The 72,089-nt window shown below is 45.9% G+C and overlaps 1 protein-coding gene across 1 annotated transcript; it reads left to right on the plus strand.

Moving 5' to 3' along the window:
• The first annotated feature begins 29,507 nt into the window (after window positions 1-29,507).
• LOC125539109 (regulator of nonsense transcripts UPF2) lies at window positions 29,508-42,626 on the plus strand. The gene is made up of 17 exons (XM_048702472.2): window positions 29,508-29,797; window positions 30,086-30,194; window positions 30,921-31,002; window positions 31,760-31,962; window positions 32,570-32,914; window positions 33,332-33,436; window positions 33,542-33,669; window positions 35,667-35,837; window positions 35,942-36,023; window positions 36,666-36,932; window positions 37,031-37,228; window positions 37,440-37,541; window positions 38,582-38,833; window positions 38,935-39,153; window positions 39,668-39,838; window positions 40,292-40,477; window positions 41,381-42,626. The coding sequence occupies exons 2-17, from the start codon at window positions 30,126-30,128 to the stop codon at window positions 42,317-42,319; spliced, it is 3,519 nt and encodes a 1,172-aa protein (XP_048558429.1). The 5' UTR covers window positions 29,508-29,797; window positions 30,086-30,125; the 3' UTR covers window positions 42,320-42,626.
• Window positions 42,627-72,089: the final 29,463 nt, after the last annotated feature.

Here is a 72,089-nt window from a genome sequence, read left to right on the forward strand (position 1 = left end):
CAATACTGCACGCCAGACTCATCGTCATTAAAGCCTGGTTCGGGGGCTACTGAGGGAGTCCTGGATTAGGGGGTATCCGGACAGTCGAATTATATCCTTTGGCCGGACTGTTGGACTATGAAGATACAGGATTGAAGACTTCGTCTCGTGTCCGGATGGGACTCTACTTGGCGTGGAAGGCAAGCTAGGCAATACGGATGTGTATATCTCTTCCTTTGTAACCGACCTTGTGTAACCCTAGCCCCCTTTGGTGTCTATATAAACCGGAGGGTTTTAGTCCGTAGGACAACATACAATCGTACCATAGGCTAGCTTCTAGGGTTTAGCCTCTCCCATCTCATGGTAGATCAACTCTTGTAATACTCATATCATCAAGAATAAATCGAGCAGGACATAGGGTTTTACCTCCATCAAGAGGGCCTGAACCTGGGTAAAACATCGTGTCCCCTGCCTCCTGTTACCATCCGCCTTAGACGCACAGTTCGGGACCCCCTACCCGAGATCCGCCGGTTTTGACACCGACACTTGTAGATCATGAAAAGAATGATTTAGGTGCTGGTTATATTGTTGAATTCATTCATGATTCTACTCAAAATTATTATGAGGGAGGAATATATGGTTGTAGAAATTGCAATAATATCAAGTTTCCTCTCTATGTGCTTAAAGTTTTGAAGCTATGCTTGTTTTACCTTCCTATGCTAGTTGATTATTGTTCCCATAAGTTGTTTGCTCACAAAATCCCTATGCATAGGAAGTGGGTTAGACTTAAATGTGCTAGTCATATTATTCATGATGCTCTCTTTATGTTACAATTCTTATCTTTTATGTGAGCATCATTGAAATCATCATGCCTAGCTAGGGGCGTTAAACGATAGCGCTTGTTGGGAGGCAACCCAATTTTATTTTCGTTCCTTGATTTTTGCTCCTTTTTAGTAATAAATAATCCATCTAGCCTCTGTTATGATTGAGTTTTTATGTTTTAATTAGTGTTTTTGCCAAGTAGAACCGTTGGGAAGACTTGGGAAAAGTCTTTTTGATCTTGCTGTAAAAAACAGAAACTTTAGCGCTCACGAGAATTGCTGCCATTTTTATTTGGAGAGTGCTATTTAGTTAATTCTTTTTGAAGATGATTAATAGACAAATTAATCAGGTCCACCAATTTATTTGAGAATTTTATGAGTTCCTGAAGTATACGTTTGATCCAGCTTACTACAGACTGTTCTGTTTTTGACAGATTCTGTTTTCTATGTGTTGTTTGCTTATTTTGATGAATCTATGAGTAGTATCGGAGGGTATGAACCATAGAGAAGTTGGAATACATTAGATATTACACTAATATAAATAGAGAATGAGTTCATTACAGTACCTTATGATGGTGATTTTCTTTCTTATACTAACGGAGCTTACGAGTTTTCTGTTAAGTTTTGTGTTGTGAAGTTTTCAAGTTTTGGGTAAAGATTCGACGAACTATGGAATAAGGAGTGGCAAGAGCCTAAGCTTTGGGATGCCCAAGGCACCCCAAGGTAATATTCAAGGAAAACCAAGATCCTAAGCTTGGGGATGCCCCGGAAGGCATCCCCTCTTTCGTCTTCGTTCATCGGTAACTTTACTTGGAGCTATATTTTTATTCGCCACATGATATGTGTTTTGCTTGGAGCGTCATTTTATTTTCTTTTTTTTTGCTTGCTGTTTGAATAAAATACCAAGATCTGAAATTCTTAAATGTTAGAGAGTCTTCACATAGTTGCATAATTATTCGACTACTCATTGATCTTCACTTATATCTTTCGGAGTAGTTTGTCATTTGCTCTAGTACTTCACTTATATCTTTTTAGAGCACGGTGGTGGTTTTGTTTTGAAGAAATAGATGAACTCTCGTGTTTCACTTATATTATTTTGAGAGTCTTTAGAACAACATGGTAGTTTGCTTTGGTTATGAAACTAGTCCTAATATGATGGGCATCCAAGAGGGATATAATAAAAACTTTCATATAAGTGCATTGAATACTAAGAGAAGTTTGATACTTGATGATTGTTTTGAGATATGGAGATAGTGATATTAAAGTTGTGCTAGTTGAGTAGTTGTGAATTTGAGAAATACTTGTGTTGAAGTTTGCAAGTCCCGTAGCATGCACGTATGGTAAACGTTATGTAACAAATTTGAAACATGAGGTGCTCTTTGATTGTCCGCCTTATGAGTGGCGGTTGGGGATGAGCGATGGTCTTTTTCCTACCAATCTATCCCCCTAGGAGCATGCGCGTAGTGCTTGGTTTTTGATGACTTGTAGATTTTTTCAATAAGTATGTGAGTTCTTTATGACTAATGTTGAGTCCATGGATTATACGCACTCTCACCCTTCCATCATTGCTAGCCTCTTCGGTACCGTGCATTGCCCTTTCTCACATTGAGAGTTGGTGCAAACTTCGCCGGTGCATCCAAACCCCGTGATATGATACGCTCTTTCACACATAAACCTCCTTATATCTTCCTCAAAACAGCCACCATACCTACCTATTATGGCATTTCCATAGCCATTCCGAGATATATTGCCATGCAACTTTCCACCATTCCGTTTATTATGACATGCTTCATCATTGTCATATTGTTTTGCATGATCATGTAGTTGACATTGTATTTGTGGCAAAGCCACCATTCATAATTCTTTCAAACATGTCACTCATGCATCATTGCTATCCCGGTACACCGCCGGAGGCATTCATATAGAGTCATATCTTGTTCTAAGTATCGAGTTGTAATTCTTGAGTTATAAATAAATAGAAGTGTGATGATCATCATTAATAGAGCATTGTCCTAAAAAAGAGAAAGAAAGAAAGGCCAAATAAAAAAGAAAGGCCAAATTAAAAATAAAAAATAAAAAGGGACAATGCTACTATCCTTTTTCCACACTTGTGCTTCAAAGTAGCACCATGATCTTTATGATAGAGAGTCTCTTGTTTTGTCACTTTCATATACTAGTGGGAATTTTTCATTATAGAACTTGGCTTGTATATTCCAACAATGGGCCTCCTCAAGTGCCCTAGGTCTTCGTGAGCAAGCAAGTTGGATGCACACCCACTTAGTTTCTTTTGTTGAGCTTTCATACATTTATAGCTCTAGTGCATCTGTTGCATGGCAATCCCTACTCCTTGCATTGACATCAATTGATGGGCATCTCCCTAGACCATTGATTAGTCGCGTTGATGTGAGACTTTCTCCTTTTTGTCTTCTCCACATAACCCCCTCATTATTCTATTCCACCCATAGTGTTATATCCATGGCTCACGCTCATGTATTGCATGAAAGTTGAAAAAAGTTTGAGATTACTAAAGTATGAAACAATTGCTTGGCTTGTCATCGGGGTTGTGCATGATGAGAGCATTCTTGTGTGGCGAAAATGGAGCATGACCAAACTATATGATTTTGTAGGGATGAACTTTCTTTGGCCATGTTATTTTGAGAATACATGATTGCTTAGTTAGTATGCTTGAAGTATTATTATTTTATGTCAATATTAAACTTTTTCTTGAATCTTATGGATCTGAACATTCATGCCACAATAAAGAGAAATACTTAGAGAAATATGTTAGGTAGCATCCCACATCAAAATTCTATTTTTATCATTTACCTACTTGAGGACGAGCAGGAATTAAGCTTGGGGATGCTGATATGTCTCCAACGTATCTATAATTTTTTATTGCTCCATGCTATATTATCTTCTGTTTTGGAACTTATTGGGCTTTATTTTGTATTATTTTTTGGGACTAACCTATTGACCCAGAGCCTAGTGCCAGTTCCTGTTTTTCCCCTTGTTTTAGGGTTTCGAAGAAAAGGAATATCAAACAGAGTCCAAACGGAATGAAACCTTCAGAAAAGTTATTTCTAGAAAGAAAGCAATACAGGAGACTTGGAGTGCATGTCAGGGGATCAACAAGGAAGCCACGAGGCAGGGGGTACACCCACCCCCCTGGGCGCGCCCTCCACCCTCGTGGGCCCCTCATGGCTCCCCTGACGTACCTCTTCCGCCTATATATATATATATATATACCCTAAAACAATCGGGGAGCACAATAGACCAGGAGTTCCGCCGCCAGAAGCCTCCGTAGCCACCAAAAGCCAATCTAGACCCATTCCGGCACCCTGCCGGAGGGGGAATCCTTCTCCGGTGGCCATCTTAATCATCCTGGTGCTCTCCATGACGAGGAGGGAGTTGTTCTCCCTCGGGGCTGAGGGTATGTACCAGTAGCTATGTGTTTGATCTCTCTCTCGTGTTCTTGAGGTGGTACGATCTTGATGTATCGCGAACTTTGCTATTATAGTTGGATCTTATGATGTTTTCTCCCCCCCCCTACTCTCTTGTAATGGATTGAGTTTTCCCTTTGAAGTTATCTTATCGAATTGAGTCTTTAAAGATTTGAGAACACTTGATGTATGTCTTACCGTGTGTATCTGTGGTGACAATGGGATATCACGTGATTCACTTGATGTATGTTTTGGTGATCAACTTGCGGGTTCCGCCCATGAACCTATGCATAGGGGTTGGCACACGTTTTCGTCGTGATTCTCCGGTAGAAACTTTGGGGCACTCTTTGAGGTTCTATGTGTTGGTTGAATAGATGAATCTGAGATTGTGTGATGCATATCGTATAATCATACCCACGGATACTTGAGGTGACATTGGAGTATCTAGGTGACATTAGGGTTTTGGTTGATTTGTGTCTTAAGGTGTTATTCTAGTACGAACTCTAGGGTTGTTTGTGACACTTATAGGAATAGCCCAACGGATTGATTGGAAAGAATAACTTTGAGGTGGTTTCGTACCCTACCATAATCTCTTCGTTTGTTCTCCGCTATTAGTGACTTTGGAGTGACTCTTTGTTGCATGTTGAGGGATAGTTATGTGATCCAATTATGTTATTATTGTTGAGAGAACTTGCACTAGTGAAAGTATGAACCCTAGGCCTTGTTTCCTAGCATTGCAATACCGTTTGTGCTCACTTTTATCATTAGTTACCTTGTTGTTTTTATATTTTCAGATTACAAAAACCTTTATCTACCATCCATATACCACTTGTATCACCATCTCTTTGCCGAACTAGTGCACCTATACAATTTACCATTGTATTGGGTGTTTTGGGGACACAAGAGACTCTTTGTTATTTGGTTGTAGGGTTTCTTGAGAGAGACCATCTTCATCCTACGCCTCCCATGGATTGATAAACCTTAGGTCATCCACTTTAGGGAAATTTGCTACTGTCCTACAAACCTCTGCACTTGGAGGCCCAACAGCGTCTACAAGAAGAAGGTTGTGTAGTAGACATCACCCAGACACCACGTGATGATCGGGTGTGATAAGCTCTATGTCCATCTACAATAGGTGCAAGCCAGTTTTGCACACGCAGAATACCCATGTTAAACTTGACGAGCCTAGCATATGCAGATATGGCCTCGGAACACTGAGACCGAAAGGTCGAGCGTGAATCATATAGTAGATATGATCAACATAGTGATGTTCACCATTGAAAGCTACTCCATTTCACGTGATGATCGGTTATGGTTTAGTTGATATGGATCACGTGATCACTTAGAGGATTAGAGAGATGTCTATCTAAGTGGGAGTTCTTAAGTAATATGATCAATTGAACTTAAATTTATCATGAACTTAGTACCTGATAGTATCTTGCTTATCTATGTTGATTGTAGATAGATGGCCTGTGTTGTTGTTCCGTTGAATATTAACGCGTTCCTTGAGAAAGCAAAGTTGAAAGATGATGGTAGCAATTACACGGACTGGGTCCGTAACTTGAGGATTATCCTCATTGCTGCACAGAAGAGTTATGTCATGGAAGCACCGCTAGGTGCACCACCTGCGCCAGCAACTGCAGACATTGTGAATGCCCGGCAGTCACGTGTTGATGACTACTCAATAGTTCAGTGTGCCATGCTTTACGGCTTAGAACCGGGACTTCAACGACGTTTTGACCGTCATGGAGCATATGAGATGTTCCAGGAGTTGAAGTTAATATTTCAAAAGAATGCCCAGATTGAGAGATATGAAGTCTCCAATAAGCTCTACAACTGCAAGATGGAGGAGAATAGTTCTGTCAGTGAGCATATACTCAAGATGTCTGGGTACTGATTCAACTGGGAGTTAATCTTCCGGATGATAACGTCATTGACAGAATTCTTCAATCACTGCCACCAAGCTACAAAAGCCTCTTGATGAACTATAATATGCAAGGGATGGATAAGATGATTCCCGAGCTCTTCGCAATGCTAAAGGCTGCGGAGGTAGAAATCAAGAAGGAACATCAAGTGTTGATGGTCAATAAGACCACCAGTTTCAAGAAAAAAGGGCAAAGGGAAGAAGAAGGGGAACTTCAAGAAGAACAACAAACAAGTTGCTGCTCAAGAGAAGAAACCCAAGTCTGGACCTAAGCCTGAGACTGAGTGCTTATACTGCAAGCAGACTGGTCACTAGAAGCGGAACTGCCCCAAGTATTTTGCGGATAAGAAGGATGGCAAGGTGAACAAAGGTATATATGATATACATGTTATTGATGTGTACCTTACCAGAGCTCGCAGTAGCACCTGGGTATTTGATACTAGTTCTGTTGCTAATATTTGCAACTCAAAACAGGAACTACGGATTAAGCGAACACTGGCCAAGGACGAGGTGACGATGCGCGTGGGAAACGGTTCCAAAGTCGATGTGATCGGCGTCGGCACACTACCTCTACATCTACCTTCGAGATTAGTATTAGACCTAAATAATTGTTATTTGGTGCCAGCGTTGAGCATGAACATTATATCTGGATCTTGTTTGATGCGAGGCAGTTATTCATTTAAATCAGAGAATAATGGTTGTTCTATTTATATGAGTAATATCTTTTATGGTCATGCACCCTTGTAGAGTGGTCTATTCTTATTGAATCTCGAGAGTAGTGATACACATATTCATAATGTTGAAGCCAAAAGATGCAGAGTTGATAATGATAGTGCAACTTATTGGTGGCACTGCCGTTTAGGTCATATCGGTGTAAAGCGCATGAAGAAACTCCATACTGATGGGCTTTTGGAACCACTTGATTATGAATCGCTTGGTACTTGCAAACCGTGCCTCATGGGCAAGATGACTAAAACACCGTTCTCCGGTACTATGGAGAGAGCAACAGATTTGTTGGAAATCATACATACAGATGTATGTGGTCCGATGAATATTGAAGCTCGTGGCGGATATCGTTATTTTCTCACCTTCACAGATGATTTAAGCAGATACGGGTATATCTACTTAATGAAACATAAGTCTGAAACATTTGAAAAGTTCAAAGAATTTCAGAGTGAAGTGGAAAATCATCGTAACAAGAAAATAAAGTTTCTACGATCTGATCGTGGAGGAGAATATTTGAGTTACGAGTTTGGTGTACATTTGAAACAATGCGGGATAGTTTCGCAGCTCACGCCACCCGGAACACCACAGCGTAATGGTGTGTCCGAACGTCGTAATCGTACTTTACTAGATATGGTGCGATCTATGATGTCTCTTATTGATTTACCGCTATCGTTTTGGGGATACGCTCTAGAGACGACCGCATTCACGTTAAATAGGGCACCATCAAAATCCGTTGAGATGACGCCTTATGAACTGTGGTTTGGCAAGAAACCAAAGTTGTCGTTTCTGAAAGTTTGGGGCTGCGATGCTTATGTGAAAAAGCTTCAACCTGATAAGCTCGAACCCAAATCGGAGAAATGTGTCTTCATAGGATATCCAAAGGAAACTATTGGATACACCTTCTATCACAGATCCGAAGGCAAGACTTTTGTTGCTAAATTCGGAAACTTTCTTGAGAAGGAGTTTCTCTCGAAAGAAGTGAGTGGGAGGAAAGTAGAACTTGACGAGGTAACTATACCTGCTCCCTTATTGGAAAGTAGTACATCACAGAAAACGGTTTCAGTGACACCTACACCAATTAGTGAGGAAGCTAATGATGATGATCATGAAACTTTAGATCAAGATACTACTGAACCTCGTAGATCAACCAGAGTGAGATCCGCACCAGAGTGGTACGGTAATCCTATTCTGGAAGTCATGCTACTAGATCATGATGAACCTACGAACTATGAAGAAGCGATGGTGAGCCCAGATTCCGCAAAATGGCTTGAAGCCATGAAATCTGAGATGGGATCCATGTATGAGAACAAAGTATGGACTTTGGTTGACTTGCCCGATGATCGGCAAGCAATTGAGAATAAATGGATCTTCAAGAAGAAGACTGACGCTGACAGTAATATCACTATCTACAAAGCTCGACTTGTCGCAAAAGGTTTTCGACAAGTTCAAGGGATTGACTACGATGAGACCTTCTCACCCGTAGCGATGCTTAAGTCTGTCCGAATCATGTTAGCAATTGCCGCATTTTATGATTATGAAATTTGGTAGATGCATGTCAAAACTGCATTCCTGAATGGATTTCTGGAAGAAGAGTTGTATATGATGCAACCAGAAGGTTTTGTCGATCCAAAGGGAGCTAACAAAGTGTGCAAGCTCCAGCGATCCATTTATGGACTGGTGCAAGCCTCTCGGAGTTGGAATAAATGTTTTGATAGTGTGATCAAAGCATTTGGTTTTATACAGACTTTTGGAGAAGCCTGTATTTACAAGAAAGTGAGTGGGAGCTCTGTAGCATTTCTGATATTATATGTAGATGACATATTACTGATTGGAAATGATATAGAATTTCTGGATAGCATAAAGGGATACTTGAATAAGAGTTTTTCAATGAAAGACCTCGGTGAAGCTGCTTACATATTAGGCATTAAGATCTATAGAGATAGATCAAGACGCCTAATTGGACTTTCACAAAGCACATACCTTGACAAAGTTTTGAAAAAGTTCAAAATGGATCAAGCAAAGAAAGGGTTCTTGCCTGTATTGCAAGGTGTGAAGTTGAGTAAGACTTAATGCCCGACCACTGCAGAAGATAGAGAGAAAATGAAAGATGTTCCCTATGCTTCAGCCATAGGCTCTATCATGTATGCAATGCTGTGTACCAGACCTGATGTGTGCCTTGCTATAAGTTTAGCAGGGAGGTACCAAAGTAATCCAGGAATGGATCACTGGACAGCGGTCAAGAACATCCTGAAGTACCTGAAAAGGACTAAGGATATGTTTCTCATATATGGAGGTGACAAAGAGCTCATCATAACAGGTTACGTTGATGCAAGCTTTGACACTGATCCGGATGATTCTAAATCGCAAACCAGATACGTGTTTACATTAAATGGTGGAGCTGTCAGTTGGTGCAGTTCTAAACAAAGCGTCGTAGCGGGATCTACATGTGAAGCGGAGTATAGCTGCTTCGGAAGCAGCAAATGAAGGAGTCTGGATGAAGGAGTTCATATCCGATCTAGGTGTCATACCTAGTGCATCGGGTCCAATGAAAATCTTTTGTGACAATACTGGTGCAATTGCCTTGGCAAAGGAATCCAGATTTCACAAGAGAACCAAGCACATCAAGAGACGCTTCAATTCCATCCGGGATCTAGTCCAGGTGGGAGACATAGAGATTTGCAAGATACATACGGATCTGAATGTTGCAGACCCGTTGACTAAGCCTCTTCCACGAGCAAAACATGATCAGCACCAAGGCTCCATGGGTGTTAGAATCATTACTGTGTAATCTAGATTATTGACTCTAGTGCAAGTGGGAGACTGAAGGAAATATGACCTAGAGGCAATAATAAAGTTATTATTTATTTCCTTATTTCATGATAAATGTTTATTATTCATGCTAGAATTGTATTAACCGGAAACATAATACATGTGTGAATACATAGACAAACAGAGTGTCACTAGTATGCCTCTACTTGACTAGCTCGTTAATCAAAGATGGTTATGTTTCCTAACCATGAACAAATAGTTGTTATTTGATTAAGGGGATCACATCATTAGTTGAATGATCTGATTGACATGACCCATTCCATTAGCTTAGCACCCAATCGGTTAGTATGTTGCTATTGCTTTCTTCATGACTTATACATGTTCCTATGACTATGAGATTATGCAACTCCCGTTTGCCAGAGGAACACTTTGGGTGCTACCAAACGTCACAACGTAACTGGGTGATTATAAAGGAGCATTACCGGTGTCTCCAAAGGTACATGTTGGGTTGGCGTATTTCGAGATTAGGATTTGTCACTCCGATTGTCGGAGAGGTATCTCTGGGCCCTCTCGGTAATGCACATCACATAAGCCTTGCAAGCATTACAACTAATATGTTGGTTGTGAGATGATGTATTACGGAACGAGTAAAGAGACTTGCCGGTAACGAGATTAAACTAGGTATTGGATACCGACGATCGAATCTCGGGCAAGTAACATACCGATGACAAAGGGAACAACGTATGTTGTTATGCGGTCTGACCGATAAAGATCTTCGAAGAACATGTAGGAGCCAATATGGGCATCCAGGTCCCGCTATTGGTTATTGACCGGAGATTTGTCTCAGTCATGTCTACATTGTTCTCGAACCGTAGGGTCCGCACGCTTAACGTTACGATGACAGTTATTATGAGTTTATGCATTTTGATGTACCGAAGTTAGTTCGGAGTCCCGGATGTGATCACGTACATGACGAGGAGTCTCGAAATGGTCGAGACATAAAGATTGATATATTGAATGACTATATTCGGACACCGGAAGGGTTCCGGAGAAGTATCGGATAAAACCGGAGCACCGGGGGGTTACCGGAACCCCCCAGGGGGTTAATGGGCCTCATGGGCCTAAAGTGGAGAAGAGGAAGGGGCTGCCAGGGCAGGCCGTGCGCTCCCTCTCCCCCTAGTCCGAATTGGACAAGGAGGGAGGGGCGGCGCCCCCCCTTTCCCTCTCTCCCCCCTCTCTCCTAATTGGACAAGGAAACGGGAGGGGAGTCCTACTCCCGGTAGGAGTAGGACTCCTCCTGGGCCCTCCTCTAGGCCGGTCGCACCCCCCCTTGGATCCTTTATATACGGAGGCAGGGGGGCACCCTAGAACACACAAGTTGATCCACGTGATCGTTCCTTAGCCGTGTGCGGTGCCCCTGCCACCATATTCCACCTCGGTCATATCGTTGCAGTGCTTAGGCGAAGCCCTGCGTCGGTAGAACATCTTCATCGTCACCACGCCGTCGTGCTGACGGAACTCATCCCTGAAGCTTTGCTGGATCAGAGCCCGGGGAGCGTCATCGAGCTGTACGTGTGCTAAGAACTCGGAGGTGCCGGAGTAACGGTGCTTGGATCGGTCGGATCGGGAAGAAGACGTACGACTACTTCCTCTACGTTGTGTCAACGCTTCCGTTGCGATCTACAAGGGTACGTAGATCATACTCTCCCCTCTCGTTGCTATGCATCACCATGATCTTGCGTGTGCGTAGGAAAATTTTGAAATTACTACGTTACCCAACACTCTTCGTGATTATCCACTTGAACTTGCACACGGCAATCTTGATGACGACCACCACTTGATGTCATCCTTCCCATGGGGTGTATGATATCATCCTCTTGACGCAAGCCCATGGACACGTACCTAACCCCACATAGACTCTCACATAGACCATGGGTTAGTACACAACGTGCAATGGACAATGCTTACCATACCATGGGATCACTTGATCCCTCTCGGTACATCTTCTACTCTTTGTGAGTTGATCAACTTGATTCACTCTTGACTTAGTCTTGATCAACCTTGAATCTTTCCAACTCTCTTTGTTTGGATGATGTCTTGAAGGTAAACATGAATGATCACACAATCTTCTTCTTCAAGACATGCTTGCAATAAGCTCAACACTCACATGACCAATCTTTGGATAATTCCTTAATAGCACCTTGGTCAACCCATAAACTCCTTGAAACCAACACATGGACTTCAAGAAATGCTTATGGAAAAATCCTTCAAATATAACTCAATGCAACCATTAGTCCATAGAGAATGTCATCAATTACCAAAACCACACATGGGGGCACCGCATGTCCTTTCAATCTCCCCCATTTGGGTAATTGATGACAATCACTTTCAAGAGAGTTTATATAAGGAATTATGCATCACCATGCAATGCAACAACCAATAATGCATGCGTAGGAGATGCGTATGCTTAGGAACAAACCAAAGCCAGAAGAGACAACTCTCTAAACTTCTCCACAAAACTCTCTGAAACTTCTCCCCCATTGGCATCGATTGCCAAAATGGGCTAAAAGCTTAGAAGGCCTGTGTTCCTCCATAAATCGTGTATTTCTCAACAAGAGAGCGGAATGCAATACACACATCCAACGGTAAAAACTTGGAGGAAGACAAACTATATTTTTGATGGATCTCGATAGTAGTGATACACATATTCATAATGTTGAAGCCAAAAGATGCAGAGTTGATAATAATAGTGCAACTTATTTGTGGCACTGCTGTTTAGGTCATATCGGTGTAAAGCGCATGAAGAAACTCCATACTGATGGACTTTTGGAATCACTTGATTATGAATCACTTGGTACTTGTGAACCGTGCCTTATGGGCAAGATGACTAAAACGCAGTTATCTGGAACTATGGAGCGAGCAAATGATTTATTGGAGATCATACATACTGATGTATGTGGACCGATGAATATTGAGGCTCGTGGCGGGTATCGTTATTTTCTCACCTTCACAGATGATTTAAGCAGATATGGGTATATCTACTTAATGAAACATAAGTCTGAAACATTTGAAAAGTTCAAAGAATTTCAGAGTGAAGTTGAAAATCATCGTAACAAGAAAATAAAGTTTCTACGATCTGATCGTGGAGGAGAATATTTGAGTTACGAGTTTGGTCTACATTTGAAACAATGCAGAATAGTTTCGCAACTCATGCCACTCGGAACACCACAGCGTAATGGTGTGCCTGAACATCGTAATCGTACTTTACTAGATATGGTGCGATTTATGATGTCTCTTACTGATTTACCGCTATCATTTTGGGGCTATGCTTTAGAGACGGCCGCATTCACGTTAAATAGGGCACCATCGAAATCCATTGAGATGACGCCTTATGAACTGTGGTTTGGCAAGAAACCAAAGTTGTCGTTTCTTAAAATTTGGGGCTGCGATGCTTATGTGAAAAGCTTCAACCTGATAAGCTCAAACCCAAATCGGAGAAATGTGTCTTCATAGGATACCCAAAGGAGACTGTTGGGTACACCTTCTATCACAGATCCGAAGGCAAGACTTTCATTGCTAAGAATGGATCCTTTCTAGAGAAGGAGTTTCTCTCGAAAGAAGTGAGTGGGAGGAAAGTAGAACTTGATGAGGTAACCATACCTGGTCCCTTATTGGAAAGTAGTTCATCACAAAAACCGGTTCGTGTGACGTCTATACCAATTAGTGAGGAAGTTAATGATGATGATCATGGAACTTCAGATCAAGTTGTTACTGAACCTCGTAGGTCAACCAGAGTAAGATCCGCACCAGAGTGGTATGGTAATCCTGTTCTGGAGGTTATGTTACTAGACCATGACGAACCTACGAACTATGAAGAAGCGATGGTGAGCCCAATTTCCGAAAAATGGCTTGAGGCCATGAAATCTGAGATGGAATCCATGTATGAGAACAAAGTGTGGACTTTGGTTGACTTGCCCGATGATCGACAAGCCATTGAGAATAAATGGATCTTCAAGAAGAAGACTGACGCTAACGGTAATATTACTGTCTATAAAGCTCGACTTGTTGCGAAAGGTTTTCGACAAGTTCAAGGGATTGACTAAGACCTTCTCACCTGTAGCGATGCTTAAGTCTGTCCGGATCATGTTAGCAATTGCCGCATTTTATGATTATGAAATTTGGCAAATGGATGTAAAAACTGCATTCCTGAATGGATTTCTGGAAGAAGAGTTGTATATGATGCAACTGGAAGGTTTTGTCGATCCAAAGGGAGCTAACAAAGTGTGCAAGCTCCAGCGATCCATTTATGGACTAGTGCAAGCCTCTCGGAGTTGGAATAAACACTTTGATAGTGTGATCAAAGCATTTGGTTTTGTACAGACTTTTGGAGAAGCATGTATTTACAAGAAAGTGAGTGGGAGCTATGTAGCATTTCTGATATTATATGTGGATGACATATTGCTGATTGGAAATGATATAGAATTTCTAGATAGCATAAAGCGATACTTGAATAAGAGTTTTTCAATGAAAGACCTCGGTGAAGCTGCTTATATATGTTGGAAATATGCCCTAGAGGCAATAATAAAAGGATTATTATTATATTTCCTTGTTCATGATGATTATCTTTTATTCATGCTATAATTGTGTTATCCGGAAATCGTAATACATGTGTGAATAGATAGACACCAACATGTCCCTAGTAAGCCTCTAGTTGACTAGCTCGTTGATCAACAGATAGTCATGGTTTCCTGACTATGGACATTGGATGTCATTGATAATGAGATCACATCATTAGGAGAATGATGTGATGGACAAGACCCAATCTTAAACATAGCACAAGATCGTATAGTTCGTTTGCTAGAGTTTTTCCAATGTCAAGTATCTTTTCCTTAGACCATGAGATCGTGTAACTCCCGGATACCGTAGGAGTGCTTTGGGTGTACCAAACGTCACAACGTAACTGGGTGACTATAAAGTTATACTACGGGTATCTCCGAAAGTGTCTGTTGGGTTGACACGGATCAAGACTGGGATTTGTCACTCCGTATGACGGAGAGGTATCTCTAGGTCCACTCGGTAATGCATCATCATAATGAGCTCAAAGTGACCAAGTTTCTGGTCACGGGATCATGCATTACGGTACGAGTAAAGTGACTTGCTGGTAACGAGATTGAACGAGGTATTGGGATACTGACGATCGAATCTCGGGCAAGTAACGTACCGATTGACAAAGGGAATTGTATACAGGATTGCTTGAATCCTTGACATCGTGGTTCATCCAATTAGATCATCGAGGAGCATGTGGGAGCCAACATGGGTATCCAGATCCCGCTGTTGGTTATTGACCGGAGAGCCATCTCGGTCATGTCTACATGTCTCCCGAACCCGTAGGGTCTACACACTTAAGGTTCGGTGACGCTAGGGTTGTAGAGATATGAGTATGCAGTAATCCGAAAGTTGTTCGGAGTCCCGGATGAGATCCCGGACGTCACGTGGAGTTCCGGAATGGTCCGGAGGTGAAGAATTATATATAGGAAGTGCAGTTTCGGCCATCGGGAGAGTTTCGGGGTCACCGGTATTGTACCGGGACAACCGGAAGGGTCCCGGGGGTCCACCGGGTGGGGCCACCCATCCTGGAGGGCCCCATGGGCTGAAGTGGGGAGGGAACCAGCCCATAGTGGGCTGGTGCCCCCCCCTTGGGCCCCCCATGCGCCTAGGGTTGGGAACCCTAGGGGAGGGGGCGCCTCCACTTGCCTTGGGGAGCACTCCTCCCCCTTGGCCGCCGCCCCCCTAGGAGATCCCATCTCCTAGGGCCGGCGCACCCCCCTTAGGGGGCCTATATAAAGGAGGGGGGAGGGAGGGCAGCCGCACCCCAAGCCTTGGCGCCTCCCTCTCCCCTGCTACACCTCTCCCTCTCGCAGAAGAACGACGAAGCCCTGCTGCGATCACTGCTGCATCCACCACCACGCCGTCGTGCTGCTGGATCTTCATCAACCTCTCCTCCCCCCTTGCTGGATCAAGAAGGAGGAGACGTCTTCCCAACCGTACGTGTGTTGAACGCGGAGGTGTCGTCCGTTCGGCGCTTGGTCATCGGTGATTTGAATCACGACGAGTACGACTCCATCATCCACGTTCTCTTGAACGCTTCCGCGCGCGATCTACAAGGGTATGTAGATGCACTCCGATCACTCGTTGCTAGATGAACTCATAGATAGATCTTGGTGAAACCGTAGAATTTTTTTTGTTTTATGCAACGTTCCCCAACAGTGGCATCATGAGCTAGGTCTATGCGTAGTTCTCTTTGCACGAGTAGAACACAATTTGTTGTGGGCGTAGATGTTGTCAACTTCCTTGCCGCTACTAGTCTTATTTTGCTTCAGCGGTATTGTGGGATGAAGCGGCCCGGACCGACCTTACACGTACGCTTACGTGAGACAGGTTCCACCGACTGACATGCACTAGTTGCATAAGGTGGCTAGCGGGTGTCTGTCTCTCCCACTTTAGTTGGAGCGGATTCGATGAAAAGGGTCCTTATGAAGGGTAAATAGAAGTTGACAAATCACGTTGTGGCTTTTACGTAGGTAAGAAAACGTTCTTGCTAGAACCCTATTGCAGCCACGTAAAACTTGCAACAACAATTAGAAGACGTCTAACTTGTTTTTGCAGCAAGTGTTTTGTGATGTGATATGGCCAAAGTTGTGATGAATGATGAATGATATATATGTGATGTATGAGATCATGTTCTTGTAATAGGAATCACGACTTGCATGTCGATGAGTATGACAACCGGCAGGAGCCATAGGAGTTGTCTTTATTTTTTGTATGACCTGCGTGTCATTGAGAAACGCCATGTAAATTACTTTACTTTATTGCTAAACGTGTTAGCCATAGTAGTAGAAGTAATAGTTGGCGAGCAACTTCATGGAGACACAATGATGGAGATCATGGTGTCATGTCGGTGACAAGATGATCATGGAGCCCCAAGATGGAGATCAAAGGAGCTATATGATACTGGCCATATCATGTCACTATTATTTGATTGCATGTGATGTTTATCATGTTTTTGCATCTTGTTTACTTAGAACGACGGTAGTAAATAAGATGATCCCTCATAATAATTTCAAAGAGAGTGTTCCCCCTAACTGTGCGCCGTTGCGACAGTTCGTTGTTTCGAAGCACCACGTGATGATCGGGTGTGATAGATTCCAACGTTCACATACAACGGGTGTAAGACAGATTTACACATGCAAACACTTAGGTTGACTTGACGAGCCTAGCATGTACAGACATGGCCTCGGAACACAGAAGACCGAAAGGTCGAGCATGAGTCATATAGAAGATATGATCAACATGAAGATGTTCACCGATGTTGACTAGTCCGTCTCACGTGATGATCGGACACGGCCTAGCTAACTCGGATCATGTTACACTTAGATAACTGGAGGGATGTCTATCTAAGTGGGAGTTCATTAATTTGATTAGATGAACTTAATTATCATGAACTTAGTCTAAAATCTTTACAATATGTCTTGTAGATCAAATGGCCAACGTTGTCCTCAACTTTAACGCGTTCCTAGAGAAAACCAAGCTGAAAGACGATGGCAGCAATTATACGGACTGGGTCCGGAACCTGAGGATCATCCTCATAGCTGCAAAGAAAGATTATGTCCTAGAAGCACCGCTAGGTGACGCACCCATCCCATAGAACCAAGACGTTATGAACGCTTGGCAGACACGTGCTAATGATTACTCCCTCGTTCAGTGCGGCATGCTTTACAGCTTAGAACCGGGGCTCCAAAAGCGTTTTGAGAGACACGGAGCATATGAGATGTTCGAAGAGCTGAAAATGGTTTTTCAAGCTCATGCCCGGGTCGAGGGATATGAAGTCTCCGACAAGTTCTTCAGCTGTAAGATGGAGGAAAATAGTTCTGTCAGTGAGCACATACTCACTATGTCTGGGTTACATAACCGCTTGACTGAGCTGGGAGTTAATCTCCCGGATGATGCGGTCATTGACAGAATCCTTTAGTCGCTTCCACCGAGCTACAAGAGCTTTGTGATGAACTTCAATATGCAGGGGATGGAAAAGACCATTCCTGAGGTATTTTCAATGCTGAAATCAGCAGAGGTAGAAGTCAAAAAGGAACATCAAGTGTTGATGGTGAATAAAACCACTAAGTTCAAGAAAGGCAAGGGTAAAAAGAACTTCAAGAAAGACGGCAAAGGAGTTGCCGCGCCCGGTAAGCAAGCTGCCGGGAAGAAGCCAAAGAATGGACCCAAGCCCGAGACTGAGTGCTTTTATTGCAAGGGAAGTGGTCACTGGAAGCGGAACTGCCCCAAATACTTAGCGGACAAGAAGGCCGGCAACACAAAAGGTATATGTGATATACATGTAATTGATGTGTACCTTACCAGTATTCGTAGTAGCTCCTGGGTATTTGATACCGGTGCGGTTGCTCACATTTGTAACTCAAAGCAGGAGCTGTGGAATAAGCGGAGACTGGCGAAGGACGAGGTGACGATGTGCGTCGGGAATGGTTCCAAGGTCGATGTGATCGCCGTCGGCACGCTACCTCTACATTTACCTACGGGATTAGTTTTAAACCTCAATAATTGTTATTTAGTACCAGCTTCGAGCATGAACATTGTATCAGGATCTCGTTTAATTCGAGATGGCTACTCATTTAAATCCGAGAATAATGGTTGTTCTATTTATATGAGAGATATGTTTTATGGTCATGCTCCTATGGTGAATTGTTTATTCTTAATGAATCTCGAGCGTAATGCTACACATATTCATAGTGTGAATACCAAAAGATGTAAGGTTGATAATGATAGTCCCACATACTTGTGGCACTGCCGCCTTGGTCACATAGGTGTCAAACGCATGAAGAAGCTCCATGCAGATGGACTTTTAGAGTCTCTTGATTACGAATCATTTGACACATGCGAACCATGCCTCATGGGTAAGATGACCAAGACTCCGTTCTCAGGAACAATGGAGCGAGCAACCAACTTATTGGAAATCATACATACTGATGCGTGTGGTCCAATGAGTGTTGAGGCTCGCGGTGGTTATCGTTATCATCTCACCCTCACTGATGACTTGAGTAGATATGGGTATGTCTACTTAATGAAACACAAGTCTGAGACCTTTGAAAAGTTCAAGGAATTTCAGAGTGAGGTTGAGAATCAACGTGACAGAAAAATCAAGTTCTTGCGATCAGATCGTGGAGGAGAATACTTGAGTCACGAATTTGGCACACACTTAAGAAAATGTGGAATAGTTTCACAACTCACGCCGCCTGGAACACCTCAGCTTAATGGTGTGTCCGAACATCGTAATCGCACTCTATTAGATATGGTGCGATCTATGATGTCTCTTACCGATTTACCGCTGTCATTTTGGGGCTATGCTTTAGAGACTGCCGCATTCACTTTAAATAGGGCTCCATCAAAATCCATTGAGACGACACCGTATGAATTATGGTTTGGGAAGAAACCTAAGCTGTCGTTTCTAAAAGTTTGGGGATGCGATGCTTATGTCAAGAAACTTCAACCTGAAAAGCTCGAACCCAAGTCGGAAAAATGCGTCTTCATAGGATACCCTAAAGAAACTATTGGGTATACCTTCTACCTCAGATCCGAAGGCAAGATCTTTGTTGCCAAGAATGGGTCCTTTCTAGAGAAAGAGTTTCTCTCGAAAGAAATAAGTGGGAGGAAAGTAGAACTTGATGAAGTATTACCTCTTGAACCGGTAAGTAGCACAGCTCAAGAAAATGTTCCTGAGGTGCCTGCACCGACTAGAGAGGAAGTTAATGATGATGATCATCAAACTTCAGATCAAGTTGCTACTGAACTTCGTAGGTCCACAAGGACACGTTCCGCACCAAAGTGGTACGGCAACCCTGTCTTAGAAATCATATTGTTGGACAACGGTGAACCTTCGAACTATGAAGAAGCGATGGCGGGCCCGGATTCCGACAAATGGCTGGAAGCCATGAAATCCGAGATAGGATCCATGTATGAAAACGAAGTATGGACTTTGACTGACTTGCCCGATGATCGGCGAGCCATAGAAAATAAATGGATCTTTAAGAAGAAGACAGACGCGGATGGTAATGTGACCATCTATAAAGCTAGGCTTGTCGCTAAGGGTTATCGACAAGTTCAAGGGGTTGACTACGATGAGACTTTCTCTCCCATAGCAAAGCTGAAGTCCGTCCGAATCATGTTAGCAATTGCCGCATACTATGATTATGAGATATGGCAAATGGACGTCAAAACGGCATTCCTTAACGGTTACCTTAAGGAAGAACTGTATATGATGCAGCCGGAAGGTTTTGTCGACCCTAAGAATGCTAACAAGGTATGCAAGCTCCAACGATCCATTTATGGGCTGGTGCAAGCATCTCGGAGTTGGAACATTCGCTTTGATGAGATGATCAAAGCGTTTGGGTTTATGCAGACTTATGGAGAAGCCTGCGTTTACAAGAAAGTGAGTGGGAGCTCTGTAGCATTTCTCATATTATATGTAGATGACATACTTTTGATGGGAAATGATATAGAACTTTTGGACAGCATTAAGGCCTACTTGAATAAGAGTTTTTCAATGAAGGACCTTGGAGAAGCTGCATATATATTAGGCATCAAGATCTATAGAGATAGATCAAGACGCCTCATAGGTCTTTCACAAAGCACATACCTTGATAAGGTATTGAAGAAGTTCAATATGGATTAGTCTAAGAAGGGGTTCTTGCCTGTGTTACAAGGTGTGAAATTGAGCTCAGCTCAATGTCCGACCACGGCAGAAGATATAGAAGAGATGGGTGTCATCCCCTATGCCTCAGCCATAGGGTCTATTATGTATGCCATGCTGTGTACCAGACCTGATGTAAACCTTGCCGTAAGTTTGGTAGGAAGATACCAAAGTAATCCCGGCAAGGAACACTGGACAACGGTCAAGAATATCCTGAAGTACCTGAAAAGGACCAAGGACATGTTTCTCGTTTATGGAGGTGACGAAGAGCTCGTCGTAAAGGGTTACGTCGACGCTAGCTTCGACACAGATCTGGATGACTCTAAGTCATAAACCGGATACGTGTATATGTTGAATGGAGGAGCAGTAAGCTGGTGCAGCTGCAAGCAGAGCGTCGTGGCGAGATCTACATGTGAAGCGGAGTACATGGCAGCCTCGGAGGCAGCGCATGAAGCAATTTGGGTGAAGGAGTTCATCACCGACCTAGGAGTCATACCCAATGTGTCGGAGCCGATCAAACTCTTCTGTGACAACACTGGAGCTATTGCACTTGCCAAGGAGCCCAGGTTTCACAAGAAGACAAGGCACATCAAGCGTCGCTTCAACTCCATTCGTGAAAATGTTCAAGATGGAGACATAGATATTTGTAAAGTACATACGAATCTGAATGTCGCAGATCCGTTGACTAAACCTCTTCCTAGGGCAAAACATGATCAACACCAGAACTCTATGGGTGTTCGATTCATCACAATGTAACTAGATTATTGACTCTAGTGCAAGTGGGAGACTGTTGGAAATATGCCCTAGAGGCAATAATAAAAGGATTATTATTATATTTCCTTGTTCATGATAATTGTCTTTTATTCATGCTATAATTGTGTTATCCGGAAATCGTAATACATGTGTGAATACATAGACACCAACATGTCCCTAGTAAGCCTCTAGTTGACTAGCTCGTTGATCAACAGATAGTCATGGTTTCCTGACTATGGACATTGGATGTCATTGATAATGAGATCACATCATTAGGAGAATGATGTGATGGACAAGACCCAATCTTAAACATAGCACAAGATCGCATAGTTCGTTTGCTAGAGTTTTTCCAATGTCAAGTATCTTTTCCTTAGACCATGAGATCGTGTAACTCCCGGATACCGTAGGAGTGCTTTGGGTGTACCAAACGTCACAACGTAACTGGGTGACTATAAAGGTATACTACGGGTATCTCCGAAAGTGTCTTTTGGGTTGACACGGATCAAGACTGGGATTTGTCACTCCGTATGATGGAGAGGTATCTCTGGGCCCACTCGGTAATGCATCATCATAATGAGCTCAAAGTGACCAAGTGTCTAGTCACGGGATCATGCATTACGGTACGAGTAAAGTGACTTGCCGGTAACGAGATTGAACGAGGTATTGGGATACCGACGATCGAATCTCGGGCAAGTAACGCACCGATTGACAAAGGGAATTGTATACGGGATTGCTTGAATCCTCGACATCGTGGTTCATCCGATGAGATCATCAAGGAGCATGTGGGAGCCAACATGGGTATCTAGATCCCGCTGTTGGTTATTGACTGGAGAGCCGTCTCGGTCATGTCTACATGTCTCCCGAACCCATAGGGTCTACACACTTAAGGTTCGGTGACGCTAGGGTTGTAGAGATATGAGTATGCAGTAATCCGAAAGTTGTTCGGAGTCCCGGATGAGATCCCGGACGTCACGTGGAGTTCCGGAATGGTCCGGAGGTGAAGAATTATATATAGAAAGTGCAGTTTCGGCCATCGGGAGAGTTTCGGGGTCACTGGTATTGTACAGGGACAACCGGAAGGGTCCCGGGGGTCCACTGGGTGGGGCCACCCATCCCGGAGGGCCCCATGGGCTGAAGTGGGGAGGGAACCAGCCCATAGTGGGCTGGTGCGCCCCCCCTTGGGCCCCCCATGCGCCTAGGGTTGGGAACCCTAGGGGAGGGGGCGCCTCCACTTGCCTTGGGGGGCACTCCTCCCCCTTGGCCGCCGCCCCCCCTAGGAGATCCCATCTCCTAGGGGGCCTATATAAAGGAGGGGGAGGGAGGGCAGCCGCACCCCAAGCCTTGGCGCCTCCCTTTCCCCTGCTACACCTCTCCCTCTCGCAGAAGAACGGCGAAGCCCTGCTGCGATCACTGCTGCATCCACCACCATGCCGTCGTGCTGCTGGATCTTCATCAACCTCTCCCCCCCCCTTGCTGGATGAAGAAGGAGGAGACGTCTTCCCAACCGTACGTGTGTTGAACGCGGAGGTGCCGTCCGTTCGGCGCTTGGTCATCGGTGATTTGAATCACGACGAGTACGACTCCATCATCCACGTTCTCTTGAACGCTTCCGCGCGCGATCTACAAGGGTATGTAGATGCACTCCGATCACTCGTTGCTAGATGAACTCATAGATAGATCTTGGTGAAACCGTAGAATTTTTTTTGTTTTCTGCAACGTTCCCCAACAATATATTGGGCATCAAGATCTATAGAGATAGATCAAGACACTTAATTGGACTTTCACAAAGCACATACCTTGACAAAGTTTTGAAGAAGTTCAAAATGGATCAAGCAAAGAAAGGGTTCTTGCCTATGTTACAAGGTGTGAAGTTGAGTAAGACTCAATGCCCGACCACTGTAGAAGATAGAGAGAAGATGAAAGATGTTCCCTATGCTGCAGCCATGGGCTCTATCATGTATGAAATGCTGTGTACCAGACCTGATGTGTGCCTTGCTATAAGTCTAGCAGGGAGGTACCAAAGTAATCCAGGAGTGGATCACTGGACAGCGGTCAAGAACATCCTGAAATACCTGAAAAGGACTAAGGATATGTTTCTTGTTTATGTAAAGAGCTCATTGTAAATGGTTACGTTGATGCAAGCTTTGACACTGATCCGGATGATTCTAAATCACAAATCGGATACGTGTTTACATTGGACGGTGGAGTTGTCAGTTGGTGCAGTTCTAAACAAAGCGTCGTGGCGGGATCTACGTGTGAAGCGGAGTACATAGCTGCTTCAGAAGCAGCAAATGAAGGAGTCTGGATGAAGGAGTTCATATCCGATCTAGGTGTCATACCTAGTGCATCGGGTCCAATGAAAATCTTTTATGACAATACTGGAGCAATTGCCTTAGCGAAGGAATCCAGATTTCACAAGAGAACCAAGCACATCAAGAGACGCTTCAATTCCATCCGGGATCTAGTTCAGGTGGGAGACATAGAAATTTGCAAGATACATACGGATCTGAATGTTGCAGACCCGTTGACTAAGCCTATATCAATCTAATTGGTATCATGTGAACCCTGTGAATCCATATCAATTTCATAGACCACATCTTTTCTCAGCACATGTTTGGCTATAGGACAATCATCCTCCGGTGTTTCTTCTTTAATCCTGTAGTACAGATGTGTTGGTCTGGCAACAACAAGCGTAGAGTCAGACATGACTTGTTACTAAGCACAGTCATCAATAATGTGAACAAAGATTCATAGGGTAACACATACTTCATAAGTAGATTGTATTAGTAAGAATAAGAAGTAGTACCATACTACCAAATCTAGAACAACATGCTATATTAAGAAGAAGAAATCATTCAATTGTGAAAACAACACACAAGATTTAATATGAACCTGCATACTAAATTACTGTAACCCTAGATAGAACTAGCTACAATACCCCATATAATACGACTAATTTATTAAGAAACTACATACTAAATTGGTACAATCCTAGATAGAATTAGATGATGTATATAGCCTACAATTTGATTACTTCTTTCAAAGAACAACATGTTTTTTTGAAAGATCCAGCTATTGCTGGCTTTTTCATTGATCATAGCAGAAAGCAGTGGGAAAAACAAAGTTGGTGTAGATCCTAGGATCGATGTTTTAGGGTGTGCCACAGCCGGTCAACACCCAAAGAAGGGGGAGGGTTTATCTCTCAAGGAGGGTCCCCGAAGGGGCTCTCTAAGCACGTAGCTCCTGTGATTCTCCATAGCTCGATGCTGTCTCTGATGCAGTTGATGATTCTTGGCACACATGGGAGTTGCTGCCTGAAAGTGCAATGGTTTCTCTCCTGCCATATCTCCCAGCAAGCGAGCCAACACAGAGTCCGAACGCCTTTGCGCCATTGCTGCTGTGTGCGCTCCAGGATCCCTTGGACAATCATGGTGGAGCTGTGGTGGCTCCTACTCCCGGTCGGGGCGAGAGCTGAGCCGCCGTGCCACCGTCCCAGCTCGGCCCAGACACATCCGGCCACCTGGCAGTCCCAGAAAAGGTGACTCAAGGACTCCAAATTTCTGACGCATAACTGGCAGAAGTAGGCGTTGGTCCATCCCCGCCGCTGCAGCCGGTCGTCGCACCATAGCCGATCCTGCAGGAGCAACCAGGCGAAGAATTTGATCTTGCCAGGCGCCCAGGCCTTCCATACCAGTCGATCGAACTGGGTGACCGTTCTTCCTTGGAACTGCGCCAGGTAGGCTGACCTTGCTGAGTACTGTCCGGAGCTCGCTGTGCACCACGTCAGGCCATCAGGCGCCTCCGACTGCAGGTGCGCGCCCGCCCCTTGAAGCTGGCGGTGGAGGGCGAGGACGTCTGGCAGAAGGTGCAGGTTTTCGCCGTGCCCGAGGTCGCGGATCCACATGTCATCGCCGAGGGCCTCCCTGACCGATCTATTCTTGCGTCGTGAATGGCTGAACAACCTTGGGAATTGCTGCGAGAGGCAGCCGTGGCCGATCCAGGGGGAGATCCAGAAGGAGGCCCGAGCCCCGTCCCCGATCGCCACCCTAGTGGAGGCTGCGAACAGCGCCTTGTCAGCTTGGTCGCAAGGCAGGTCCGTGCCCACCCACGGCCGCTCCGGGTGGTGCCAGGCGGTACACAGCCAGCGCAAACGCAGCGCTCTGCCGAAGCGCTGCAGGTCAGGAATGCCCAGTCCCCCAGCTCCGTCGGGGCGTAGATTGTAGGCCAGTTTACCTTGCAGCTGGCACCCGAAATCTCCTCATCCTGGCGCCAGAGAAAACGCCGCCTGCACTTGTCTATCTCCTTGATGATCTTCTTTGGGACCCGCAGGGCAGTGAGGGCGAAGGTTGGCATGGCGCTCAACACGCATCGGACGAGGACGCGGCGCCCAGCCAGCGGCAGAAGCTTGCCCTTCCAACCCGCGAGCCTTGCCTTGATTCTGTCGACGATGAACTGGAAATGGGCCAATCTCAGGCGGCCTGTAGAGACTGGCAGCCTGAGATATTTGATGGGGAATGGGGCGATGGAGCCAGCAAAACCCTGGAGCACGTCGCCGACGTTGATGCTCTCGCATCGGATCAGCGAGACCGTGGACTTGGCTGGGTTGATGCAAAGTCCCGTCGCCTTACCAAAGTTGCTGAAGATTTGTAGCAGAGAGCTCACTTCTTCACGTCTAGGGTTTATGAAGATGACAGCGTCATCAGCGTAGAGACTGACGCGGAGCGCGAGATCGTGGCCAGGTAGACGATGCAGCAGCTGTTGCTCTACTGCCGCCTCAATGAGGTGGTGCAGCGGGTCGATGGCTAGAATGAATAGGAAGGGGGAGAGCGGGTCGCCCTGGCGCAATCCGCGGAGGTGGAGGATTCCAGGGCCTGTCGAGCCGTTGAGCGATACCGCAGAGGAAGCCGAGGCTAGCAGACGGGCCACCCAATCGCGCCAACGCACACTAAACCCTAGCTGCTGCAGTAGCTCCAGTAGGTATTCCCAGGAGACTGTGTCGAACCCTTTGCTATATCTAGCTTAACTAGTAACCCTAGCGTCTTGCGGCGGTGGAGAGCTCGAATGGAGTTTTGCACGAAGAGAAAACTGTCGTGGATGCATTTGGATTTCAGGAAAGCCGTCTGCGCCGGTGAGATGATGGAGTCGATGACCGATGCTAGCCTAATGGAGAGAACTTTGGAGATAAGCTTGGCTACTGAGTGGATCAAACTGATTGGTCTGAAGTGGGAGATCTCCGTTGCCCCGTCCTTCTTAGGCAGGAGGATGATTGTGGCCTTGTTGATCATCGACAAATCGCCGCCGGAGAGGTTGTAGAATTGGTGGAAGGCGGTCATGACGTCGCCCTTGATGATGGACCAACACGAGCGGAAGAAGGTGTCGTTGAAGCCGTCCGGGCCCGGGGACTTCTCCTACGGGGACTTGCAGATCGCAGTCCACACCTCGTCCTCGGTGAAAGGGTTATCGAGGCCGACTACCGGCAGGGACGGCAGCTGGATGGACCCCCAATTGATGGTACGAGTGCGAGGCGATGAGGAACCCAGTGTGGAGCGGAAGTGCTCATGGATGATCCGCTCTTTGTCGCCGTGGGAGGTGGCAACAGAGTCTTGGGTGTGCAGCGCATGGATGAAGTTTTTCCGGCGCCGCGAGTTGATCTTTGCCTGGAAGAACGCCAACTTTGCTTCTCCCACGCGCATCCAGGTGACGCGCGAGGCCTGTCTCCTCCGAGTCCTCTCAATGGCAGCGAGTCCGAGGACACGCATTTTAAGCTTTTTCCGCAACTGCAGCTCCTCTAATGTTAGCTGTCTACTTTCCTGAGCTATGTCAAGGCGGAGCACGATTTCATTTGCAATGTGCATTTGGAGCTTTGTCTCACTGAAGAAACCCTTGGCCCAGATCTTCAGGTCACGGGCCACTCGAGCTAGCTTAGTGTTGATCCGCTTGAAGGCGCAGCTAGAGGCCACCGGGTGATCCCACGCCCTGTGCACCGTGGTGTCGAAAGTGCAAGAACGACTCGAAACGAAAGCGAGCTGCGCGGCGAGGCGCCTCCGCCTCCGCCAGCAGCAGTGGGCAGTGGTCGGAGCAGGAGGTAGATGGGGCATGAAGGAGGTAGGATGGAAACATGGATGCCCAGGCCGTGGTGTAGAAGAATTTGTCTATGCTGACGAGGGTTGGCGACACACGCTCGTTGCTCCAGGTGAATCCTCTGTTCTTGCACTTAATCTCCTTGAGACCAGCCGCGTCGATCGCAGCACGAAACTTTCCCATGATCCTACGATTAATGTTGGTGTTGTTCTTGTCGCGTGCCTCATATATCATGTTGAAATCACCGTTGATGAGCCATGGGGCGTCCGGCGAAGGAGCAGCCCGCGCCAGTTCAGCCAGGAAGTCGTTCTTCCTTCCGTCGTCGACCGGCCCGTAGACGGAGGTGAGCCAGAATGTAGCCCTGCTAGCGACAATGCTGATCTTGGCAGTGATTGAGAAGCAACCGACGGCCTGAGAGAGCACCTCTACTCTGTTTCTGTCTCGGAAGATTGCGACTCCTCCCCTTGTGCCCATGGCAGGGAGGACGGCGCAGTCGGCGAGCCGCGTTCCTCCCGTCTCCCTAACTAGGGCCCTACTCCACTCGTCGATTTTCGTTTCTTGCAGGCATAGGATGGCCAGCTTGTGCGCCTCCGCCGTCTCCAAAACTACTTCCCGCCGTGCCGGTGAGTTCAAACCTCGCACGTTCCAACTCATAATCGGGCAATTGGGATCACTCATGGGGAAACAGATGGTAGCTCCGACGACTACAACTACAAGAAGAAAACAAACACAGATACACCACCATCGGTCCGGGGGATCGCCAGCGGCCACCAACAGGCCCCAAATTCCGCCGGCGAACAGCTACACCTCGCTCTCTGAAGAGACCTACACTATTACACTGCATGAAGAAACCTGACACGCCCCAGCCGAGCGCATGGGGCCGCCGGAGACTACTACGGCTAAGGGACACTAACATGGAGAGGTGGTGGCCTGCGAGGCCTCTCCGTCAGGACCGTGCATGCCCGCGGCAATCTTGAGCGCCGCGGCGTCGAGGTTCGTGAGCTTCGCGATGACCTTGATGTCGGAGTCAGACAGTGGCTCGTCGAAACGGCGGATGAGCGCCTCCGCCGCCTTGGCCGTCATGATTTCTTTGGGCCCGAGGATGCCAAGGCCGTGGACGATGCGGAGCGTTGCCCGCTGCTGACCGGAACGGTGGACGGGTTCTTCGCCTGGCGGGCGCTCTGGCGGGTCGGCACCGCGGCAGGCCTGGGGCGGGCGGGCGTCTTGGCTCTGGCAGGAGGCTTGCCCAGGGCGGATGGCGCAGCAGGGGCAAACAGCTGGCCCGCCCCCTCCCCGCCCTCGCCGGCGATCTGCAGGTGGCAAACCTGGGAGGTCACCGCGCCGAGCTGCACAGTGTGGGTGGTGGCCGGACTGGGGGAGTGGCGCGCGAGTGAGAGGGCCGGACCCATGTCGATGACGTCGTCGCAGCCGCTACCAGCTCCCTCTTGGTCAGTGAAGCGGAGTGGCTTGTCCACCACTGCCGCCGCCCGCGCGTCCACCCTTGGTGGAGGCGGCAACACCTTGTCGGCCACGTCGAAGAAGGCGCCCACCGGATCGTCCTCCTGCGCGCCACGCGGAGCACAAGGCAGAGGCCGGGGCGGCGCGAGCAACGGGATGGCAGAGGCTGCCGGCACGCGCGAGGAGGACGCCCCGCGGGAGCGGCTGGAGCCCGTTCTAGCCCCAGAGCGGCTCTCCCTTGGGGCGCAGTCGACGCGCCTGTCCTTGGAGGAACCGTGTCTGCGACGCGAGGTTGGGGTGCGACTGCGCGCAGGGGCGGGTGGAGGCGCGGCCGGCTCCTTGCCGCGGCTCCGCCCGAGAAGCGTGTCCTTCCAAGACCGTCGCTGGCCAGCGCCTCGTCGCCGTCGTGGCTGCGCCTGTGGCCCACGGAGGGCATGCCCTTGCAGCCCGAGGACGCCACCTGCGCGGGCGGACGAAGGCGCTGCCCCAGGACTTGCGATGGCCTGCCGTCCTCCACTCCGGCCACCCAGCCCCCCCCCGCGTGCGGGAAGCGCGGGTACGGGCGATCATCGTCGTCGGAGGACGGGAGTCCGCTCTGCCCGGAGTAGGAGGAGCGCGGGGACAGGGGCAAGCACGACCCATACGCCCCAGAAAAAAAACGGCCCATACGGTCAGATATGCTTTCCAAAAATGCTCAAAAACACTTAAAGAATTGCTAAAAAAAAGAGGTATGCTTTCTCAAAAAAAAAGGCCAGGTATGCCATTGACATCGAGTCGGCGACAATCGAAATCCCACCCCTCCACCCCTCCACGTCTCCATCGTCCTGTTTCTTTCTCCCTCTCCCCTCCGAATCCAAAGCTCCAAACTGAACCCCCCACAAAATCTCTCCTCCCAGGTGTCACCGCCGTGCCCTAGAGCTGCCGCCGTGCCGTGCCGTGCCTAGAGGCCACCGCCGACGTCTCAGCCCCCACACCCCCTGCCCCTCTCACGCGCGTCACCGCCACCGCCGTTCCCGTTCTACCTCAGCGCGACCCTGGTGTCTCCGCTCCCGCACGCCGTTCGTCATGCTGGACATTGGGTTTTAAGGTATCAGCCTTTTTTTTCTTCCTGTCCAGCCCCCACGAATTCTGGGTCGGTTGCGCACCATCTAGATCCGCCCCTTAGTGACGGCCGTTACGCATTAATTCCAGTTACCATCGTTAGGTTTCTAGCAGAGCAGCAGGCGAGCTCTGTGCTGTATTATCTCTAGGGTTTATACCCCGATAATTTGTTTTCGTGTGCTTATGCTCTTTCTAATCTAGAGATTATCGTTCTGTAATTGAGGTTCCAGCAAAATATTTAGTGCTGATGTGCCATTTTGAGTTTGCTTGGCAGCTTGGCGTGACTGTCCACATCTGGCTTGCGGAGAAAAGGAATGGAGCACATGGAGAATGAGAGCCACGAGGGGAAAAAGCAGGATGAAGAGGGGCATCATAACAATGAGGTGAGAATGGTAGAACTCAAGTAACAATGATACGAAATGAGTAGCCTCAAAATGTGTAACCGCCTGCCTGATATTTTACTGATGTTCCAACCTTGTAGTTAAAACTTACTAATTCCTGTCCTTCCACAGTGTTACTATCGTCAGTATGTTTCACTATGTTTGTATTCTGTAGAATTTTGGATTACCTCTATATCTTGTGAGTAAATGATTTTAAAAGTTGTGAGGATTGTTATTCAGTAGTGACGATGTATTTGAATTTCATAATATCATTAACCTTTTTATATATGATACTGCAGTACCCCTGTAGTCTAACTTGATTAGGTTTCTCGTGCTTGGCTAACAATAGTTAACAAAAGGTAGGGTACACCCTATGTAGAGCCCACCTTTGAAAGTATTACAGTTGTGTCAGGTTCAAGACAAAGTGATTAAGGGTAGTTGCTTGGCATTATTTGGTGTAAATTCTCTCCTATTGCCTCTTTATTCCCATGTCACCGTGAGCAAGCTGCCCAAATGCCTTTAAGAAGATGCCAAGTGCATTTTAAATCAAGGAAAAATGTTTTGGCAACATCACACCAATTAAATAAATGGCCTTGTGCACTTAGCTTCTTTTCTCTCGCGCATCTTTAAAAGCCTGGGTAGAATTAATCAGTCATTGTATATGTTGCAATCTTCGTACTTCTTCAAGTTCAAAATTTCTGATTTGTTCTAAATGTTGATTGTTTGTAGGTGGTCCGTCTTGAAGAATACAAGAAGCTTATTGACGTAAAGACGGCTCTCCGCCAGAGTAACCTAAACCCTGAGAGGCCTGGTACTTCCATTGTTCTTTGAGTAATGCCTATTTAATGGAAGTTCTAGTGATTTGCTTAGTCTAACCAGGACGAATTGAAATTCACATAGTAAAGTGTTACGTCCTATCTAAACGAAGTTCATAAGATCTTGATGTTGCAGAACTCGGTAGGTAGATGAGTTGGTTCCTACTATGTGCAAGAAAGTTTATTGCGATACTCTTCCTAGGACTAAATCAGTAGCACATTCATTTAGACTTAATTTGCAACTCAGTGATACATATCCATTAAACATGTAGGTGGTAATACTAAAAATAATGAAATGGAGCTTCTTAGAGGCAGGGCAGTGTTTAGAGTTACTCATACATACCCACGCATCCTATAAAAACATGGTTTGGAATGTGAACCATGCTTTGCTTTGGTAGCTACTAGCTAGTTCACACGTGTAGGTTTAGAAATCAAATTGTTTCACAGTTTTCTCGTTGGCTAGCATCCTTGTTAAAGAGCATGGAATTCTCTTGGACCAATCCTTGTTAAAGAGCATGGAATTCTCTTGGACCAAGCATTCATTGATCCCCTATAGCTTATAGTGACACAACTTTCCATGCGGTTGTACAAACAACCTAATGTGCCTGCCTGCTGGAACAGTGTTCATTATGTCTGTTTTTTTCCTCTATCTATTCTTTTCCGGATGTTTTGCTCACCTGAGTCTTGAATGTACAAGTTTCTATCTTGATACATGGAATACATAATTATGACGTGGTCAATCATTCATTTTAGATGCAAGTCACCTGAGAACTCTTGATTCCAGTATTAAGCGCAACACAGCAGTTATCAAGAAGCTCAAAGCGATAAACGATGAACAAAAGGATGGCTTAATGGAAGAATTGAAAAGTGTGAATCTAAGCAAATTTGTCAGTGAAGCAGTTTCTTACATTTGTGAGGCCAAACTTCGTTCTGCTGATATACAAGCTGCTGTTCAGGTATAGTAGTTACAGTACCTCCTAGTCTTGAACTCTTAATGCATTCTTAGGTTCTGTCTCACATCCCTGCTCACCATATTTGATTATATAAACTTTTTACCATGTCTTAAATCAGTTGTTTCTATTGATTACATAATCTCCTGTCCATGAGTGGGTTTGTGCTTGTATGGATGGATGCTCCCACTACCTCAGTCGCGAAATGTGCCCTTAGATCTGTGCGCACTCTGTCACACTACGTTTCTAGTAGGGTGAGAGAATGTGCACAGATCTGAAGGCATTGTTTCATGGTTGAGATAGTGGGAGCAACCACCGATACATGTACAATGGTTTTCCTTATCTGGTAGATATATTCTAAATTTGTTCAGTCTGATTATTTTCCCCCAGTTATTAATGTGTATTTTTACCTATATCTGATTTGCACATCATTGCATATGAACTTTACTTTATTTTTATTTATTGGCATGTAGCCCATGTTACTATTTGCATTATTCCCTTGATCTCCAAATGATTAATAAATTTGACAAAACTCATTTTCTCAAATGTTTTACATGTGTGGATGTGAAATTCATATGATGGAATACTTGTCTGTTAATCTTATTTGTTGCAGATATGCTCGCTACTTCATCAAAGGTACAAGGACTTCTCTCCTTGCCTTATTCAAGGACTGCTGAAAGCCTTCTTTCCAGGGAAAGCTGGAGATGATATAGATCCAGATAAGAACTCAAGGGCCATGAAGAAAAGAAGCACACTGAAGCTTCTTATGGAATTGTATTTTGTTGGAATTGTTGAAGATGCTAGTACTTTCATAAACATTATAAAGGATCTGACGTCGGTGGAACATTTGAAGGACCGTGAAACAACTCAGACAAATTTGACTCTCCTTGCTAGTTTTGCTCGCCAAGGAAAGCATTTTCTTGGATTACAAAAACATGGGCAAGAAGCTTATGATGAGGTCAGCCAAATTTTAGTTTAATTGTGTAGTAGCTGATCATAAAGAAAATGGTAGAGGTGATCTGTCTGTAGTAATTCAGTAATCTTCATTGTGGCCCGGGGTACATTCTTATATATGCAGACATCAAGAAACCCCCCTAAAATGTCGAAAAAAGATATGATACATGTCTCTGTCTTCACAGTAATGGGCAAATCTGCAGGCCCCCAAATGTAACTTTTCGTATAGCGCAATGATGTATGCATATGATAATCTGAATTATTCTGCTGACGTGCCATCATTAGCAACATGTTTACCTTTTCTTAGGCTCATTGATACGTGCAATTAGTTCTTTCAGTGACTGGCTCTGTTCCACAATGAGGTAATTGTACAGTTCTAACCACTTGTTGCTATTCACGGCATTTATTCTATATGCTGCAGTTTTTTATGGGCCTCAATATTACCGATGATCTGAAGACGTTCTTTAAGAAATCCTTGAGCTCTTACTATGATGCCGCAGTTGCAATTCTCCAGTCAGAACATGCGGTATAAAACTTTTCCAACATAATGTTGTTAGGCTAATCTTTTGCTCAATTATTGCTTCAGCATGTTTATTATGCTGCCATTTCATGCATAACATCCACCGTGCAGTCTCTTCGTGCAATGGAGTCTGAAAATGCAAAGATTTTAAATGTCAAAGGGGAACTAAGTGATGAGAATACTGCCTTGTATGAGAAGCTTCGGAAATCTTTCGATCAGTTATTGCGCTGCGTTTCATCGTGAGCTTCCTTATCGAGACATGTACCACCATATTTATTTATCTCTCATGCAGCTGCACAAGTAGTTCACCTTATTCGCTTAATTGAAGTTCCTTTCAATTTTTACTCTTATTTTACTGCTCCTTCATCTTTATCTTCTATTACAAAACTGAAGTTAATGTGTTGGTCATATGGCGAAAGGACCAAGTGTCAAGTATATCTTCATCTTTTATCTTTTATCTTTTACCTACTAATAAAGCACACATTGATTCTGTCGGGTTCACCGTCGCGACGTTATTGCAAAGACACCCTTGTGTTTTTTATTATTAAACCCGCACTCCCTGTTTTAGTGGATCTGGAAAAAACGTTTCGAGGGAAGCAGGGCGGCTGGGTGGATCAAGGTGGTGCTGGTCGCGCGCGCGCGTGGTAGAGGTGGCCGGAGCCGAGGAAGACGGGAGGCGGCTTGGCAGGGGCTGCTCGGCTGCCGGCCATGGCCGCGAAGGTCGGGTTGTGGGCGCACGAAGCCGAGGCGAGGAGGAGAAACAGGGGGCTGAGAAGGGCAGCGGAGCTCCACCGGAATGGAAGTCGGGCGGTGGGTCAGTGCGCGAGCATGAGTAGGCCCCATGGGAGGGGATCGAGGGAGAGAGGGGGATTGGGAGTGGGCGCTGCCCTCTCCTGCGCGTGACGGCGCTCGGGGGGAGATGGGGATCGATCAGAGGCTCTCCCCTGACGCTAGGTTAAGGAGGGGGAGATAGGCCTTGGGTCGGCCCAACTACGAAGCTCACCTCTATTTGGGCTGCTTCTTCCGGCCCAAGGCCCAAGCGAGGCAACATAGCAGCAATTTCGGTTCATCCATTAAATAGCCCCGTATCGATTTTTTACATCAAAATCTACCGATTTATATATGTTAGCACGTGTCTAAATCAACAAGCAGACTAGAAAATCAGTACACAGAGGCAAGATGGGACGTTACGAGGGCAATCGCAAAATGGAAAGATCCATAAAATCGTGCGTGGCGGTGGGCTATCAAAAAAGGAATTAAAGAGGGACTTGCATGTTGGTGGGATTATGGTGGGCAATGAGAGAAAGGAAAGAACCAGTAAATGGGTAAAAGAACCAGTAAATGGTGAAATGGAATTAAAGAGAGGGACTTGCATGAACGGTTGATGGGAGAAAAAGGAAAGACCCATTAAATAGGCAAAGAAATTAAGCCCTGATATTGCGACATGCGTGATGGGGGCCAACAAAAACAGAATTAAATAATGGGGTGGATATTCTGCCTGTTTTCTGACCCCTATATTTTTGTATGAGGGTGATTCTTTAGCTAATTTGCACAATATGTTGTATTTACCTGTTTTTTGAGTGATGTGCTAGCGCTTTTGTTGCTTTTCTAACATATTCCTGGCAAACTTATTAGCACACCATTTGCTCGTTGTATTGGCAAATCTAGCCCCGATGTTAATTCCACTTTATACTATATTTTGTAGCATAGCCTTTCAACATTTGCATTTTATGAGAATATTGTGGACACTTGATCTTTAGTTACATTATTATAGTTTCTAATATGTTGTCATTCATTGCAATCAACAAATACATGGAGAGAGAATAAGCCGTAACACGAGTGGGGTGTTGTGTTCAAATTGAGGACGTGGGTGGCGAATTTTCCTTTGCAAAATTATTTTTGGTGATAAGGATTTTTTTCTCCCGTTGCAACACACGGGCCCTTTTGCTAGTTCACCAAAAAGAAGAACCTATGGTTCGGAATTAGTTAACTAGTAATTTTAGCAGTCAATATAGTGCCTATCACTATCATGGTAGTCTGCAGATGGCTAACAGTCTCTGTTGTTCGGCTGAGCTTTCTCTATATTTTAAACAACAGAAACTGTTGAGGAGAGAATAAATAAACTGTTGCTTCAATTATGTTTTTCACTTTGTTGTTTAGTTTATTGGCATATTTTTGGACCATATACATCTGCTTGCAGAAATCTTGTGAAACATTCAAATATGTTCTCTTGCAGCTTAGCTGAAGCTCTTGATATGCAGCCTCCTGTTATGCCAGATGATGGACATACAACAAGGGTAACTACGGCGTCAGAGTTATCCCCTTCTGGGAAACATTTTTCTGCAGTAGAACCTATCTGGGATGATGAAGACACAAAGGCATTTTATGAGTCTTTGCCTGATCTCAGGTTTCCCTGCGTTTTGATCATATTTTACTTCCGTCTACAGTTTGGAGAACTGCAGTAATTGTACTATGTCATTATTTTGAACCTATGTATATCCTTTTGAGCAGAGTATTCGTGCCTGGTGTACTATTGGGAGAAGCTGAACCAAAGTTGGTAGATCAACATGGAAAGGTTCACGAACAAACTGGTGTAAGAAGGGTCTCTCATACTCACGAAATTTGTGCTGTACAACATAAAGGCTCATTTTGTGGTTGCTTTTGTGTGCTCATCTTTAAAATTACCGTGAGGAACTTGCGAAATTCTGTGTGGTAATGAAACTAAAGCTAGATAAATTATGTTATCCAATGATCACCATTACATCTAATCTCATATGTTTTGCAATTAGACTGACAAAAGTAGCTAGTCAAACACCTAAAAATGGGTCAAGCAAACAAGATTATCATAATAAACAGTGACGCCAAATGGAGCTTACATGATGTTCAATAATATTTGTCTTAATGAACAGAATTATCAAATATTGCCATGTCGAGTTGGTAATTTCTGACTATGTAGCCAGCTCATTCTTTTTATTCTAAATTTTCCATATTTTCTTTTACTTGAAAGTTTGCCCCCGTTTGGTTACTCCCGCATACTTCCTTGTCTTTTTATCACATGCTGCCATCGTCTCCCCCCTACTGTCATGACTTATGCTAATTAACCTTTTAGTGTGGAGTACCTTTTTTTGAGATAGCTGCTAGATTTTTTCTAGGCCATTGCACCTGACCCCACTTTATTTATATCTTCATAAAGTATTTGACCAATCTGTGGCAAATATGCTAAATTTTGTTTTAGGAGCATAAATTGGAACAAGGAGCTGAAGTTCAAAACAATGCTGAAGCTTCTGTCCCTGAGCACCAGTTGGAAGGAAAAACAAATGTTGGATCCAAGAATAGAGAAAAAAAAGATAAAACAGGCAAAGAAATTTCTAAAGAAAAAGAGGCTGATCAAAAAGGAGATATTGAAAGAGAAAAAGTAAGAGTCACAGATGGCGCAAGTTTGGACAACCTGCTTCAGAGGCTGCCAAGGTGTGTGAGCCGAGATCTAATTGACCAATTGACGGTAATAACAAGTTGACAACTGGTCAACTGCATTACATACTTCTGTGCATTTGAGATGGTTCCACCTTATTCTTAAACTCCATTTATTCATTCTTTCAGGTGGAGTTTTGCTATCTGAATTCTAAAGCAAACAGGAAGAAACTTGCACGAGCTTTATTCAATGTTCCAAGGACTTCGTTGGAACTGTTACCTTTCTACTCCCGTTTAGTTGCCACTTTGTCCACATGCATGAAGGATCTCCCAAGTATGCTCTTGTCAATGCTTGAAGAAGAGTTTAACTTTTTGATGAACAAGAAGGTTTGTCTCGTATTCATGTATTTCCTGGTCCTTGTTGTCGATAATACACTGTTTTATTTGACACTTGTAAGAAAAAATGTTTTTGGTTCTTTCAATTTTTTTACCGCTCCATTGTTCTGTGGTGACATATGTAATTCAAATTCAGTATAACTAACAGGGTTATCTACTTTGCAGCACTAATTATTGTTCTCTGTTATATTCCTCCTTTCAGGATCAGATCAAAATCGAAACAAAAATTAGAAATATTAGATTTATTGGGGAATTGTGCAAATTCAATATTGCTCCATCAGGCCTTGTTTTTAGTTGTTTGAAGGTAAGCAAATCAAATAAATCCAGTTACGGAATTAGTGCTTTCCTGTTTATTATGCTTCTGTTGAGTTTTTAAATTCCCTGTGTTCTTGTTTAACTACCTTTTGGATGGTACAGAATAGTTCTGTTCCACGTGGAATAATAATTAGCGCACTAAATGTGGTAGGCAGGACAAAGGTTAACTAGATAGGCTGGGAAACATAGTTAGCTATGTATGTTCCAAATCACTGATACAAGTGGATGTGTCATGCTGTGATCACGTGGGTAATTTCTGACCACATGGAAAGGCATGGCATTTCCTGCGGATGAAGGTTTCAGACCACACTATTGATTTTGTCTTTCTCCGATGAAAAATTCTCGCCTGTCTGTTTTCTTCTGGTAAGACCATATCCCAACTTTCCACTTTTGTTGCGAGCTAGCTGGGAGCTTGTGCTCAGCTGGCAACTATTAGACCTTTTCTGTGTGCGAGGTCCAAGCTGCACGCTCATTTGTGCTTATTAACTTTTATCCTTTTAGTTGCCAAAGCATTACACCCTACTCAATTGCGCAAATCCTCTCACTTGTGAAGGACTGGAGAGACCCTAGGCATTGAAGGGTTTTGCGGAACGCGCCCTTCATTATTCTTATTTAAAGTTGACAAGTCGAAGGTGCTGTAATCCGGCTGAGTCGCCACTATGCAGAATGATGTCTTTGCCCAATGTGACCCTATCCCCTGGCCGGTTGCCCCTTCACATCCTTATCTGGTATTGATGCACAGCTGGCTGCTGCTATGCTGAATGCGCCTTTGACAAATGCCCCAACTTCATTATCTCTTTTGTAAAGTTGATGGGCTGAAGGTGCCATGATCCGACGCGGCAGATAGCCATAGCTACGCTGAATGCCCCTCACTTCATGATCTTTATTTAGAAGTTGGCAGCATGACTAGCGTGCATACATCCATACAAAATGGATATAATTTATCATATTGCAAGCTTGCAACACCACAAATCAATCAATTTGCAACTGCCAACTTAATTTGGTCATTGTGATCATTTGCATTTTCAGGCTTGCCTAGATGATTTTAGCCATCATAACATTGATGTGGCCTGCAATCTTCTTGAGACCTGCGGGCGCTTTCTTTATCTCTCACAAGGAACTACAGTTCGCATGTCAAACATGCTGGAAATACTGAGGAGGTTGAAAAATGTGAAGAATTTGGATCCACACCACAGCACACTTGTAGAGAACGCCTATTACTTATGCAAACCACCAGAAAGATCTGCCAGAGTCTCTAAAGTCCGGCCACCTCTGCATCAGGTAAGTCTTTTTATCTTTTTCTGTTCTTTCTGGTATTTTCAGACTTATGTGTGCATAAATTGTTACATTGAAGAACTAATATTGTCTTTCTATGCATGCAGTACATAAGGAAGCTGCTTTTCTCAGATCTTGATAAAACAAGTGTTCAGCATGTTCTTCGTCAGTTACGCAAGTTACCTTGGGCTGAGTGTGAGGAGTACCTGGTGAAATGTTTTCTCAAGGTTCACAAGGGAAAATATAGCCAAGTTCATCTGATTGCTCTTCTAACTGCTGGTCTTAGTCACTATCATGATGATTTTCATGTGGCTGTGGTAGATGAGGTGAGTTACCTTGCTGAAACAGATGGTTTGGAAAAACTTTGGCTGAGACGGTAAACCATTGCATGAGAAGTCGGTAGCAGAATTCATTTCACATTTCACATAAAAATATTATATATGGCCTGTAAAGTTGTACCATGAATAGTGGACCAGTTTTCCAGCCTATCATGTGCACTCGTATAGTCGTATGTCTATCTCCGTTCTCTCTTTACGTTCTCTGTGTTTGGTGCTCAACTTTGTTTCTTCTTTCTTTCCTTGAGCTCTGACTGTTCTTTAAAAAATGCTTAGCAAGTGTATTCCATATTTTCGTATATTTTTGTATTTGAGATTTATTTTGTCTTTTTAGTTGAGATTACTAGCATGTTGTTATTTTGTAGAGCATTATAAAAATCTTGTATTACGCATATGTAACAGTAACATAGTATATCAAGGAACAAAGTTTGATCCCCTTTATTTAATGACACTTTGATTATAAAAGGATTAGCTGATGTAGTGGTTTCCTTGTATCTGGATTCAGGTTCTAGAAGAGATTAGAGTTGGACTTGAGCTGAATGACTATGCAATGCAACAGCGACAACTTGCCCACATGCGATTCCTTGGGGAGCTGTATAACTACGAGCATATTGATTCATCAGTTATATTTGACACATTGTACCTTATTACTGTATTTGGTCATGGAACACTGGAAGTGAGTAAACACATCCAAACTTACTAGCTATCTTTACTTTGTTTTCTTTATATTGTTATTTCAGCAATCCATTTTCTAGCTTATACAGTGCGAAGTTTTTCCAATTTAGTATGTCTTAAAGAAACACATGCTCTTATAAATATGATAATGTTCTTGATAACTAGAGTACCTTTTACCGTGCTATTCTTCAACTTATTTTTATTCTTAAATTCATTGTTTAACGTGCTTGGTATGCATAATTATTCATTCGAACTGTATGCCTTGTGAATCTCCCCCAAAAAAGGTTTGCATCTCTTTTCTGCGATCCTGGATAAGTATGCTGCAAACGTAAAGAAGTTACTAGATTCTCATTCTTTCTCTCTAATGCCTTGCGCATGCTTAATCATCTATTCTAAAGGAATCAATGTAATTTGTCACATAAGTGAATTTATCCTTTGGATTAATCCTGTGCAGCAAGATCTGCTTGATCCCCCAGAAGATTTCTTTAGGATAAGGATGATTGTTACACTTCTCCAGACGTGTGGTCACTATTTTGATAGAGGCTCTTCAAAAAGAAAGCTTGACAGATTTTTGCTACATTTTCAAAGATATATTCTGAACAAAGGGCCATTGCCACTTGATGTTGAGTTTGATGTGCAGGTAATGTTGTTCTAAACACCAGCAACTTACTAGATGTTGCATTTTTAAAGCATAAATGCATGTCGAGTCTTCATTGTACTCCATCCGTTCCTAAATATATGTCTTTTTTAGAGATTTCAATATGGACTACATACGGAGCAAAATGAGTGAATCTACACTCTAAATATGTCTATATACATCTGTATGTAGTTTCTATTGGAATCTCTAAAAAGACTTATATTTAGGAACGGAGGGAATATATGTAAGCATATGGTTATGATACAATGTAAGTGGAGAAGAACTGTTATGATACATCAAGTTGAATGTCCAGTGCAAGGTGAGCCAATACAGTTCTGCTTGTTTTGTCTCTTTTCTGGACATCATAGCTATCAGGCTGTGACTTGAGAGATAGAGAAATTATCTGGATATAGTTGGTAGTGACATTTCAACATTTTGACCTGCAATGTTGAGTGGGTTGGCTTCAAACTTAGTATGGAAGCAAGGGGTACTTTGTCTGTCACCAATATGCAAAATATCTAGAGAGATATGTGCATTTAGGAATGCCAAATGCGTATAAGTAACTGGATATTCTCGACTTTGTATTATCCAATTCATAATAATACGTTGTTGACAAAAGTCAGTCAGCAACTTAGCGTCGACTGTAACTTATGGCACACTGTTATTATTGTTTTAGATATCCTGTGCACTATGTTGGAGGACATGGAACTGTTTACTTCTTAGACCGGTTTATTGTGCTTAGTCTTTTACTTCCATGTTGAACTGCTTTAATTTGGTTAGCAAATTGTGCAGTACTCAAATAGCATGCTAGACCACAGTATATGTGATTATCCTTCTATAGATTAACTGATTAAGAGATGTCTCTAAAGTGAGTATAGCTCCTAATTTACTTTACAACTGGTGCAGGACATGTTTGCTGAGCTACGGCCTAACATGACTAGGTATTCATCTCCAGAACTGTTGGCTTCTGCTCTGGCTGAGCTTGAAGAAAATGAGAAGACGAAACAATCCGAAAGTGCTGCTTCTGATGTCAGCTGCAAGAGCTCAGCAAACAGGCCTGACAAAAATGGCAGGGGCCACGAAGAAGTAGCAGACAGTGAAAGCTACTCAGGTAGCAGAAGCATCTATCGCGATGGAAGTGAAGATGGAGATTCTCTGTACGAAGAAAACTCAGATGGCAGGTCAGGGAATGGGGTTGTAGATGACGATGACACCAGGCCTTCTGGTTCTGATGAAGAAGAAAGGGTCCAGGTTAGACATAAGGTGGTGCAAGTTGACCCTAAGGAGCAGGAAGACTTTGATCGGGAGCTGAGGGCCCTTCTACAGGAAAGCTTGGAGTCGCGCAAGTTGGAGCCACGGGTGAAATCCACTTTGAATATGACTGTACCGATGAAAATCGTTGAGGGGTCAAAGGACTCGAGAGCCACTGAAAGAGAGAGTGGAGAAGAGCTTACAGCTGAGGAAAGTGGTAATGCTGGGGGCGGTAGTGAGGTCAAGGTGTGCGTCAGGGTGCTTGTGAAGAAAGGGCACAAGCAGCAGACAAGGCAAATGCTCATTCCTGGGGACTGCTCACTCGTTCAGAGCACAAAGCAGCAAGAGGCGGCTCTGCTCGAGGAGAAGCAAAACATCAAGCAGAAAATCCTGGAATACAACGAGAGGGAGGAGGAAGAATTCAACGCATCATCATTCCAAACTGGGTTCTGGGGTCAAGGAGGAAGCAGCGCAGGCGGCAGTATCGGCTCGGCCGGTCGTGGTTCATGGGACGGTTCAAACAGAGGCGGTCGCGGCCGGCAGCGGTACTACATCGCCGGCGGGATCTATCATGGCTATGGCAGGGGAAGGTGACCTTCTGCCTCGTGGTGCTAACTAAAATCGCGGTTTAATTCACCGCTGCCTTGCGAAATGGAAACCCAAATGATGAACTAACGTAATTTTGGAAGTGGCCTAAGGTGCTGTACTCTGCTGGGCAAATAGCCCCCATGTTTACAGTCACTTGTAAGTGGGTTTCGTCCCCGGTAACAGGTTTAGGATGGCACTTTTTTTCTTTCGACTGGTTTAGGCGGTTTCTCTTGTACATAAGATGTTCTTGGTCACTCTTCCCTCAAAAAAAAAAACTTGCCTCAAATAAAAGATGTTCTAAGTCTTCTTTGTATTTTGTGTTAAATTTTGATTAAAGATTCAACTAACAAAATATTAATGCATGTCATCAAAATTTATATTGTTGGATTTGTATTTAAATGCAGTTTCCAATTATATTATTTTTATGACATGCATTAATATTTTATTAGTTAAATTTAAGATCAAAATTTGACATAGAATATGAAGGGGACTAATAAACCAGGAGGGGGGTAGTATCTCAGAAGATGAAGAATAGCTTCCTTCCTTGAGTTCCCCAAAAGGTCTGCAGCCTTGTTAAAAAAAATGTCTGCAGCTGCAAACGGTAGAATCTGAGCACGAGGATGACAGTCCACTCCGATCTACTCTACCACCCACCTTTTATCAGTGCATTGTTACTCGCTTGAGCTGTTCCCGTCCTCGGTGCCTCATGCATGATTTAAAGGCTGGACCACAGCCTTCCCCCTTCTCCGCGCCATGATTAAGGCTCTGACCCAGCACGCGCTTGTGCATATCTGCCATGAGCATCCATCGAGCTTTCCACTCAACAATTACGAGGGGGGCACACCGCGGGCACGAGCCCCCTATGCGGAGCGGAGCTAGCCCAATTGGATCGCCCGGCAGTGGTGGTGCCAAGGCCACCACTAGGGCGCGCCCGACCGACGTTGCGTCAAACGGCTGTGCAGCCACAGGGAAGCGCATCTCGCATGCGAATCCATCATCCATGGATCGCTCGCGGCTCGGCCCCCCTGCTCTGATCCGCTCCCCCCTCGGGCCACAGTACAGAATCCATATCTTCACTCCTCCTTTTACGCTGGATATGGGCATCCATCACAGTACGGCCACCCGCTCCCCGCACAGTTACACACGACACACGAGTAGCATCCTACTACTGCATGTGGAGGCGGACCCACGCAATGCGAGTAAAGCATATGTGCGCGAGTGACTCATCGGGCAGCCATATAACCTCGCCGGCATTGGCGAGCAGGGCGCGGGTCAGCCGGGGGCAAAGGCTGGCCATCCATAGTTGCGGGAGCACTAGGGGGAGACGGGGGGAGAAATAGTATCCGGGCGGCCTTTGGAATCTCGGGCGAGGAGTGGATTCTGTCACGGTGTCACCCGCCTTTCTTTCTTTCTTTCCCCAAGGAATCTGATGTGCGTCCGCCCTGGCCCGGCCCTGTGTGGGGGGTGGAGCCTGGCTTTTCGAGGGTTTTGACTCTTGGGGTGGAAGGAAGGGAGGGATCTGCGAGAGCGGCGTTTGTTTGCTAGACTAGATTCTGCGTCGCGTTGCCAACCAAGTTGGTTACCTCTTTTAGAGTGGCGCGAATAAACTGAGTGCTTCCTGCTGCTGCCTACGAGCTTGCTTTAGGCCCCCCTCCTCTGGTGCTCTCTCTCTTTTCACTACGGCTTGTTCCTCTTGATCCTAGTTGGATAAAGCCGCCACGTCCACGTCCGTGCGCACACATAATATCTAACCCTCCTCTCCCTCTCGATCTCATCTCAGGTGGCCTTTGATGTGGAAAAGCAATGCAAATGCGCGGCTACATTGTGTTTATGAGTGGGTGCCTTGCTCCGTGTGCAAAGCTATCTTCTTTAGTTTGTGATGACATGACTCGTCGCCCGTTCCAGAGATCGGCTCTCTCTCTCTCTCTCTCTGCTCAGTTTGGTGCGACGGATGACAGTGATCGCCCACTGCTAATTGGCTTTAAATTACGTCCATTTTACGAACCAGTTCCCATGTATGCATGCTGCCAAAATAGAGTACAAAACAAAAAAGGATACTTTTTTTGCAGGGTATATTGTTATCTAAGGGCATCTACGGTCGGACTTTGCAAATCCAGCCTTCTAAATGCCCTTGGATGTGTTTGCAGATAATATCAAATCTAACCCAATGGGCCAGGGTAAGCCAACAGTGAAGTTGTCCATTGTTTTCTCTCTCTCTCTATGATATAGGCTAATAATAGACGAGTATAGATCAAAATGCATATACGGGCATAGCATCATAGTTCATAGTACAAAAATAGATTGTTCGTCGATCAAACATACATAGAATAAAACTAGAAATGAACTAAAATAGTAAACGACGACAGTCAGGGCCGTCAGAATTCACCGTTTCCAAGCTAACCCTTCCCCTTGCGGTTGTAGGTACGGCTATAGCCCTCTGTGTAGGCGTCGGCGACGGGAGGGAGGGGGGGGGGTCATCGAAGCCGTCGGAGACATCGGAGGAGGAGATGATGTCGGCCATCCGACGGACAACGCGCGCCTACTGCTTTGCCAGCCAGACGGCTTTCACTTCGACAGCTCGATGCCAAGCCGAAGCGCCTTGGCGTTCTTGTGACGGTCTAAGCCGTGGTGAACAAGCAGCAGAGGACCGCCACAACAAGTTGCTCTTCCGCATCAACCATCGACTGGACATGGGACCGACAAGAGTAAGCTACCTCCACCACAACCGCCTTCTCGCTCACCTACTGCCTCTCACGGCGTGCGGCGCACGCCTTCGATTTGGGAGTCCGTATCTGTGGTGCTGCGGGCACGAGCACCCACAGGTGACCATGCGGAGCAGCCGCCGAAGAGGTTGGAGTGGGCCTTGGAGAGGCCAGTGGGAAGCGGAGTTGCACGAGGGTCAGCGCCGGCGTCCGCACTGTGTTTCCGGGTGACAGCGGACAAAGCGGATGTCGAGCTACCGCCCCTGTCCACCAGTGATCGTTGCAGCGCGATGCAGTTGGCGAGTGTTGGGAAACGTAGTAATTCAAAAAAATTCTTACGATCACGCAATATCTAACTAGGAGATGCATAGCAACGAGACGGGAGAGTGTGTCCATGTATCCTCGTAGACCGAAAGCGGAAGCATTATGTAACGCGGTTGATGTAGTTGAACATTTTCACAATCCAACCGATCCAAGTATTGAACGTACGGCACCTCTGTCATGATCTCCATCGTCACCGGCTTGACACCTTGATCTCCATCGTAGCATCGTTGTCGTCTCGCGAACTATTTCTTCTACGACTACCGCTACCGCTTAGTGATAAAGTAAAGCAATTACATGGCGATTGCATTTCATACAATAAAGCGACAACCATAAGGCTCCTGCCAGTTGCCGATAACTTTTACAAAACATGATCATCTCATACAACAATTTATATCTCATCACGTCTTGACCATATCACATCACAACATGCCCTGCAAAAACAAGTTAGACGTCCTCTACTTTGTTGTTGCAAGTTTTACGTGGCTGCTATGGGCTTCTGGCAAGAGCCGTTCTTACCTACGCATCAAAACCATAACGATTTTTCGTCAAGTGTGTTGTTTTAACCTTCAACAAGGACCGGCCGTGGTCAAACTCGATTCGGTTTGGGCTTGGGAGAGGGAGAAGGAAAGGGGGGCCGCGCCCCCCAACCCTAGTCCAATTCGGTTTGGGCTTGCAGGGGCACCTCTTGTGGAAGTCTCCCTCTCTCCATTATGGCCCAATAGGCCCATTAACTTTCCCGGGGGGTTCCGGTAGCCTCCCGGTACTCTGAAAAATCTCTGAACTTTATTGGAACCATTCTGGTGTCCGTATATAACCTTCCAATATATCAATCTTTACCTCTTGACCATTTCAAGACTCCTCGTCATGTCCGTGATCTCATCCGGGACTCCGAACAAACTTCGGTCACCAAAACACATAACTCATAATACAAATCGTCATCGAACGTTAAGCGTGCGGACCCTACGGGTTCGAGAACTATGTAGACATGACCGAGACACATCTCCGGTCAATAACCAATATCGGAACCTGGATGCTCATATTGGCTCCTACATATTCTACGAAGATCTTTATCGGTCAAATCGCATAACTACATACGTTATTCCCTTTGTCATCGGTATGTTACTTGCCCGAGATTCGATCGTCGGTGTCCTTAAACCTTGTTCAATCTCATTACCGGCAAGTCTTTTTACTCATTTCGTAATGCATCATCCCGCAACTAACTCATTAGTCACATTGCTTGCAAGGCTTATAGTCATGTGCATTACCGAGAGGGCCCAGAGATACCTCTCCGATACTCGGAGTGATAAATCATAATCTTGATCTATGCCAACTCAACAAACACCTTCGGAGACACCTGTAGAGCATCTTTATAATCACCCAGTTATGTTGTGACGTTTGATACCACACAAGGTGTTCCTCCGGTATTCGGGAGTTGCATAATCTCATAGTCAGAGGAATATGTATAAGTCATGAAGAAAGCAATATCAATAAAGCTAAACGATCATTTATGCTAAGCTAACAGATGGGTCTTGTCCATCACATCATTCTTTAATGATGTGATCCCGTTCATCAAATGACAACACATGTCTATGGTCAGGAAACTTAACCATCTTTGATTAACGAGCTAGTCAAGTAGAGGCATACTACGGACACTCTGTTTTGTCTATGTATTCACACATGTACTAAGTTTCCGGTTAATACAATTCTAGCATTAATAATAAACATTTATCATGATATAAGGAAATATAAACAACAACTTTATTATTTCCTCTAGGGCATTTTTCCTTCAGTCTCACACTTGCACTACAGTCAATAATCTAGTTCACATCGCCATGTGATTTAACACCAATAGTTCACATCACCATGTGACCAACACCCAAAGGGTTTACTAGAGTCAATAATTAGTTCACATCACCATGTGATTAACACCCAAAGAGTACTAAGGTGTGATCATGTTTTGCTTGTGAGAGAAGTTTAGTCAAGGTGTCTGCCACATTCAGATCCGTATGTATTTTGAAAATTTCTATGTCTACAATTGTAACACCCTCGATGCGGCTATATCTCCCACGTGTCGAAGCACGACTTAGAGGCATAACCGCATTGAAAGCAATGTCGCAAGTGAGGTAATCTTCACACAACCCATGTAATACATAAGGGAAAGAGATACATAGTTGGCTTACAATTGCCACTTCACACAAATACATGAATAAAGCATTACATCATCCAAATACAATCAGGGCCCGACTACGGAGCCAAAATAAAAGAAGACTACCCCAAATGCTACACAGATCCCCGATCGACCCCAACTGGGCTCCACTGCTGATCAACTAGAACGAAAACAACACAAAGGACAAGATCTTCATCGAGCTCCTCCTGAGCTTGGTTGCGTCACCTGGAATGGCATCATCGGCACCTGCAAGCTGGTTTTGGAAGTATCTGTGAGCCACGGGGACTCAGCAATCTCGCACCCTCGCGATCAAGACTATTTAAGCTTATAGGAAGGGTAAAAGGTATGAGGTGGAGCTGCAGCAAGCGACTAGCATATATGGTGGCTAACATACGCAAATGAGAGCGAGAAGAGAAGGCAAAGCACAGTCGAACAACTATGATCAAGAAGTGATCCTAGCATCAAGCATAACTCCAACACCGTGTTCACTTCCCGGACCCCGCCGGAAAGAGACCATCACGGTTACACACGCGGTTGATGCATTTTAAATAAGGTCAACTTCAGGTTTTCTACAACCGAACATTAATAAATTCCCATCTGCCCATAACCGCGGGCACGGCTTTCGAAAGTTCATAACCCTGCAGGGGTGTCCCAACTTAGCCCATGACAAGCTCTCACAGTCAACGAAGGAATAGACCTCCTCCCGAGACATTCCGATCAGACTCGGTATCCCGGTTCTACAAGACATCCTCGACAATGGTAAAACAAGTCCAGCAAAGCCGCCCGATGTGCCGACATCCTGATGGGAGCTGCACATATCTCGTTCTCAGGGCAACACCGGATAGGTCAAGCTACGAGTTAAACCAGCCCTCAAGTTTCCCTGAGGTGGCCCCACAGGCTGCCCATTTCGGACCAACACTTAGACAAGCACTGGCCCCGGGGGGGGGGGGGGGTTAAAATAAAGATGACCCTTGTGCTGGCCTAACCCAAGGGAAAAAGGCTAGGTGGCGAATGGTAAAACCAAGGTTGGGCCTTGCTGGAGGAGTTTTATTCAAAGCGAACTGTCAAGGGGTTCCCATTATACCCAACCGCGTAAGGAACGCAAAATCTGGGAACATAACACCGATATGACGGAAACTAGGGCGGCAAGAGTGGAACAAAACACCAGGCATAAGGCCGAGCCTTCCACCCTTTACCAAGTATATAGATGCATTAATTAAATAAGATATATTGTGATATCCCAACAAGTAAACATGTTCCAACAAGGAACAACATCTCCATGTTCCAACAAGGAACAAACTTCAATCTTCACCTGCAACTAACAACGCTATAAGAGGGGCTGAGCAAAGCGGTAACATAGCCAAACAACGGTTTGCTAGGACAAGGTGGGTTAGAGGCTTGGTTCAACAATATGGGAGGCATGATAAGCAAGTGGTAGGTATCGCAGCATAGGCATAGCAAAAGAGCGAGCATCTAGCAAGCAAAGATAGAAGTGATTTCGAGGGTATGGTCATCTTGCCTGAAATCCCGCAAGGAAGAAGAACGAGTCCATGAAGAAGACAAACGGGCGTAGTCGAACGGGTCCTCACAAACACGACATTACCGGATCCAACCCGAAGGAGCAAACACCGGAAAGAAGCACACAACATAGTAAACAACCAACACATGAACATGATATGATATGCGGGATGCGGTATGCGATGCATATGCATGATTTGCAAGGGAATGAAAGAACCCGGCCTCAACTTGGAAATCCAAGTATGCCACTGGAAAGGTGAGATGAAATCACTTGAAAACGATATAAAGAACGCCGGAATCGGAGTCACGGTTTGGAAATGGCAAGCAATTCAAATATGGCACCGGTCTGCGATATACAGCAAGTAGCCACCTAAATGCAACAAGATGAACATGCAACAGCACTCAAACATGGCAACAAAATACATGTCAGGGATCCATACATGATGCTTAACAAAAGATGAACACTGATCTACGGCCAATTCATCCATTAACAGGTTCAAACAAGCATGGCAAAAGAGCAAACGGCAAACAGATTTCAGACTTGGTGAAATTAACACTTGTCTGGAATTTCAGATCAGGTAGCACACTTTGGAGTATGAAAACTATATGCTACAGGGCCTGAACATGGCAAAGTAAAGCATGGCATGAAGCTACTCAAAGAGCTTAACAAAAGTCCCTTAGTGACCTTGAGCCAAAAGGGATCAGAAAATACAATTGCAAGCATGTGAACATGGCAAAAACATAATCAGGTTACAGACTTAGAGAAAAACTGGAGCATGCAAATCAGATAACAAGTAGGCATGTTTACGAGCTCGATGCACTCACTACAGAGCATGTCATGACAATCTAAGCATACACCCATCAAAAATACACATTATACAAGCTAGACATGGCAAGAAAAATAACATAGCATGCACGGATCAACTACAACATCCTCGGCAAAATCGCTAACAAGTAGACAATCTGCCCAAATTCACGAAATAACAAAAGTAGAGCCCGATTGACTCAAGCTAGGGTGCTCCATAATTGCAAACAAAGACATGGATGGATAGAGCACTACAAGATTAACAAATCATCCTTACTGATCATCCTCAAAAGAGGCACGGATCACTAGGAAACAACATGAACATATGGCATATTGAGATAAACAGATCAAGGACTTAGTGGAATTGCTAAGTCCCTGAAATCAGCATTAACGAATGCACCACTTTGCAAGCTTGTGCTAGTCACCACACACATCACAAAAATACATGGATGGCACCTCTGGAAAGATGACAAAGCATATAGAAAAACTCATGTAGAGCTCAGGGGCATAACATGCACACATTAATCATGGCAAAAATGACAAATAGCTATTTGGTGCAGCAGATCTGACAATTATCTCAAGTAGCACTCTTCCAACAGCATTTCGGTCATCAAGATGAACTCAAATGAAAATGATGCAATGAGATGAAATGATGTGCTCTCTGAGGCGAACATTCTGATATGCTATATGCCCAAAACGGATCTACGGATGCAGAGTTACGACATGATGAACATGGGCATATGAATCTGGGAATTTCGGGGACTTAGTGGAATTTATACCTCCGCGAAAAGTCAACGCGGGACGGAGATATCCGGGACGAGGAGATCCGAATCGAGGGGCCGCGTTTGGATGAGATCCCGGTGGATCTCGTTCCGATCCACCGGATCTCACCGGAGAGGACGACGGCGGCCGGAGGGAGGACGACGCCGGCGAGGTCGGTGGCGAGCTCTGCGGCGGAGGCGGCGGCCGGCGGCGAGGGAACATGGCGGCGAGGCGATGGCGGCGAGGAGAGGTGCGGGCGTCGGTGGAGTGGCGTGGCGGCGCGAAGTCCGGAGCGGTGGCGGCGGCCACGCCGGCGAGGGCGGCGCGGCGGAGCACCTGGCGGCGGCAGCGGGGCGCCTCGGGCGCGCGGCAAGGAGGCAGGCGACGCACGGGGGCTCGGGCCCGGTCGCGGCTCGGGCGGGCCGGCCTCGGGCCCCGCGGGCTGCGGCAGCGGGAGGAGAGAGAGAGGGTGACGTGGCGGCGCGGGATTTGCCGTGGACGGCGGTGCGGACACGTCCGGTCCGGGATGGACACGTCTGGCGGCTGGAGGTGGAAGAAGGCTAGGGTTCATCCGCGAATTTCGGGAGGGGAGCACATATTTATAGGTAGAGGGAGCTAGGAGAGTCCAAATGAGGTGCGGTTTTCGGCCACACGATCATGATCGAACGACCGAGATGATGGAAGAGGTTTAGGTGGGTTTTGGACCACTTTGGAAGGGTGTTGGGCTGCAACACACACGAGGCCTTCTCGGTCCCTCGGTTAACCGTTGGAGCATCAAACGAAGTCCAAATGGTACGAAACTTGACAGGCGGTCTACCAGTAGTAAACCAAGGCCGCATGACAAGTCTCGGCCCAATCCGAAAACGTTTAACCTCCACACACGGAAGGAAGGCAGAATGGACCACCGGAGGAGATAGGAGCATCGGAATGCAAAACGGACAACGGGGAAGATGCTCGGATGCATGAGACGAACATGAATGCAAATGCGATGCACATGATAACATGATATGCAATGCATGACACGCAAGCAATGACAACGCAACAACAGCGAATAACTGGAGGACACCTGGCACATCGGTCTCGGGGCGTTACAACAATGCTCTGCATAGAGCTACTCTAGCTAATTTCTCCCACTTTTAATATGTATCCAGATTGAGACTCAGAGTCATTCAGATCAGTGTTTAAAGCTTGCATCGACGTAACTCTTTACGACGAACTCTTTGTCACCTCCATAACCGAGAAATATTTCCTTACTCCTCTAAGGATAATTTTGACCGCTGTCCAGTGATCTATTCCTGGATCACTATTGTACCCCTTTGCCAAACTCATGGCAAGGTACACAATAGGTCTGATATACATCATGACATACTTTATAGAACCTAGGGCTGAGGCATAGGGAATGACTTTCATTCTCTCTCTATCTTCTGCTGTGGTCAGGTTTTGAGTCTTACTCAACTTCATGCCTTACAACTCAGGCAAGAACTCCTTCTTTGACCGATCCATTTTGAACTCCTTCAAAATCTTATCAAGGTATGTACTCATCGAAAGTCTTATCAAGCGTCTTGATCTATCTTTATAGATCTTGATGCCCAATATGTAAGTAGCTTCACTGAGGTCTTTCTTTGAAAAACTCCTTTCAAACACTCCTTTATGCTTTCCAGAAAATTCTACATCATTTCCGATCAACAATATGTCATTCACATATACCTATCAGAAAGGCTGTAGTGCTCCCACTCACTTTCTTGTAAATACAGGCTTCACGCAAGTCTGTATAAAACTATATGCTTTGATCAACTCATCAAAGCATATATTCCAACTCCGAGATGCTTGCACCAGTACATAGATGGATCGCTGGAGCTTGCACACTTTTGTTAGCACATTTAGGATTGAGAAAACCTTCTGATTGCATCATATACAACTCTTTCTTTAATAAATCCATTAAGGAATACAGTCTTGACATCCATTTGCCAGATTTCATAAAATGTGGCAACTGCTAACATGATTCGGACAGACTTTTAAGCATCAGTACGAGTGAAGAAATCTCATCGTAGTCAACACCTTGAACTTGTCGAAAACCTTTTGCGACAATTCGAGCTTTGTAGATAGTAACACTACTGTCAGCGTCCGTCTTTCTCTTGAAGATCCATTTATTCTCAATGGCTCACCGATCATCGGGCAAGTCAATCAAAGTCCAAACTTTGTTATCATACATGGATCCCATCTCAGATTTCATGGCCACTAGCCATTTCACGGAATCTGGGCTCATCATCGCTTCCTCATAGTTCGTAGGTTCGTCATGGTCTAGTAACATGACTTCCAGTACAGGACTACCGTACCACTCTCGTGCGGAGCGTACTCTGGTTGACCTACGAGGTTCGGTAGTAACTTGATCTAAAGTTTCATGATCATCATCATTAGCTTCCTCACTAATTGGTGTAGGAATCACGAAAACTGATTTCTGTGATGAAGTACTTTCCAATTCGAGGGAAGGTACAATTACCTCATCAAGTTCTACTTTCCTCCCACTCACTTCTTTCAAGAGAAACTCCTTCTCTAGAAAGGATCCATTCTTAGCAACAAATATCTTGCCTTCGGATCTGTGATAGAAGGTGTACCCAACAGTTTCTTTTGGGTATCCTATGAAGACGCACTTCTCTGATTTGGGTTCGAGCTTATCAGTTTGAAACTTTTTCACATAAGCATTGCAACCCCAAACTTTAAGAAATGACAACTTTGGTTTCTTGCCAAACCATAGTTCATATGGTGTCATCTCAACGGATTTAGATGGTGCCCTATTTAACGTGAATGCATCTGTCTCTAATGCATAACCCCTAAAACGATTGCGGTAAATCGGTAAGAGACATCATAGATCGCACCATATCTAATAAAGTACGATTACGACATTCGGACACACCAATACGCTGTGGTGTTCTAGGTGGCGTGAGTTGTGAAACTATTCCACATTGTTTTAAATGAAGGCCAAAACTCGTAACTCAAATATCCGCCTCTGCGATCAGATCGCCGAAACTTTATTTTCTTGTTACGATGATTCTCCACTTCACTCTGAAATTCTTTGAACTTTTCAAAATGATTCAGACTTGTGTTTCATTAAGTAGATATACCTATATCTGCTCAAATCAACTGTGAAGGTTAGAAAATGACGATACCCGCCATGAGCCTCAACACTCATCGAACCGTATACATCTGTATGTATTAGTTCCAATAAGTCAGTGGCTCGCTCCATTGATACGGAGAATGGAGTCTTAGTCATCTTGCCCATGAGGCATGGTTCGCAAGCATCAAGTGATTCATAATCAAGTGATTCCAAAAGTCCATCAGCATGGAGTTTCTTCATGCGCTTTACACCAATATGACCTAAACAACAGCGCCACAAATAAGTTGCACTATTATTATTAACTTTGCATCTTTTGACATCAATATTATGAATATGTGTATAACCACGATCGATATTCAACAAACCATTCACATTGCGTGTATGACCATTGAAGGTTTTATTCATGTAAACAAAACAATAATTATTCTCCGACATAAATGAATAACCGTATTCTCAGTTTCAGGCTTAGGTCTAGACTTAGGCTTCTTCCCGGGAGTAGCAACTTGCTTGCTATTCTTCTCGAAGTTCCCCTTCTTCCCTTTGACCTTTTTCTTAAAACTAGTGGTCTTGTTAACCATCAACACTTGATGCTCCTTTTTGATTTCTACCTCCGCAGCCTTTAGCATTGCGAAGAGCTCAGGAATTGTCTTTTCCATCCCTTGCATATTATAGTTCATCACGAAGTTCTAGTAACTTGGTGATAGTGTCTAGAGAACTCTGTCAATCACTATCTTATATGGAAGATTAACTCCCACTTGCTTCAAGCGATTGTAGTACTCAGACATTCTGAGCACATGCTCATTGGTTGAGCTATTCTCCTCCATCTTGTAGGCAAATTACTTGTCAGAGGTTGATAACCCACAAGTATAGGGGATCACAATAGTTTTTGAGGGTAGAGTATTCAACCCAAATTTATTGATTCGGCACAAGGGGAGCCAAAGAATACTCTCAAGTATTAACAACTGAGTTGTCAATTCAACCACACCTGGAAACTTAGTATCTGCAGCAAAGTATTTAGTAGCAAAGTAATATCATAGTAGTGGTAACGGTAACAAAAGGTAACAGTAGTAAAAGTAATGTTTTTGGTATTTTATAGTGATGATATCAATAGCAACGGGAAAGTAGATAAGCGAAGAACAATGTATGGAAAGCTCGTAGGCAATGGATCAGTGATGGAGAATTATGCCGGATGCGGTTCATCATATAACAGTCATAACCTAGGGTGACACAGAACTAGCTCCAGTTCATTGATATAATGTAGGCATGTATTTCGAACATAGTCATACGTGCTTATGGAAAAGAACTTGCATGACATCTTTTGTCCTACCCTCCCGTGGCAGCGGGGTCCTTACGGAAACTAAGGGATATTAAGGCCTCCTTTTAATAGAGTACCGGAACAAAGCATTAACACATAGTGAATACATGAACTCCTCAAACTACGGTCATCACCGATAAGTATCCCGATTATTGTCACTTCGGGATTAATGGATCATAACACATAATAAGTGACTATAGACTTGCAAGATAGGATCAAGAACACTCATATATTGATGAAAGCATAATAGGTTCAGATCTGAAATCATGGCACTCGGGCCGCAAGCATTAAGCATAGTAAAGTCATAGCAACATCAATCTCAGAACATAGTGGATACTAGGGATCAAACCCTAACAAAACTAACTCGATTACATGATAGATCCCATCCAACCCATCACCGTTCAGCAAGCCTACGATGAAATTACTCACGCACAGCGGTGAGCATCATGAAATTGGTGATGGAGGATGGTTGATGATGACGATGGCGATGGATTCCCCTCTCTGGAGCCCCAACGGACTCCGGATCAGCCCCCCCGAGAGGTTTTAGGGCTTGGCGGCGGCTCCGTATCGTAAAACGCGATGAATTCTTCTCCCTGATTTTTCTCTCCTAGAAACAAAATATATAGAGTTGGAGTTGGAGTCGGAGAGGCACCAGGGGGCCCACGAGGTAGGGGGGCGTGCCCTAGGGGGGCAGGCGCGCCCCCCACCCTCGTGGACAGGTGGTGGGCCCCCTGGCCTTCATCTTTTGCAGGTGTTCTTTATATTTTTCAAAAAGTTGCTCCGTGAAGTTTTAGGTCATTCCGAGAACGTTTGTTTGTGCACATAAATAATACCATGGTAATTCTGCTGAAAACAACGTTAGTCCGGGTTAGTTCCATTCAAATCATGCAAGTTAGAGTCCAAAACAAGGGCAAAAGTGTTTGGAAAAGTAGATACGACAGAGACGTATCAACTCCCCCAAGCTTAAACCCTTGCTTGTCCTCAAGCAATTCAGTTGACAAACTGAAAGTGATAAAGAAAAACTTTTACAAACTCCGTTTGCTCTTGTTGTTGTAAATATGTAAAGCCAGCATTCAAGTTTTCAGCAAAGATTATAACTAACCACATTTGCAATAACACTTAGGTCTCAAGTTTACTCATATCAATGGAATAATCAACTAGCGAGCAATAATAATAAATCTCGGATGACAACACTTTCTCAAAACAATCATAATATGATATAACAAGGTGGTATCTCGCTAGCCCTTTCTGAGACCGCAAAACATAAATGCAGAGCACCTTTAAAGACCAAGGACTGACTCAAAATTGTAATTCATGGTAAAAGAGATCCAGTCAAGTCATACTCAATGTAAATTAACAATAATGAATGCAAATGACAGCGGTGCTCTCCAACTGATGCTTTTTAATAAGAGGATGATGACTCAGCATAAAAGTAAATAGATAGGCCATTCGCAGAGGGAAGCAGAGATTTGTAGAGGTGCCAGAGCTCGGTTTTGAAACAAAGGTGAATAATATTTTGAGCGGTATACTTTCATTGTCAACATAACAACCAAGAGATGGCGATATCTTCCATGCTACACACATTATAGGCGGTTCCCAAACAGAATGGTAAAGTTTATACTCCCCCTTCCACCAACAAGCATCATTCCATGGCTTGCTCGAAACAACGAGTGCCTCCAACTAACAAGAGTCCCAGGGGGAGTTTTGTTTGCAATTATTTTGATTTAGTTTGCATAAAGCATGGGACTGGGTATCCCGGTGACCAGCCATTTATCTCGTGAGTGAGGAGCGGAGCCCACTCCTCTTGAGAATAACCCGCCTAACATGGAAGATACAGATATGCCTAGTTGATACATGAGCTATTCGAGCATACAAAATAGGATATTTATTTGAAGGTTTAGAGTTTGGCACATACAAATTTACTTGGAACGGCAGGTAGATTCCCTATATAGGTAGGTATAGTGGACTCATGTGGAATAACTTTGGGGTTTAAGGGATTGGATGCACAAGCAGTATTCCCGCTTAGTACAGGTGAAGGCTAGCAAAAGACTGGGAAGCGACAACATTGATGAACATGCATTAAAATTAATCAACACCGAATGCAAGCATGAGTAGGATATAATCCACCATGAACATAAATATCGTGAAGGCTATGTTGATTTTGTTTCAACTACATGCGTGAACATGCGCCAAGTCAAGTCACTTAAATCATTCAGAGGAGGATTGAGGGAGTCCTGGGTTAGGGGGTGTCCGGATAGCCGGACTATACCTTCGGCCGGACTCCTGGACTATGAAGATACAAGATTGAAGACTTCGTCCCGTGTCCGGAAGGGACTTTCCTTGGCGTGGAAGGCAAGCATTGGCGATACGGATATGTAGATCTCCTACCATTGTAACCGACTCTGTGTAACCCTAGCCCTCTCCGGTGTCTATATAAACCGGAGAGTTTTAGTCCGTAGGACGAACAACAATCATACCATAGGCTAGCTTCTAGGGTTTAGCCTCTCTGATCTCGTGGTAGATCTACTCTTGTACTACCCATATCATCAATATTAATCAAGCAAGACGTAGGGTTTTACCTCCATCAAGAGGGCCCGAACCTGGGTAAAACATCGTGTCCCTTGCCTCCTGTTACCATCCGACCTAGACGCACAGTTCGGGACGCCCTACCCGAGATCCGCCGGTTTTGACACCGACATTGGTGCTTTCATTGAGAGTTCCTCTGTGTCGTCACTTTTAGGCCCGATGGCTTCTCCAATCATCAACAGCGATGCGATCCAGGGTGAGACTTTTCTCCTCGGGCAGATCTTCGTATTCGGCGGCTTTGCACTGCGGGCCAATTCGCTTGGCCATCTGGAGCAGATCGAAAGCTACGCCCCTAGCCATCAGGTCAGATTTGGAAGTCTGAACTACACGGCCGACATCCGCGGAGACTCGATCTTCGACAGATTCGAGCCACAGCCGAGCGCGCCGCACTATCATGATGGGCATGATTTAGCTCTGCCGCCGAACAGTGCCCTGGAGGCCGCACCTGTGTCCGCTCCGACCCCTAGCTCGGAGCCGATCACACCAATCGAGGATAGGTGGTTAGACACCGCCTCGGGGGCTGCAATCTCTACGGCGATCGAGCCGAACACCTGCCCTATTCTCTGCAAAGCCCGTGGCTCCAAGGAGCCGGACTCCTCTCCAGACTCGAAGCCCTCCGCGCCCCGACCAATCGAACCCGATTGGGCGCCGATCATGGAGTTCACCACCGCGGACATCTTTCAGCACTCGCCCTTCGGCAATATTCTGAATTCACTAAAGTCTCTCTCTTTATCAGGAGAGCCCTGGCTGGACTATGGTCAACAAGGTTGGGATACGGATGATGAAGAAATTCAAAGCCCACCCACCACCCACTTCGTAGCCACTGTCGATAATTTAAACGACGTGCTTGACTTCGACTCCGAAGACATCGACGGTATGGACGACGATGTAGGAGATGAAGATGAACCAACGCCTATAAGGCACTGGACAGCCACCTCATCTCATGATGTATACATGGTGGACACACCCAAAGGAAGCGACAACGAGGAACACAGGGATGCAACGAGAGATCGTTCACTCGAAAAGCAATCAAAGCAGCGACGTAAGCGCCGCTCCAAGCCCCGCCTCGACAGACACAGCAGTCATACAGACCCAGCCATAGAGCAGGACGAGCCGGCGGACGACGAACATGCCTTCGAGCAAGCGTCCGAATAGGGAAACTTGGATAAACAAACCGAACACCCCGTCCCCGGCAAAAACAACAGTCCGCACAACCTTACGCCGGATAAACTCATGGAGCAGAAGAACCTCCACAAAAGGCTCGTCGCCATTGCGCATAGCCTGAAAAAGCAAAAGCGGAAGCTCAAAACTGCGGAAGATGCACTCAGAATCAGATGGAGCAAAGCACGCAACACCGCAGACAAATATGCCGGCAGTCGCCGCACAAAAAGCTATCCAAAGCGAAAGCTACTGCCCGAATTTGATGAGGAGGCCTTAGAGCCCCCGCAGTCAAAAAATAGGAAAGCCATCCGGTCGGATGGACGACCGCATGGCCAACATGGAGCGGCAAGCTGCGCCGCACATAAGCTGGCACGCGATCCACCAAAGGATCCGCATCAAAAAGGCAGCCCAGCCAGATCTATATACGGGCCAAGAAAGCAAGCTCTAGTAAGCAATGCAACACAATAAATATCCGAACATCACGGCACACCCAAATACAGGGGTGCTGCACACCCCCTATGTTTCACCGACGAGGTGCCGGACCATGAATTTCCAGTGGGATTCAAGCTCGTAAACATAGAGGCATACGACGGAACAACAGACCCTGGGGTATGGATCGAGGATTATATCCTCCACATACACATGGCCAGAGGAGATGACCTCCACGCCATAAAATACTTACCCCTCAAGCTTAAAGGGCCAGCCATGCATTGGCTCAAAAGCCTTCCCGAAAACACCATTGGAAGTTGGGAAGAGCTTGAGGATGCTTTCCGGGCAAATTTTCAAGGGACCTATGTCCGCCCTCCGGATGCAGACGATCTCAGTCACATAACTCAACAGCCCGGAGAGTCAGCCCGGAAATTCTGGAACAAATTTCTTACTAAAAAGAATCAGATAGTCGACTGTCCGGACGACGAAGCCCTAGCAGCTTTTAAGCACAACGTCCGAGACGAATGGCTCGCCAGACACCTCGGCCAAGAAAAGCCAAGAACAATGGCCGCATTGACAAGCCTCATGGCCCGCTTTTGCGCAGGAGAGGACAACTGGTTGGCAAGATGCAGCACCAGCGACCCAAGTACATCCGAAGTTAGGGATGGAAACGGAAAACCTCGACGCAGCAAGGACCAGCGCCGGAATAAGGGAAACAGCCCGAAGAGCACGGCGGTCAACGCCGAATTCAAAAGCTCGCGGCAGAATCAGAGAAAGCCGCCCCTCAAGGATAACAGGGACGAGCTATCCAACTTAAACAAAATCTTGGACAAGGTATGTCAAATACACAGTACTCCCGGGAAGCCTGCGAACCATACCCACAGAGATTGTTGTGTTTTCAAGCAAGCCGGCAAGCTGAACGCCGAACACAAGGGGCTCGACACACCAAGTGAGGACGACGACGAACCCCATAAGCAGAGCACCAGGAAACAAAAGGATTTCCCACAAGAAGTCAAAATAGTAAACTTACTTCACGTGACGAACAGAACGGCGCCACAAGAGATACGCGCCATACGGCCTATCCCAAAGGAGTCTCGCCAATGGTTGTTAAAAGCAATCACCTTCGACCATCAGGATTACTCTATAAGTATCCGGAACGCGGGCTGGACTGCCTTGGTATTAGATCCAATAATCGGCGGACTCCATTTTACAAATGTCCTGATGGACGACGGCAGTGGTCTAAACCTGTTATACCAGGACACAATCCGCAACATGGGGATAGACCCAACAAAAATTTGCCATAGCAAAACCTCCTTTCAAGGGGTAACGCCAGGCCCGAATGCCCGTTGCATGGGTTCTCTCCGGCTAGAGGTTATGTTCGGCTCCCCCGATAACTTCCGTTGCGAACAGCTAACTTTCCACATCGCCCCATTCTCAAGTAGCTATCAAGCAATGCTGGGACGCGAAGCTTTCGCCCGCTTTAACGCAATACCGCATTATGCATCTCTTACACTTAAGATGCCCGGTCCATGAGGCATCATCTCATTAAAGGGAAAACATTGAGTGTTCCTCCCGCACGGAAAACAGTGCAACTGCCTTGATAGCCCCACAATAAAGCGACTTCACCAGCCAAAGCGTCTAAACAGGTCGTCAAGACCATGGACATGGCTAGACGAGTCCGACATAAACATACAATTGATAAAGGCTTAATAGCCGTATACCCCTGTACTAGGGGCTCCGCGCATATAAAACAAGAGACAATAAAGCTCAATTTTACCCATTTTGATTTATACTTTGTTTATTTAGTATAACTCATGTTCGGCACGATCTTTCTTTAACTAAGTTCCTCTCTTTTACAGATAAACACCATGCTACGCCTGTCCAGGATACGGCACAACAGAGACACAGGCGCAGACGTGCAGCAGGGACCCGTTCCAAGGATCTTTTCAGATTAAGACCCTGCGTAAACCTTTTTTACTGTCTCTTGTTGATACACATCCCCTGGTTTCTTTGTATAACGAAGGAGGAGGCTGGCGTTTTGGCATGTGGCCACGTCAGAGTTTTTGCGCATACCTGGACACTAGGGGCTTATTACTAAGGGCGTTATCCCGCCCTCCCTCATAAAGACCGAATACCTTAGGGACTGTTCGGCGTCGCGAGTTTGGCCTTATATGCATCAGCTCCGAATCAAGTCTTTGGTCAAATGTTGGGTTTGCCCGGTGACGGTGTCCTGGACTAGGGGGTACTCATCACATCGTCTCTCGATCAGTTGGATTGGGCCGAGGACCCCCATGGCCGTATACTCATGGGCCAGTTCGGACAGCTGCCGCATACAAGCAAGATTCCACAAAGACTTGGCGATCAAGACAAGAACTTCTCCCCACCGGCGTATTCGGCTAGGACTCTTGTTAACCTAGGCCTTTGATGCATTATATAAACCAGGGCCAGGCTAGTCGATAGAACACACAACTTCATCATACAACAATCATACCATAGGCTAGCTTCTAGGGTTTAGCCTCCTTGATCTCGTGGTAGATCTACTCTTGTACTACCCATATCATCAATATTAATCAAGCAGGACATAGAGTTTTACCTCCATCAAGAGGGCCCGAACCTGGGTAAAACATTGTGTCCCCTGCCTCCTGTTACCATCGATCCTAGACGCACAGTTCGGGACCCCCTACCCGAGATCCGCCGGTTTGACACCGACCTTGGTGCTTTCATTGAGAGTTCCGCTGTGTGATCGACAAAAGGATCGATGGCTCGCCTGCAGATCAACTGCGACTTCGGCGTCTTCGTCACCAGTTCGACTGGTCACCTTGGTTCGATCAAGAATTGCGCCCCGTGTTCGGATCACCATGTTCGGACGAGGGCCTTCATCAAACATCAACTCCGATCTCTATCAAGATCACAGAGGAATTATCTATGGAGCTCGGGGGCTCAACGTCAACATTGCCCTCAAGCGACCGTGCTGTTTTTTTGGACAGCGAACTCGTATCTATCGGCACCACCTCCTCGAGTATCGCTTTGACGATCGCTTTGGTGGAATTGTGCGGAATTGGGTCTATAACAACCCTGGAAAATTTCGTCGAGTTCCGATGGAGGAATCTCTAGCAATCCACGATATACCGGAGCCCTGTCAAATCTGGATGGGAATTTGGATGAGTTTAGAGCATGGTGTCCAGCTTCTAGCTCGGACGTCCTTTGGAAGATCCAACCGTTGATCGGCTGCGGAATTCCTATATCTACCACCTCTCAAAATTTCAGCTCGATCCGACCGTGCAAACTCTGGGAACCTTCCGATTAATGCATCATTTTTTGGATCTATTTTCTGCGCGAAAACGAATCCGACCCGAGTTCATCTTTTTTATGAACGGGATTTCGGACATCCCTTTTGAAGGAAGTTTTGTATGGGGTATTGTGTTTTGTTCCCGAACACACCCCACTAACTTTAAGATCTTTTGAACATGATCTTCAACATCATGCTGGTGTCAAACCAGTCCGGCAATATTACTCCACGGCTGCCGACCTGCGCTAGACACGTCGTCACTTTAGCCGAGCTCAACTTCCTCGGATCATCATCTCGGTAAGCCGAACAAGAGTCCAGCATCGCGAAGGATAAATCATCATCAACATCGCCGCCCCACGGATTACATGGAGCGGGCATACCGGCATCCCCGCACGGTCGCTTCATCAAGCCGGCATCGACCACGTCACGACCTGCATCGATAGGGCCGCACTATTGCTTCTTCAAGCTGGTGTCCATCACGCCGACCTACTTCGACATCTCGGCTGGACCGGGGGCTTCACCATCTCTTCATCAACCTACTCCGGACGCTTCGGCGTCACTAACCGACCAGCTCCGTCACGTTAGCTGGGCCAAGGGCTTTGCTTCGGCGAGTCAACCTTTACTAGCATTGCCATGCCGTCGTTTTATCGCCCATCAGGCAATGGGTGTGCGGAGCGAGTCCCAATTTTGGGAATCATCTTCCTTCGGATTGCTACAACAAATAAACCAGGTGCTATTAATCCCAGTATTTTTTGCTTGTTTGGGTTCATTTTTCCTAAGGAATTATTACTCTGATTTGTCCATGATATGTACACAGGTCTATCAAATGGTGACCGCATTAACGACGGTCGCGTGGTGGTTCGATCAGTTTCCGTGCATAGTCCGACGAACGCCGCATCCGGAGCTCGGACCGACCTGTGAATTCAGGCTTTGCCACACCTTTACTACATCACGCCGACGCCCTGCATCGACATTGACTTCGGTGCCAGGCCATATTTCTTCTATTCCTCACTTTGCATAAATTATTTATTATGCAACATTTTTTTAATTATCATTATTACTATTATCTCCGGTTTGCACTATTTTTTGTGCATAGGAAAATGATCCGGGGACTTCGGCATCACTCTGCCGGTCTGCATTGACCGTGCTATGTCACCACTTCGGCGTGTCGAGCTCTCCGCTCCGCCACCTCGGGACCGGCTTGGGGGATGGAACCTTGCCCCGCATCAAGCTCGGACCACGTCATCAATACCGAACACATTAACCAGCTAAGTCGCTTTCATGCTCAAAGCTTTAATTTCTAACTTGTGTTCGATTCGACCAAGAATTATACTTTTTTGGAAAAAAGTTGCTTGTAAAAAATTTCCTTGTCCAAACTTTGTTTGTGACGCATAAATTCAAATACCCCGTTTACTTGGGGGCTTCCTTTATGAAGCTTTTCCTCTTGCATATGATTATACTTGTACGGCTTCGTTCCTTGTTCGTGTATTACGCCACAATATGCACCATATTGACTTAAGCGATTTGCAAGCTGGGTTGCCTCGCTCCTGTGTTTACCCTACGTTCTTGATTGTTCGGCTAGGGAGTAAAGGGAGCACCTCTACGATTGTCACGATCGGGTCACCCGAGTCGGACCTCAAACTGGGTGAAGCCGAAAGCTAGCGCTCTTATTGTTTTCAATGATAGTTGGCACACAATGGAACTCATGAGTACAAAAAATCTATTACACAAGTCTCATAATAACAATGAGCGCCGAAGAAAGGTATTAGTGGGGGTACTATTTTCTTCGAAGATGCTTCTTACACTTTGCAGTAATATAGCATAAGTTCCCTGAGCGCGCTTTGTCTGTTACAGCCTTATGGCCTGATTGCCTGGTTATTGGTAACACCGTCGATATTCTCGACAGATGGAGTACATAACACTTTTCGGTCCTTGACCGAAGAGGGAGAAGCTGGCGGTCGGTTAAGACGCGTTTAAAGTTCGGTTGAACATAGATATGACATAAGTACTTCGGTACATGGAATCATTCTTTTACTCAAGTCACTTGGGGGCTCTTAAGTTTATTTGAGCCGTTTTATAATAAGTGTTCTTCTTCCTAGTCGTTGCAAAGTTTTTTTATTATTATTTATCACTCCTTTTTTTGACGCGAGTGTGCGCTCACTAGCTGGTGAGCCTAATTTCTCTCACAAAGCCGCTAAAGTTTAGTTTGCTAAACTGGCCTAATGAGAAGTACTCCGCCCTCGGGATAGGAGGTTGAAGCCGTAGGCTGACCGCTCGAAGTCTTGAGATAGGATGTATCATGTTAAAGCACGACAGAAGCACTTCTTTTTTCTAAGACCAATTTTCGGATTGGCACCGAACACTTGATCTTGTTCGGACGCCATGTTTTTACTGGCGTTTCTTGGTTTTCCAAGCTTTTTGGCACTTTTAAACTATTTGTGCTTTTCCAGCATTAGTCTCGCAGTGCAACGCCGGACACCTTTAGGGATTCGGCAAAAACATTCTCAGATATTGCTATATATGCATCGGTTTCGAATTGTGTCTTCGGTCAATAGTTGGGTTGCCCGGCTCCTGCACTTGCTTCCTACGTTCCGTTTTGTTCGGCTAGGCGTGCAAAGGGAGAACCACTGCGATTGTGCTTCCAGCTCACATGGTTAAGCACCTCAGTGGAGAAAGCCGAAAACTGACTGTCACAATAAGCGTAAACTGGTCAGCGATCCGATGACTATGTTAAATGACGGGCCGTTCATAACATTGGCCGAAGTGTTTACGGCTTGACCCCGATTGTCGCCAAACACTACCGGGGGCTATTAACCGGCCTCCCGAACTAAATCCTCGATATTTTTCTCTTACATTAGAGCTGAGGTTTAATGATCATGCTTAGCATGACAACCCAAAGAAAGGAATCGATAGCGGGACTATTTTCTTTGGAAGACATTTCTTCTGTTAAACAGTAATATAACTCTCTGCGTACCTTTGTTTATAAAACCGTATGGCCAGATTGCCTTGTTTGTTGTAAATCTTTGCCCTCATAAAGGTTTTATAAAGTAGGACAAACACTCCTCGGCTACTGGCCGAGGAGGTGGAAGCCGATGGTCGGTTAACAAAGTTTTGTACAACGCGGATCTGAGCATTAATGACGTAAAGCACTTGGATACATAGAGTCATTACACATAATTTGTGATTTTACTATGGATATTAATCCTTAATTCGGCCACCCGTGCCCGCATTAAGGCTCGGGGGCTACTAGGCTTCGGGCTTATTATTGACAAATATTAAAGGGGCACATCGATCCCCTGATATGGTGTTGCCACCCGACCAGTGTCTCGGGGGCTACTGCATTGCTTGTCCATTGCAGAAAATTTTATGTGCAATATAGTTTCCGAGGAGATTTTGATCTTCAGGTTGGTCGGCCGCACCTAACCTGAGTCTCGAGGACTGAGCATGCCGCTTTTAGTGTCCCGAAGTATTCTGCCGAGCTAGGACTTGATCCTCAGGCCGATTTTGCAAATCAACCTGAGTCTCAGCGGCTACTGGGATCAGCGGTCTTACGTCATCCTTCATGTACATCTCGGGTTCTAGACCGATACACATCTTGAGGGCTACTGGCTATATATCTCGGCAGAGAATAAATTGCACCACCTTGGAAGCAGTCTGGCATAAAGCTCGGGCGCTAGTGGCTGGCTCCATATAGGGCATTTCCGACATTAAGCTCGGCTAAACTCCTTCAACTTTTTTGAACCAAGGTGATATGACACCTCGGATATAGTCCGGCGTTGGAGCTTGGACACAGTCCGGCGTTGGAGCTCGGATACATTCCGGCGTTGGAGCTCGGAAAGCAGTCCGGCGTTGGTGCTCGGATACATTCCGGCGTTGGAGCTCGGAAAGCAGTCCGGCGTTGGTGCTCGGCTGCAAAAGATACCTCTAATGCAGTCCAGCGTTGGAGCTCGGATGCAAGAGGACACTGCCTCCCGGGAACAACTTCAAACCCGAGGTGTGGCATAAAAATAACAACGCATTGATAAAGGCCGGAAACTTAAAGGGGCTCCTCGGATACCCGACGTGTAAACTCGCCGAATGCATTTCGGCAATCCTCAAGATCGAAGATGAGAAGATTTGTTGAACCAGTTTTCAAGACCGTCAACCGAAGATGAAGAACAGTTCGGAAGAATCGAGGAGCGTCCCTAACTTGAAGACCGGTTCAGGGGGCTACTGACAGTGTCCTGGACTAGGGGGTACTCATCACATCGTCTCCCGATCAGTTGGATTGGGCCGAGGACCCCCATGGCCGTATACTCATGGGCCAGTTCGGACAGCTGTCGCATACAAGGAAGATTCCACAAAGACTTGGCGATCAAGACAAGGACTTCTCCCCATCGCCGTATTCGGTTAGGACTCTTGTTAACCTAGGCCTTTGGTGCATTATATAAACCAGGGCCAGGCTAGTCTATAGAACACACAACTTCATCATACAACAATCATACCATAGGCTAGCTTCTAGGGTTTAGCCTCCTTGATCTCGTGGTAGATCTACTCTTGTACTACCCATATCATCAATATTAATCAAGCAGGACGTAGGGTTTTACCTCCATCAAGAGGGCCCGAACCTGGGTAAAACATTGTGTCCCCTGCCTCCTGTTACCATCGATCCTAGATGCACAGTTCGGGACCCCCTACCCGAGATCCACCGGTTTTGACACCGACACCCGGCTCCTGTGTTTTGCTGCCTTACGTTCCGCTCTATCGGCTAAGGCGGCACCAGGAGAACTACTGCGATTGTGCCCCGGTTCGGCCAGGCGAGCACCTCAGTAGAGAAAGCCGAAAACTGACTGTCATGATATAGCGTGAGACTAGTCAACCACTCGATGACATACCGGAATCTTTAGGATTCCTCCGCATTAACGAAGGGCCGTTTCCCGGCCAGGCACATACGCGCCCCAAGTTCGGGTGAGCGCAGGCGCCACCAGGGGCTATATAAGTAGCCTCAGTATCAAACTCATATGGCTAAGTGAAAGTGATAAAGCATCATAGTCTGATTGCCTAGTTCATTGCGCTATCACCTCCATTGTAGGACCAAGACGTTGGATCAAGTGTGAAAATGCGCCTTCTGCAAACACCCCCGCATTATGTGCGTGGGGGCTGAAGCCGACGACTGCCATCTTTCAGATTATATATACATATATATTAAACGGCCACACAGGAGGTATCATAATACTTGCAGGCACAAGTATAAAAAGCTTCTACAATTTATCAAAATATTGTCTTACAGTAATACATGCTATTTGAATATAGTATCCTTCGAGCACTGTGTCTCTATTAAACGAGCGCCTTGCAGAACTTCCTGAAAATAGCGCTCGACAGGTACTCGGCTTCCATCCGAGTCTGGGGATGCAACAGCGATGGCCTCCGTTTCCGCCCAGTATGTCTTGACACGGGCAAGAGCCATCCGCGCACCCTCTATGCACGCTGACCTCTTCATCGCATTGATATGCGGCGCCGCACCAAGGAACTGCTGCACCAAGTTGAAATAACTTTTCGGCTCTGGTCTCTCTGGCCACAGATGACTCACGACATACTTCATGGCAAGTCCGGACAACCTATTTAGCTCGGCCCATTCAGCCAAACAATCGGCTAATGACAGTGGACGCTCTGGATTGTGGAACTGCGACCAGAAGAGCTTTTCCACTTCGCGATCTTCTTGATCTCGGAAGTGCTCGGCCGCATCTGCGGAACTCGCTGCTAAATCCAGATAGGTGTCCGCCATACTCCACATCTGGTCTAACGGAGCATGTTTAGGATCACAGAACTTCCTCCAGCATAAAGGGCTTTCCAGCCGCAATTTCTCCGGCCTGACACAGCTCCTCCTTCACAGCTCTCATCGCAGAGCGAGCATCCTTGGCATCGGCAACGGCCTTCTTCAGGTCCATCTGTTCCACCCGATCTTCTTTTTCAAGAATCTTGCAACGGTCAGCAGCGTTCTTCAGCTTCACGGCCATCTCGGCCATTTCCTTCTTGCTTCGGCAGTGAGCAGCCTGTTCGGCTTTCAGCTCTTCAATTGCCTTTCCTGCAGCCGCATCACTTTTCCTGGCTTGCTCCTTGGCTCAGGCAAGTTCCGCCCGAAGATTCTCCATGGCAGCAGCACCATCTGCATCAAGCGCACACATTGTAAGATACTAGCATAAAGCTCCTCTTACCAGGCGCCGCTGAAGGAATTACATACCTTGTGCTTCGTCAAGCCGCTTGTTGAAAAGCACGATGTCGGCATCTGCCACGTCAAGTTGCCGCTTTAGCTCGGCAAATCCATCAGTCCGGCTGGCCACTGGACACTTCGCCACCTACGCATAAAGGCGGCATATTAGACCTGGGATTATGATCCTCTGTGCGCCGTCACTTTTGACAACACACAGAGTCTCAAGGGCTACTATCTACACAGGGCGCATCTTATTTATGCGCAACTGTCCAAAAATGGTACATTATTTCGCGTACCTCAAAACCTGTCAGTAAACTCCTGACGGCCTCGTGCAATCCGCTCTCCACGGATGAAATCCTCTCAATCACCGTACCCATCAATGCACGGCGCTCCTCTGAGATAGATGCTCGCCCTAGTAGATCCTTCAGCTCCTCCGACCGTGCACCAGACGGCACCGGACTCGTCCGATGGCCCTTTTCGAAGGCCGGACACGGAGGGCTTTGGGGGGCCATATGACTACCTTCCGGCCCCGCCAGATTTGGAGAAACCCTCCGCGACGATACCTCAGGGTCGCCTACCTCGCAAGGCAATACGGCAGGGGGAGGCGTTCCGCTCTCCATCATCTCCGGAAGAAGATCCCCCGAAGACGAGCTCTGCTGAGAAGGGCTAAGGTCCGAGCTACAAGGTAAATTTTCGATTACTTTTCTCAGATATAAAGCAGGGATTTCTCTCGTTTCTTAAAAAGAAAACTCCTCTCTACTTACGGCTCGGTGGAGGGTTGATCCCCTTGAGGGCATAATTCGGCCGAAGTATCCCCCAGCACAGGACCCTCTGGCGAAGATTTCTTCCCCCGCTTTAAGGCCATGGTCTCCGGGTCTTCAGAGGCGGTCCTCTTCTTCCCCTGAGGAGAGGAATTTTCGATTCCTCCCTTCCGGACAACCTCCTTTGAGGAGGCTGTAGCTCCCTTGTCCCCTCCCTCGCTTCCCTTTGAAGGCACAACCTCCAACATCCTGACTAGCACGGGACCTGGCGTGGTCTCGGGGACGGGGGCCGGACACCTGATTAGCTTTGCTTTCGCTATCCACTCCTGCTTAAAGGACAGCTCTTTTAGGGGCAATTTTATGATAAATATACGGATAGCGAGTCCGGGCACAAGGCTACTTACTTGAGTATCCGGACGATTGCAGCTCAGACCTGCGTCCTCCATAGAATCCGGACACACTACTTGTAGACCGAAGAACAATTTGTACATCTCCACGGGCGTCATGCCAAGAAAATGTTGGAGAACTCGTGGTCCCTCTGGGTTGAACTCCCACAGGCGGAGGGGGCGACGTTTGCAGGGCAGAACTCGGCGAATTAACATAACCTGTGTCACCATGACCAGACTGATGTCTCTTTCTAGGAGATCTCGGATGTCGCCCTGCAACTGGGGCACGTCCTTTGCTGGCCCCCAGTCCCGCCCCATATTGACCCATTACGCCAGTCGTGGCGGGGGACCCGAGCGAAAGGCAGGTGGCGCCACCCACTTAGGGGCCGTGGGAGCGGTAATATAAAACCACTCTCGCTGCCATAAGCTGGACTCCTCTTGAAAAGAGCCCTCGGGCCATGGAGTACCAGCATTCTTGCTTATAAAAGCACCTCCGCACTCCGCGTGCCGTCCCTCGATCATCTTCGGCTCTACTCTGAAGGTCTTGAGCCATAGTCCGAAGTGAGGAGTGATACGGAGGAAGGCTTCACACACGACGATGAATGATGAAATGTGGAGGATGGACTCCGGAGCTAAGTCGTGAAATTCCAGCCCATAATAATACATGAGCCCCCTCACGAAGGGATCCGTCGGGAAGCCTATCCCCCGAAGGAAGTGAGACATGATCACCACACTCTCACCAGGCTTGGGAGTGGGAATGACCTGCCCTTGAGTAGGCAGCCTATGCGAGATTTCGCCGGTCAAGGACCTGGCCTCTCTCAACTTCAGCACGTCCTCCTCCGTGACGGAGGAAGGCATCCATCGGCGTCGAAGGTCGGAACCAGACATTGTCGAAGGTCCGAAGCGCCTGAAAGCTGGAGCCTTGGGTGTTGGAACTCGAGGCGAAGGGCGAACTCGTTTGAGATTGAAAGAAAGGAGTAAGGCGTTGGTCTCTTTATAAGAGGTTGAATTCCAAGGGCCTTCCCTGTGACCGTTTGGGACTCGCCTTTGATCGAGGAAATATACCAACGGGTACGGTTAGGTTACCACGCCCGTGTTGATGAGAATCTCGGAAGAAGGGGACACGATCTCTGCTTTAACAAGACGTGCCAAGGAAACCACCTCGCTAAACGCGCTAAGGTGGGACAATAAAACGATTCGAATAAAGACTTGGCCGTGGTGTGATCTCATGCCGCGGAATACGTCAGCAGATTAGATTTGTGTAAATATTATTCTCTCTATGGCAATATGTGGAAACTTATTTTGCAGAGCCGGACACTACCTTTGTGTTCAAAATCTTCTATGAAGTACTTGGAGGAGGAACCCCCCTTGCAATGCCGAAGACAATCTGCGCGCCGGACTCGTCGTCATTCAAGCCTGGTTCAGGGGCTACTGAGGGAGTCCTGGGTTAGGGGGTGTCCGAATAGCCGGACTATACCTTCGGTCGGACTCCTGGACTATGAAGATACAAGATTGAAGACTTCGTCCCGTGTCCGGAAGGGACTTTCCTTGGCGTGGAAGGCAAGCATTGGCGATACGGATATGTAGATCTCCTACCATTGTAACCGACTCTGTGTAACCCTAGCCCTCTCCGGTGTCTATATAAACCGGAGAATTTTAGTCCGTAGGACAAACAACAATCATACCATAGGCTAGCTTCTAGGGTTTAGCCTCTCTGATCTCGTGGTAGATCTACTCTTGTACTACCCATATCATCAATATTAATCAAGCAGGACGTAGGGTTTTACCTCCATCAAGAGGGCCCGAACCTGGGTAAAACATCGTGTCCCCTGCCTCATGTTACCATCCGACCTAGACGCACAGTTCGGGACCCCCTACCCGAGATCCGCCGGTTTTGACACCGACAAGGATACCATCCTATCGTACCACATCATAACCATTTTAATAACATGTTGGCACGCAAGGTAAACCATTATAACTCATAGCTAATCAAGCATGGCACAAGAAACTATGATCTCTAGTTGTCATTGCAAACATATTTATTCATAATAGGCTGAATCAGAAACGATGAACTAATCATATTTACAAAAACAAAAGAGGACGAGTTCATACCAGCTTTTCTCATCTCAGTCAATCCATCATATATCGTCATAATTGCCTTTCACTTGCACGACCGAACGATGTGAATAATAATAATAGTATGCATGCATTGGACTAAGCTGGAATCTGCAAGCATTCAATAAACAGGAGAAGACAAGGCAATATG

This window comes from Triticum urartu, chromosome 2A, assembly GCF_056163025.1.
Source record: "Triticum urartu cultivar PI428250 chromosome 2A, HENAU_Tu73, whole genome shotgun sequence".
Classification (NCBI taxonomy): Eukaryota; Viridiplantae; Streptophyta; class Magnoliopsida; order Poales; family Poaceae; genus Triticum; species Triticum urartu.

Bases quoted from the DNA above. Each gene is read 5' to 3' on its own strand.
- LOC125539109 (XM_048702472.2), top strand. From the start codon at position 30,126: ATGGAGCACATGGAGAATGAGAGCCACGAGGGGAAAAAGCAGGATGAA. The intron at 39,839-40,291 runs GTGAGTAAACAC...AATCCTGTGCAG, and splicing joins TTGGTCATGGAACACTGGAA to CAAGATCTGCTTGATCCCCC. The intron at 40,478-41,380 runs GTAATGTTGTTC...CAACTGGTGCAG, and splicing joins ATGTTGAGTTTGATGTGCAG to GACATGTTTGCTGAGCTACG.